Here is a 72,089-nt window from a genome sequence, read left to right as displayed (position 1 = left end):
TAATACCAAAACTATGTTGAATACAATTCAGTTTTGTGAAGATTCATATGACACCACAGGATCTAGCCATGCTTCATAATCATCATTTATTATAACTCTGCTAACAATGGGAAGATGCAGAAATCATATCCTTTGAGAGCACAGTGTATTGAACATAGAATTAGAAGACCTAGATACATGTTCTCACTTTGTCACTTATTAATAACACTCTATTTTCTGAGAACAGTTCCAGCTTGTGCCGTTGAACTGAAATACTTATTAATGCTATTCTCTTTTAATCACAAAACTATCCCAACTGAACAAATGATATGGTCACCTGACTTACATTTGACCCTGAAGAGCCACTTAAGATATCACAACTCTGGTTTCCTCAATTACAGAAATGAGGATCAAACTGAAATAATATACATAAAGGGGATTTGCAAGCTACTAAAGCTATTAAGCACTATATACTTGTAAGGCATCATCCCCATTATCGGAATTTTTTTTCCATAAAGTATCAAATATGATATGCAAAAAGAATGAAGGAAGGAAAGATCTCTTATACAAGCAAAGCTGTGAGAAAGATCCCCATGTAACCAAGTAGGACAAGAAAAAGACATTGAGATGGGACCAGTGTCCCTAGGAGGGAGCTATGAAAGAAGAAATGTCCACAGGGGCGTCCTCCCACCATGGGAACTCCCTTCACAGGCTGGGAGGTCCACCAGGACAGATAGAGGAGTTACGTACAGGTGGCACATAGGTTCGCTGTGACCACACTGGCCTCACTTGCTCCAGCATACACATCCTTGGGGACAGAGCACACACTCAAGGGCAATAAAGCCTTATCAAATCTGACCCTCAGAGCTTCCACTCCAACAACTGGGAAGCAGACCCAGCCTCTGACAAGGCTATGACAGCCACGGAGCAAAGAAGAGGCCCTGCCCCATATCCAGTGCAGGCTCTGGTCACCACAACACCAAGGACATATCCATATTAAGGGGATAACGACCACCACACTCTGAGGAAAGATGTGGCTAGCATCCATACCTAAAACAGCCCTTGCACCAAAAAGATTAGATTCATACAGTCTACACAGGTATGCTCCCACATAAAAACAGCCCTTCAAGACCACAGTAGATAACTAATTCTCCTAAATTCATAATTCACAGAGATAGAAAAATTTAAATGAGATGAGAAAAAAAAGAGGAACTACTCTCAATTAAAGGAACAAGAGAAATCCCCTGAAAGAACAAAGAATAAAACAGACCCCTCCAGTCTATTAGAGCCTGAGTTCAAAAAGGAGGTAATAAGGGCTTCCCTGGTGGCACAGTGGTTGAGAGTCCACCTGCCGACGCAGGGGACACGGGTTCGTGCCCCAGTCCGGGAAGATCCCACATGCCGCAGAGCGGCTGGGCCCGTGAGCCATGGCCGCTGGGCCTGCGCGTCTGGAGCCTGTGCTCCGCAATGGGAGAGGCACAACAGTGAGAGGCCCGCATACCGCAAAAAAAAAAAAAAAAAAAAGGAGGTAATAAAAATGCTAAAGGAATTAAGAAAGACTATCAATAGAAATGTAGATCACTGTAACAAAGAACTAGAAACTACAAAGAGGAACCAATCAAAATCAGACAACTCAATTGCCGAGATAAAAGCAATGAATAGCAGATTAAATAATGCATAAGAATGAATACGTGATCTGGAAGATGGAATAATGGAAATCACCCAATCAGAACAGCAGACAGAAAGACAAATGAAAAAAATAAAAGCAATATAAGAGATTTATTGGATAAGATAAAGCATGCCAACCTATGCATAATAGGGGTTCCAGAAGAAGAAGAAAGAGAAAAGGAGATCAAAAATGTCTAAAGAAATTATGGCTGAAATCTTCCCAAACCTCAAGAAGGAAACAGATATCCAGGTACAGGAAGCAGAGAGGCTCCCAAGCAAGAGAACCCAAACAGATTCACATCGTATCATAATTAAACGTATCATAATTAAAATTGCAAAAGTTAAAGAAAGGATTCTAAAAGCAGCAGGAGAAAAACAAAGAGTCAGTTACAAGGGAACCCCCATAAGGCTATCAGCTGATTTCTCTACAGAAAATTTTTGGGCCTGAAGGGGGTGGCATGATATATTCAAAGCCCTAAAGAGGAAAAACTTGCAACCTAGGATACTCTACCCAGTAAGAATATCATTTAGAATAGAAGGAGAGACAAAGAATTTCTCAGACAAGCAAAAACTAAAAGAATACAGCAATACTAAACCTAACTTAAAAGAAATATTGATTCTCTAAATAGAAAAGAAGCAAGGATGTATAGGAAAGGAAAAAACACAATAGAAAAGGCAAATATATAAAAGGATTGAAGATCACTTAAATAAGCCAGTATATAGATTAAAAAACAATCAAAAAATTTTTGTAAAAGTGATTATAACTACAATTAACAGCAAAAGGAAGATGTAAAATAGGACATCAAAATCACACATTGTGGAAGAAGGAAGTAAAAAAATACAGCTCTTTTAGAATGCGTCTGAACTTTTATGACTATCAACCTAAAGCAAGTAGATATAGGTATGGGTTAACATACATGAAAACCAGGTATCCACAAATCAAAAACATACACTCACAAAAAACAAAAAGAAAAGAACTCAAGCATAATACAAAAGAAAACCATCAAACCACAAAAGGAAAAACAAAAATAACGAGAGGAATAAAGAACTACAAAATCAACTGGAAAACAAGATTTAAAATGTCAATAATTACAGACCTATTATTAATTACTTTAAATGTCAATGGACTAAATGCTTCAATCAAAAGACACAGAGTGGGGCTTCCCTGGTGGCGCAGTGGTTGAGAGTCCACCTGCCGATGCAGGGGACACAGGTTCCTGCCCCAGTCAGGGAAGATTCCACATGCCGCGGAGCGGCTAGGCCCATGAGCCATGGCCGCTGAGCCTGTGTGTCCAGAGCCTGTGCTCTGCAACGGGAGAGGCCACAACAGTGAGAGCCCCACGTACCGCAAAAAAAAAAAAAAGACACAGAGTGGCAGATTGGATTAAAACACAAGAAACTACAATATGTGTTGCCTACAAGAGAGTCACTTTAGGGCAAAAGATACACATAGATTGAAAGTGAGGGGATGGAAAAAGATATTTCATGCAAATGGAAACAGCAAGAAAGTGGGGGTAGCAATACTCATATCAGACTAAATACACTTTAAAACAAAGTCTGTAAAGAAAAAGAAGGACACTGTATAATGATAAAGAGATCAATACAAGAAGAGGCTATTACAAACATTAATATATATGCACCCAATATAGAAGCACCTAAATATATAATACAAATACTAACAGACATAAAGGGACCTATTGACAAGAATACAATAACAGCAGGAGACTTTTAACACCCCACTGACATCAATGGACAGGTCTAACAGACAGAAAATCAATAAGACAACAGAGATCCTAAATGACACAATAAACAGGTGGACTTAATTGATACCTATAGGACACTATGTCCAAAATTCAAACAAAAAAACAAAAAAAAAATACACATTCTTTTCAAGCACACATGGAACATTTTCTAGGAAAGACCACATATTAGAACACAAAACAAGCCTCAACAAATTTAAGACAGAAATTATTTCAAGCATCTTTTCTGACTAAAACAGTATGAAACTAGAAGTCAACCACAGAAAGAAAAACAGGAAAAAAAGCTCACATGCATGCTAAAAAACATGCTACTAAAACACCAATGAGTCAATGATGAAATTAGAAAATACCTCGAGACAAACAACAATGAAAAGATAACCTTACAAAATCTATGGGATGCAGCAAAAGCAGTCCTAAGAAGGAAATTCATAGTGATACAGGCCTTCCTCAAGAAATAAGAAAAATCTCAACCAACCTAACCTACCACTTAAAAGAATTAGAAAAAGAAGAACAACAAAAAAAAAAAAAACTCAAAATAAGCAGAAGGAAGGAAATAATAAAGATCACAGAGGAAATAAATAAAATAGAGACAAAAAACATTAGAAAACATTAACAAAATCAAGAACCAGGTTTTTAAAAAGATTAAAAAAATCGACAAACCTCTAGCCAGGATCACCAAGAAGAAAAGAAAGAGGACCCAAATAAACAAAAGAAGACATGAAAGAGGAAAAATAATAACCAATATTGCAGAAATACAAAAAAATCATAAGAAAATACTATGAACAGTTAAATCCCAACAAACTGGACAACCTAGAAGAAATGGACAAGTTTCTATAAACATACAGCCTGCCAAGATTAAGTCAAGAAGAAACAGATAATTTGAACAGACCAATCACTACAAGTGATATAGAATTGGTAATTTTTGGAAAAAAAAACCCAAAAACTCCCTGCAAACAAAAGTCCAGGGTCATATGGCTTCACTAGGGAATTCTACCAAAAATACAAAGAACTTATACCTAACCTTCTCAAACTAGTCCAAAAGACTGAAGAGTAGGGAACACTTTCAAAGTCATTCTATGAAGTTACCATCACCCTGATACCAAAACCAGACAAAGACACAACCAAAAAAAGAAAATTACAGGTCAATGTCTCTGATAAATATAGATGCAAAAATCCTCAACAAAATATTGGCAAACCAAATCCAATAATACATAAAAAGGATCTTACACCTTGATCAAGTTGGGTTTATCCCAGGGTCATAAGGATGGTTCAAATATGCAAATCAATCAATGTGATGCACCACATTAACAAAAGAAAAGACAAAAACCACATGATCATCTCAATAGATGCATAAAGAGCATTTGATAAAATTCATCCATTCATGATAAAAACTCTCACCAAAGTGGGTATAGAGGAAACATATATCAACATAAAAAAGGCCATTTATAACAAACCCAAAGCCAACATAATACTCATCTGTGAAAAGCTGAATGGCTTCTAACTAAATTCTGGAACAAAACAAGGATGCCCACTCTCACCACGTCTATTCAACATAGTATTATTGGAAGTCCTAGCCACAGCAATCAGACAAGAAAAAGAAAGAAAAGCTATCCAAATTGGAAGGGAAGAGGTAAAATTGTCATTATCTGCAGATGACATGATACCTTATATAGAAAACCCTAATAAAGACTCCACACAAAAACTATTAGAACTAATAAGTAAATTGAGCAAGTAGCAGGCTACAAGATTAAATACAGAAATCTGTTGCATTTCTTTACACTGACAATAAAATATGAGAAAGAGAAAGTAAAAACCAAAAAATCCTGTTTAAAATCACATCAAGAAATAAAATAAAATACCTAGGAATAAACCTAAGGAAGCGAAAGAACTATATGCTGAAAACTATAAAACATTGATAAAGAAAGCTGGAGATGATTCAAAGGAATGGAAAGGTAGCCCATGCTCTTGGATTGGAAGAATTAATATTGTTAAAATGGCCACATTACCCAAAGCAATCTACATATTTAATGCAATCCCTATCAAAATACCCATGATATTTTTCACAGAACTTGAACAAATAATCCTAAAATTTATATAGAAAGACCCAGAATTGCCAAAGCAATCCTGAGGAGAAAGAACAAAGCTAGAAGCATAACCCTCCCAGACATCGGACAACACTACAAAACTACAGGAATCAAAACAGCATAGTACTGACAAAAAGACAGATATATGGATCGACAGAACATAACAAAGAGCCGAGACATAAACCCACACACCTATGGTCAATTAATCTACAACAAAGGAGCAAGAATATACAATGGAGAAAAGACACTCTCTTCAGCAAGTGGTGCTGGGAAAGCTGGACAGCCTCATGTAAATCAAGGAATTTAGAACACTCCCTCACATCATACACAAAAATAAGCTCAAAATGGTTAAAGACCTAAATACAAGATATGACACCATAAAACTCCTAGAAGAGAACATAAGCAGAACATTCTCAGACATAAATTATAGCAATATTTTCTTACATCAGTCTCCCAAGGCAAAAGAAATAAAAGCAAAATAAACAAATGGGACCTAATCAAACTTAAAAGATTTTTCGGCAAAGGACATCATAAACAAGACACAAAGACAACCTACAGAATGGGAGAAAATATTTGCAGATAATGCGACCAACAAGGGGTTAATTTCCAAAATATACAAACAGCTCATACAACTTAATATCAAAAAAAAAAAAACCCAACTGAAAAATGGGCAGAAGACCTAAATAGACATTTCTCCAAAGAAGACATACAGATGGCCAAGAAACACGTGAAAAGATGCTCAACATTGTTAAGTATTAGGGAAATGCAACTCAAAACCACAATGAGGTATCACCCCACATCAGTTAGAATGGCTGTCATCAAGAGGTCTACAAATAATAAATGCTGAAAGGGTGTGGAGAAAAGGGAACCCTCCTACACTGTTAATGGGAATGTAAATTGGCACAGCCACTATGGAAAACAGAATGGAGGTTCCTTAAAAAACTAAAAATAGAGTTACCACATAATCCAGCAATCCCACTCCTGGAAAAGATGAAAACTCTAGTTCGAAAAGATAACATGCACCCCAATGTTCATAGCAGCACTATTTACAATAGCCAAGACATGGCAACAACCCCAAATGCCCATCAACAGATGACTGGTTTGAAAAGATGGGATATATGTGATTGAGATATATATATACAATGGAATATTACTTAGCTATAAAAAAAGAATGAAATATTGCCATTTGAAGCAACATGGATAAACCTAGAGAATATCACACTAAGTGAAGTAAGTCAGATAGAGAAAGACAAATACTATATGATATCACTTATATGTGGAATCCAAAAAATAATACAAATGAAAATGAAACAGACTCACAGACATAGAAAACAAATTTAGGGTTACCAAAGAGGAAAGGGGGGGCATAAATTAAGAGTATGGGATTAACAGATACAAACGACTTACATAAAATCAATAAGGAACAAGGATTTACCATGTAACACAGGGAACTATAATCAATATCTGTAATAACCTATTTTGGAAAATAATCTGAAAATATATATATATGTCATATGTATATACACACACACACGTGTGTGTGTATATATATGTGTGCATGTGTGTGTATATATATATATATATATATATACATAACTAAATACTTCACAGTACACCTGAAACTAACACAATATTGTAAGTCAACTATACATCAAAAAAAAGAAGAAACAAATGGTCCTTACTCAACCATAGATTTTACACTAGTGCCTCTAAAAATTCTGTTGGGAAAATCTATTTTTTCCATTTAATTGGGGAGACAACTAAAGTGCAGAAAGGTAAGCTTCTCAGATCACTCTGCAACTCAGTCCATTTTGGACAGAAGCTAAAATTTAAGCATCCTAGTTCATATCCATGCTCTAATCAGTTCATTATTTTGTTTTTAAAGGATTAATGGAAATTCTTATAGTGTCCTTGATCTTACCTCAAGAGATCTCCTAGTTCATCCTGGCCTCTAGGCAGGATTGCCCTTAAAGGCACAACAAAAATAAGGCTAATCCTGGCAATTGTGAACAAAGTTGGTCAGTCATGTTTATACTGGCTCCACAAACCAATCTTCAGGATGTTATTTTCAAGCTTAACAGTCTCATCTTCAGAACTTTATGAGCTGCTATAGCCCTGTAAACCTCAAAACAGTCTAACATTCTGTTAAGAAATGGAGGACTTTGAAGGGAAATGAAAGGAAGGAGGGAAGCCTTCCATAATTAAATGTCCAAACAAATCACAACTGAGCAGTTTTGGCAAAGGATCTACAAAGGTAAGTTCTGGGGGTGAATATAAATGTCTTTTCTCTGCTATATTGTGTGATTATCAAAACAGCAGCTCCTTTGGATACTAATATATTACTATACTATAAATACAAAGGGAATAAGATTATGAATCACTAATATTAGGTGCACCTAAATAAATGTGTGTCTTCAGCTTGAAAAGAACAGGTCAGAGCCTAACCAACTGTGTCTTCCACATCCCTTCTAGGTTCAAAAACCATATTTTAATTAGATCTATGCTATGGGAGTCAGAAAACATCCTGACAAATCTAAGTCAAATGCCTGCCCTGATGCAGCTGTAACACCATTCAGAGAGCTCCCTCTTTTGGCGTAAAGAGAGAATTGCAATCCCCTTCTCTTGTCAAAAGAGCCCTTTGTAAAAAAGAACGTGTTTACAACAAAGCCCTTTACTTATGAGCAAACCACAATGATGGCAAGTGGAAGTTGCCTCTAGTCAAAGCACTTCTGCTTTCAGAAAGCCTCATTAAATGAGTTTCATTATACTTTCCTCTCAACCCTGGTCGGCAAACACTGCTCATTCTTAACCCTCAGTCGAATACTGGATTTTAATAGCAATTCGTCAGGGAACGGCATGGTTCTGTCTTATAAGCTGCCTCTGAGGACAGTTTGTGGCCACCAGTTACCTGTCCTCTTCTTCTCTTCATTTAGCATTTATTTCATCCTGTCCTATACTGTAGTTAGCTATTTACAAAATAGCTCGTCAATTCCTTGAGGAAAAGTAAACTTGTCAGTAGCTTTCCTTCTAGGACTTTTGGAACTTGAACACAGCAATAAGAACCCAATGGTATTAGGTGGTCTAAGTGTTTCAAAGGAAAAGGAGATACTTAAAGTTTTAGGGTCCCCTTCCTAGGTCTCTGCCTTTAAAAAATTTACAGAAAATGCAGTATGATGTTAGTTGCAACCCTTAGTCTTCTACCTTGGCAAAGAGATATACAGTTGGTTATACACAGGTAACAAATTCAAAAGCTACCAGGTCAGCATCAAACCTTATAACATATTGTCATAGGAAATGCAGCCTTTGTCTGAAAGATATCCTTGAGCAGATCTTAATATCCTAAACTAAATATTTTCTCAGGCAATATGCACATCAACTTTACCGTTCTGATTACTGCTACAGCTGAGTATGGTGGATGTGCACTGGAAATGCTTGCTTGATAAATTACACTGAAAATTTTTAATGTGACATATACATCAGATGTTATATCACATCTTTACTAAATGTGGCTTTCTGAAATTCCAAAAGACAACGTTGGCTGTATATTCCATATACAGCCTAAATCACAGCATAATACAAGTCCATAATGGTCACCTATATGACCAAATTAAGTTTTATCAGCAGTTACCTCAAAAGAGATTTGAAGATGTACTAGGCGCACTTTGATAAGAGAGGGCCATTCTTTGCCATGAATTGGTTACCGAGCACCTACCAGATCCAGGGCACCTTGGCAGCTACTTGGCTAGAAAAGCAACAGATGCTGCCAAGAACCACGGTCCCCAACCAGGGGGACTCAGTCCACTTAACTAACTGGCTGAGTGGCCGACATTTACAGAAAGTAGTTGAAACACAAACAACTAGAGACACCCAATATAAATAAACAGAATAAACCCCATTATAGCAAGATGCTAATAGACGGCACACTCAAGTCTACTTGATATCTGCATAGAACAAGTATATGAAAAAATAATGAATCTTCTAAATGATTATTTGTTGGAAGGGGTATATTGAAGGTATATCATCCCTGCCTTTCCTTAGCCCAAGAAGGCTTTATAAAGTAAATAAAATAGAAACATTGCTTTCAATTAGAAGCTGTGGTAAAGGATCAAGACTAAAGTGTCAGTGGATTAAAAAATAGTGAAGTATTCAGATATCTTTCTCAGAAATAAATAATTTGACAAGTAAATTTAAAATCTAAAATTTTACCTCTCTTTTTAAACTAATATATGAGGAACGGATGACATATTTGAGGAAATATGACATAGTAATACAACTTAATGGGACAAAAGTAATTAATTAGCGGATATTTTATAAATTTTATAAATTTATTTTTAAAAACCTCAATAGATAAGCAGAACAGAGATTTGTAAATGGAGAATACTAGTCATTTATATATATTTTTTAATTAATTAATTTATTTTTGGCTGCATTGGGTCTTAGTTGCTACACGCTGGCTTTCTCTAGCTGCAGCAAGCGGGGGCCACTCTTCACTGTGGTGCACAGGTCTCTCATTGTGGTGGCCTCTCTTGCTGCGGAGCACGGGCCCTAGCACGCGGGCTTCAGTAGTTGTGGCGCATGGGCTCAGTAGTTGTGGCTCGCGGGGTCTAGAGCGCAGGCTTAGTGGTTGTGGCACACAGGCTTAGTTGCTCCGAGGCATGTGGGATCTTCCCGGACCAGGGCTTGAACCCATGTCCCCTGCATTGGCAGGCGGTTTCCTAACCACTGTGCCACCAGGGAAGCCCGAGAATACTAGTCTTTAAGGTACTGAGACACTTCCATTTTTAAGTCTTAGCCCTAAAATATATCATTAACAAAAATAACTTTACTGCACAGTTGATAAAACTTTGATATCTACATATGTCCATATATGTGCACATAAATATAGACCTGTATGTATAAATATGTACACACACAAACACACACACACATACACATAATCACAAAACATAGTTGCTTGGGGAAATATTTAAATCAAAAGACAAACCCATAAATTTCTTTTGCAGAAACTATTTGTTAGCATTTCTCCTGAACACATATTCAGCAAAGAAAATATGGTATTAAATATGATATATTTATTAACATTTCCAATTTTGTTCCAGTTTTATAAATTTTCTGTCTGGGCTAAAGCATTCTGTATTTGATCATCATGCATAACCATTTAGGGAAGCAGAAAAAAAAAGGTTTTGTGAAAAATATGTTTAGTCCTACAGCTATTTGTCAACAACGTAAGAGTATCACTGCTGCTGGATCATCCACTGCTTCATGAAAATAGAAGAGGCAAAGGAGGAAATCAGACCTTATGGTGGTGGTATCTACTATTTATCTATCTATCTATCTGTCACTCTAGATCTATTTCAGAACATTATCTAGTCCAGGGTTCATAATTTTTTGTGTGCCATGGGCTCCTTTGACAATCTGGTGAGATCTGTGGATCTTTTCTGAAATAATATTTTTAAATGTGTATAATAAAATACATTTTTATAACAAAGAAAACAATTATATTTAAGTATATTAAAACATTTTAAAATGGAAAATTATAACAAAATATGTGCTTCTTTAACTTATTAAACATCAATATCTAGTGGTGGATTTAATAACTACCATAATTTCAAAGTAGTGATGACTATAAATGACATTTTGAGATATCTGCAACAACTCTAGTATGCTATAATAATATCTCTGGCTGTAAAAATCTCACTCATTCTTCAAGATGAAGCTCAATGTCAATTCCTTGAAGTCTTTTCTAGTGAACACTCTCTAGTTAGAATTAATCTGTACTTCTCTACTTTGGCCTTTCAGCATTCTACCATACCACATTATGCTCTCCATTGGGCTGGTTTTGTAAATGACTGGTTAGAGTGACCAGATCTTTACGGCAAAAGATCATAAGCTCCTCATGTTTGATATTCTCCGTAGCATTTACTATCATGCCTAGAATATAACAGGTACTTAATAAATGTTTATATATTATCATAAATATCTCATCAACAAGAACCAAATCCAATGATTCTGTACCATTCATGGAGTCATGCTGCTTCTGACAAGTAGAAATGCCCAGAATGAAGACATAATTGTCTACTCATTAGATACCAGCTCCGGAAATGACCTCACCAGCCATCTACTACTTTGCTGGGTTTTAACGATGACAAAATTAAAGTCCAGAAAAAATTTTGCTTATTACTGAATATCACAGCATCAAAAATAATGTGGGGCTTCCCTGGTGGCACAGTGGTTGAGAATCTGCCTGCTAATGCAGGGGACACGGGTTCGAGCCCTGGTCTGGGAAGATCACACATGCTGCGGAGCAACTAGGCCTGTGAGCCACAACTACTGAGCCTGTGAGTCTGGAGCCTGTGCTCCGCAACAAGAGAGGCCACGACAGTGAGAGGCCCGCGCACCGCGATGAAGAGGGGCCCCCGCTTGCCACAACTAGAGAAAGCCCTTGCACAGAAACGAAGACCCAACACAGCCAAAAATTTTTAAATTAATTAATTAAAAGAAGGCTCAACATTAAAAAAATAATAATAATAATGTGGATTTCCTAACATCCAGTCCACCAATCTTTTGGCTTCACCCTAACATATATTAAGAAGAGAAGAAAATAGGAACTCTGAGTTAAAAGGCCATAATTCTCATCACATTAAATTTAGCTCTGGGGGGTGTGCTTTTATGTTTTGTTATGCTTTTAGTAACTACAAACTAAAAATAAATGGAAAAATAAACAAGATGGCAAATAATATATCACAGGAAAAACTGAGACAATTTCAAAACTGAACTCGAAGGTGAAAGACAGTGAACAAGCTGTAAAGAGTTGAGGAAGGCAAAAGAAGCAACGTGCGCGTAGGAGATGCAGAGATGAGTGGAGGGGAGAAGCTGGCACATGTCTCCCTGATGTGTACCATCATCACTTTAGTTCTTCCAGCTCCTCAGACAAAATGCCGTGCGGTCATCTCTAGCTCTCCTTTTTCTCACCTCCTCATGTAGTAGTCCATCAGCATATCCCATTGGTTCTACCTTCAACATACAGCCAGAATTTAACCGTTCTCACCATCTCCACTGTCATCTCTTGTCTAGATTCTTGCAATATCTACCTAAATTGCCTCCACTTCTGTCTTTGCAATCTATACACAGCATAGCAATCAGGGTAACCCTGCCAAAATGTTTGTGAGATCACATCACTTCTCTGCTCAAAGCTCTCCAATGGCTCTCCATTGGTCTCAAGGTAAGAGTCAGTGTACTTACTGTGGCCTACAAGGCCTACATGATCACCCCTCACTCCCCATTAACTCTAACATCATCTCCACTATCATCCTTACTCACTCAATTCCAGCCACCCTGGCTTCCTCTCTAACCTCTCTAACCCAGACCCACGCTGCCTCAAGGCCTTTGAACTTGCTCTTCTGGGAAAAAGAAGAGCCTGGCCACAGACGGGTTCAAAAGTCACATTCTCAGTGAGACCTTCCCTGGCTACCTATCTAAATTGAACTCCCCATCCCCTCATGATTCATTTGTCCTGCGTGTGCTTTTAAAATTCTTTTAAAAGTTCCTAGCACTGAATTTTACATATTTGTCTTGTTTATAGTCTACTGCCCAAATAAAACGTTAGCTCAATTGGGGCAATTTTTGCCTTTTTTTTTAATCACTAATATATTCCTAGTACCTGGAATGCTGACTGATAGCTAGTTGGTGCTGAATAAATATTTGTTGAATAAACTAATGAATAAACTCACAAATCACACTCTGCTCTTAATAGGCTCTTAACATATTAAGCCTTGCACCTACCTAAAGGAAAACTATACCCACACTCTAAAATCATTTAAAACTAAACAAATTCTCTAAAAGGTAATTAAGGTGTTTTGTTTCAGAGACAAATTAGACAATTTCCTACTGACTAAAGAACTCCCTACTTGATCACTGGAATTTATTAAGCATACCAAATTCTCAGGCTGCACGTTAGAGAAGGGATGTGTGTGTGTGTGCATGCACAGGTGCACAAGAAGAGGGGAAAAAGAGACGTGTTTAGAGAGAAACTAATGTCCTTCAGACCTAAAGACTGGTAAAGGCATAATTGGTGGGCACCAAGTCATTTGGTTACCGAGAAACCAGAATAAAGAGTTATGAAGAGTTTCGCCAAAACTGGAATATGAACTAAAAAAATCTCCAGGAAGGACAGAAGCTACTATCTGGAACTCAGAAGTTGTCCTTCTGAGCCTCTGGAACTTTGGATATAATTCTCATTCTAAAAATTAGTTCCATCCTGTTTCATAATATTCATTTCAGAAATTCTCTATAAATTTCAGGCATTTTTATGTTCCAAACTTAGTGAAAGTATGCTAAGAATAGATGGTACCTAGAACCTAGAAAACAATATAGTTTATAAATATTATTATTAACTAATATTGAATAAAACTTTACAGTTCACAAGGCATTTTAATGTACATTTTTGAAGTATATGAACTATATTTCTACATTTTACCTTCCCCCTCAATCTTTATTGCCCACTGTACTTGTATTTTCCCTGAGCATGAATTTCATGTTTTATCTATTTTAATTTAAATCATATATGGAACAAGGTAAAAAGAGGAAGTGAGGTAAATATAGTGGGTGTGTAAGTACAAAGTTTCATTATCCATATTTTGCAGGTAAGGAAACTGAAACTCAGAGAGTTTAAGGGAATATGTCCAAGGCCACACACCTCACTAAACTATGGAGCTGAGATGCATACAGAGCTGATCTGACCCATGCTTTGTCTACCAAACCATACCTCTTTTCTGTGATATGCCATCCAAGCTAGCACAATGCTTTGTCCAAAACACTAATCTAGTATAAAGTATCACCTTGTATTGTGATTGTTTATACAAGGCTGTCCCTCCAGCTGCAGTATGAACACTACAAGTTTTCATATGTAAATACGGAATGTCAGATTGGCCTCTCTGCACTTAGACTTTTGACTGGCCCAATGCATGGCACAGTGGTATTCATCTTGGCTGAGCATGGCCCTGTGAGCACACACACCCAATCACTCTACCTAGTGCTCTGCCCATTCTCTATTCCTCACCCAACATCCACTCACATGCACATTGAGCTACTGTCCAAAGGAATTTGTTGGACATAAATTTAGAAATTTGGGGCTATCTTATCATCATGCAGTACTGGCATATAGTGGATATTCAGTAAAAGTAGTTTAATTGCTTAAAATGATGGAAATGCTTAAAATGAGGGATCTATGAATTGGAACATGGACATTTATATTATAACCGGCATTTGTGACAGTCTGTTCATAATAATGCTCCTAGCAAGATCTGATCTATAATGACATCATTAAACTCATTTTTAAAATCCAGATGCATCAGGATATTTCCCACCACAACCATTTAGGCCAAATGAGTGAAGCTTCAAGAAAACCTCTCAGAAGGCTTAACATGCAACCCCTGGAATCTGGAGGACACAGAGCCTTGGAGGCTGACTCTAGTCTGGAAAGAGTCCAAATGTATGAAGCTTACACGAACTACTGCTTTTTCTGGCCAAGGAGAAGAGAGGGCTATGGTGGGAGCAGCCTGCACTTCAAAGTTTATGGGACAAAAGAGCCAAATGTTTCCTCTGAGCCAGAACGAATGCCAAGGAAAGTAGTAGTACTTGAGTTGCCATCAAAGGGTCATGCCCAAGTGGTCACCCTCCAGAGCCAGCTGACTCTAACAGAAAGAATCAGAACCAGGGTCAACCAGAGGGTACAACTCCTTTGCCAGGGGACAATGCTATAAGAAATATATCCCATATTCCATTCAGAGGGCTACAAAGTCATATGATCACTATACTAATTAACTTTACTCCCTCCCTTCCTCTCCCTCACCTCACTGTGACCTTGAGAAGTGAGTAGGACAAGGTGGAATATACCAATAGAAAGCAAAAATACACCACATATCCTCTTCCCAGTGCAAGCTTCTGAGCCTGGGTCAGGCTGGGAATTATAGGGTGGAGATGGGGAGAGGATCTTTAAACTGAATGAGAGATTGAATATTTGGCATTCCAAATACTGGGCTTCCAAGATGAATACTTTTTTTTTTTTTTTTTTGGCCACACCATGCAGCATGTGGGATCTTAGTTCCCCAACCAGGGATCAAACCCAAGCCCTCTGCAGTGGAAGCGTGAAGTCTTAACCACTGGACTGCTAGGGAAGTCCTCTAAGATGAGTACTCTTTCTGTGCATTGTGTTGCTAACTCATAGCAACTTCCTGTTTTCATATATACCTATTATACAGTATATTTATCAGACCACACAGTGTAGAGCATAGGAGCTCTGGCCAAGGAGGCAGAGAGACATGACTTTGGGCAAGTTATGTCACCTCTGTAAGCTTCAGTTTCCTTACACACAGAAAGTAAATAACAGTAGCATTACAGGATCAGGTTGTTGTGAAAGATGTGGTAGTACACATGAAGCAGTAGAAAATTCATGTATATAACCAATATTTATAGACTATCTACTCTATTCGTTTCCCAGGGCTACCATAACACAGTACCACAAACTGGGTGGCTTAAAACAAGATCTCACAGTTCTGGGGGCCAGAAGCCCGAAATCAAGGGGTCAACAGGGCCCTACCCTCTGAAGGTGTGAGGGAAGGCTCTGTTCTAGGTCTCTCTCCTAGCCTCTCTTAGGACCTTGACTTGGGCCAGCATAACTCCAGTCTTCACATGGTGTTCTCCCTATGTGCAGGTCTGTGCCTAAGCTTCTCCTTTTTATAAGGGCACCAGTCATACTGTATTGAGGCCTACCCTTCTCCTGTATGACCTCATCTTAACTAGTTACATGTGCAACAACCCATTTCCAAATAAGGTCACATTCTGAGGTAGTGGGGATTAGAATTTAAGCATATGAATTTTTAGGGTATATAATTCAACCCATAACACGTATTTTGTGCCAGACACTCGCACTGGAAGTCCAGCAGTGAATAGACTGTACTTGGGGTATTTATGTTCTCGTTGGAGAAAGTCACACAATAAATGTACAAACAAATAAATAAACAAAATAATTTCAGGTAGATGTAAGAGCTCTAAAGAAAGTAAAATAATGGATTAGCGCAATGGTCCTCAAACATTTTGGTTTCAGGACCCTGAAGCGTTTGTGTATGTGCGTTATATATCTGTCGATATTTACCATATAAGAAATTTATTCTATTTTATCCATTGTTCCAAGTTCAAAAATTGGTGACATGTATTTAATGCTTCATGTGGAAACACCAAGTTTAATATTTAAAAATACTAAAGTAATGCTCAAAAAAATGTAAAATTTTAATGTCAACATTTATAACTCAAAACACATGATTTTTACACTATCATGGAATGTTGGCTCAAGTGATCACTCAAAAATCATGCCTAGCTGAGCCACATCTAGCCAAATAACTAAGCAGTGTGTCCCTTTTGGTAGTAATTTACTGCCACTTACCTCTGAATTTGTGGTTCTCAGCCTCACTGCACCTAAGAATCACCGGGGGAACTTAACATTTTTTGATGACTAAATGCCACCCTAAATCATTTTGGTCAGAATGTTTGGACGTGGGTTCTCTGGGTATCAGTGTTAATTTCCTGATGCCACCATAGATAATTATGTATGCTACAGCAGCTATGGAGAATCAAAACCAAACACACACAAATGCTATACAGGTAATTTTAAGCCAGGATTGAGAACCATTGCTCTATTCTAGACGAATATGAACTCCAGCAGGCATAGATTAGTAAAAGCAACGTCTCGTTCAATATTCTGAGAGTCCCCAACCTGACCTTGTTCTACTCTATGAAATCATTTTGATCCAACATGAATATGAACTAGAATATGTACATTATATTAATTCCACCTGTATATAGACAGTCACGTGATTTCAATGCTGGAAGGAAAAGTTCAGCTCTTGCTGCCTTGGAAAATGCCCAACAATCTGTCCTGCAAAAAGGTTGAAATGTCAAATGACGTTGCTTCCTACAAAACTGAATTAGAGCATGACCTCAAATGTTAATATATTCAGATTTTTCCTCTGCCCTTAGAAGGTCAAATATTCACAACAGTCATAAAATCTAAACTGCCCTATCCTCCCAGGACTTCTGAAGCTGCAGTAACAAATTATAAAATAAAAAGAAATTCCCTACTGAAGGAAAGTTATAGCTAAGAAAAAGTAAGACTTCATGAAGTTGCAGCTAAACAGAGAAACATGTCAATTCCATGTTAATATCTAATAGTTATGCCATGCTATACAACTTAACAAAACTCTCTTGCATCTGTCAATTGATTTGATCCTCACAACAGTTGTATTTGGTGATTATTACACATATTTCCATTTTCTATAAAAGAAAATAGAAAATACAAATGGTTAAGTGACCCATCCAAAGGTAACAGCACAGATAAGACCTAAATTTAGGTCTTAGTCAAGAAAGGCCCTTTCAACTGCTTTTCCCTATATAGGGGAATGTGTCAACATTTCTTGAACCTGTTTTCCTGTTAGATGCTACCCAAAATAAAAACTTCCTTCCCAGAACAAGTAAATGCAAAACCTGTTTTTAAATTTTATCAATATATTATACCACTCATAAGTCAGAAAGGATAAATTCATTCATTAAAATAGCATTTTTCCTCAAAAGATTACTGGAGATTTTCTATTCTATATTTTCATTAACAATGGTTAAAACCAATAGTTACACAGGAGGGCCAGTTTGGGGCAGATTCCTTAAATGCTAGATAGAATATTTTTTCAGAACTATTTTTCTCAGTACTATCTCTCATGTAAGTCATATAAACTGTAATAACGATGAAAAATCTAACCAAACAGACATGAACACAATTATCCCTAGCAGACAATTCTGAGTCAAATGAAAAGGTACAACGGTTAAAGAAGAAAGAGCTCTCTAGCATTTCACCTAAAAATCTGATCTGACAAACAATGTAGTAATGGTAACCTACATAAAAGGCAGTACTTTGAGTAATAGTGATGAATTTGAAATCCAGTCAATGTCCCATTTTAAATAACATCTGTGGCTCTTTGTAATCAATAATAATAAAATAATCCTCTTTAGTTTGTGTTCTTGTGTAGAGGCTGAGGGGGAAATAGCCCTCAGAGTAACAAGATGGCAGGGACATGCTCTCCTTTCACATTATTCCCCCCAAATAGCAGCCGTTTGTTACAGAATCAAACAGCCAAATGAAGACTGGACAGAATAAGAGACCAAGGGCAACAGAAAATCAGATGCTTTGGCGAGAAGGCAGCCTATAAATGTTGGTTTCCCAGGATTTTGATAGCAGTAGTGTTTTATCTTTATCTCTGCTTGAAAGCAGAGTCTAATTGAATAAAAGAGTTTTTAAAATAGTGGGCCATTAATTAGGCGGCATGGGGTAAAGCACAGATTCAGTAATGTATGAGGCTTCTGGGAGCCACAGACTGCACTCATCGATTCTGTCAGGGCGCCAGAGAAATGAGAGAGCCGAATGTTTTGCCTCTTCTGGAAACCTACCTGATACATTTGGAAGTGGCTTCCCCATGCATTGCCTCTGCCCAAATCATGCCATAATTACTCTGGCACTGTAAGCTGTGAACTTGGCGGGCTCTGAGAGATATCAGATGTTTTTCTCATGCTTGCTGAACCTCTCTTAGACAAATTTTGCATTGTTTTTTGTGTCAGTTTTATCGGGAAACATCGTGTTGCCATCTGGGAAGAAAAACAACATGGTAGAGGAACAGCTGGTATTGGCAATGGCCAAATAAACATTGGCAGGCACCCGCCATTAGGTGAGATAAGAGGGATGGGTGGCCGCCAACACCGACAATCCCTCACCGCTGGAACATTTTTCACTGTCCCCTTCTCTCTTATCTTCATTCAAATTCATGGCAATTTTTCATTCAGATACTCAAGCTCTCCAAGTGTCAGGTGTTGGGCTTTTCCTGCTCTGTCCTGGAGGAACAAGACAGACCTATAAATTCCCCCTCCAACTGAATTTCTCTCCTGGGCAGGACAATGGGCTTCTTGAAGCAACAGGTGAGCTTCTGATACCTTAACAGAAAGGCTCCCCTGAGGAATAAGAGGAAACCAAGACTCTTACCAAGCTTTTCAACCAATTTGATGGCCTTTATTTTGGTCACACCCAACAACATCAGTATTTGTGGCTCTCAAATCCTTAACTCTTTTAAAGGCCATATGTATGATAAACCAACAGAAATAATATTGTCATGCCTTTGGGAGCAGGGCAGTGAGAGGAAGTAAGTTACACCTGATTTACAAAGTTATACCCCATGCTTTCTTGTTTCTAAGGTAAAAATTTTCCATTGCAACATTTCTAAAATTGAGATGCATAGAATAGATGTCTAAAAAATATCTGACAACCTCCAGACAGCAGAATAAGTTGTGAAGTGCCAATAGTCACCACTGCCTGCACATATGCAAACTGGTGAACATTTGAAGGTAAACATTCATCCAATCACCTCAGTTGTATTATTTCTATTGCTGGAACCAACATCGTTGAACTTTTAACTTAAATTTGGATTCCAAGTTTTGGCTTAAAACATCTTCAAAATATTATATTGAAATACAGCATTTTTAATTTGTTCAGTTTGCAGAAATTTGTTTCACATAGGCAATGTGATCAGAGGCAATAGAAATTGCTGAATCACTCAAAATAACTCAAAAATTTTTAAGTTAATAGAGGTTGGAATGATGAGCACATGTGTCTTGGAGACTGACACTCAAGCTAGTACATCACCTGACAAAACCTTTCAACTAACTTTCAATACACAATTCAATTATATATACTCACTATATATTATATTCATTAAATTGTATATTCAGTGTATTACATTCAATATATATTTATATACTTTATGGTCAAAATATTATATATTCAATATATATTATATTCAATATATTATATATTCAATATATTATATTCAACATATAATTCAATTAAGGGAAATTTTATATGAAATATAATTGACATGTATTATACATAATTTTCCCTCAATTGAATTATACATCGAATATAATCTATAGTGAATATATACTGTGTTATATATTGAATATATATTATATAAGATTTTTTCATACGTATGAATTTAACCAAAAGTGAAACGGAAATGCAAACAAAACCCTGGAACTCTTGACAAGATTTAGCTCTAGGTTCTAAAAAGGATGAGGTTACAAGAAAGAAGAGCAGTGTACCACCATGCCATTTATAAAGGCCAGTGACTGAGGACCTTTGAATGCTGGAGTATAAAATGCTTAAATATAAATTTCACTTGTGAGAGTTATGAAAATGGCATGAAATTGTATGTATCATTGATTATTTTAAAAAATCATACATAAAACCTATGTACAGTTAATGTATTGTTTCTTCTACTACCAAAAAAAGAAAAATTGATGGTGATATAGGAAATATGCTAAATTTCAGAATTGTTGAGAATCACCTAATTCATCCTTTTGTTTTAAAAAGTAAGACCCTAAGGTCGCACAGCTCACTTGCAACAGAACTCAAACTAGAATTGCGAACTAAGCAAGTGGACATGAAAGGGAGAATGGGAGAGCGTGAAATGACATGCCTTGACCTAAGGGACAGACCAAGTTAGGACCAGCCAGGAACTCTCCTTAAACAACATTAGAACAAGTTCTCTGGAAAAATTCCTCCTCCTAGAGATCAATCGTCACTTATACAACTATGATTAAACACAAACAAGAAGATTGCTGTGAAAATCTAAGCAAAACCAAAGCATAAAGAAAATTTCCTAAAAATCTGTTTAGATTTGTTTCAATATTATTCATGAGAAAAGTCAGTCACTCTGAATGTTTCAATAAGTAATATAATTTATGTGTAGCCACATTCTTTTGTCAATGTATTATTCATTCTTTTGATATCTGTCAGGTAAATATATGACAATTGTTAATACCCTGATTTGAGCTCCAATGAAATTAACTGAATGAGTCTCTCGTTATATTGCTAATTCAGAAATTCTGAGACTGTAATCCGTTAGTCCATAATGCTTAATCTATAAACTCAATAAAATTTTTGCCTACAGACCACTCATTTATAAGAAGTTTGATACTAGAACAGCAGGGAAATACTTTTTAAAGTAAACCCATCATTGGAAAAAAGAAACTGCAAGTACTTCTTCCTTTCTTAAGCATCTACTGTGTATATAACACTTAATGGACTCTGTAGTATAGTAATGTCAAGAAAGGTCATTCTCGGCCCTATTTTACAGAAGAAACTGAAGCCTACAAAGGTAAATAACTTGCCCAAGGTCAAGCAGCTTGAAAATCTAGAAAATCTGTCTCTAAGAACTATGACCTTAACTGCTACACTATGATGCAAGGTGTCCAATAATTAAATACTAAACCAGTAGCATATAACTGATATTGTGACTTAGAAGTCAGTTAAAGTAGTTCAGCAGGCTGGAAAATAAATAGGGCCTTGAAGGATAAATAAGCTTGGTAAAGGTAGATTTTGTCAGAGTCAGCAAATAGACAAATATAAACTAAATAACAACTATTGGACAACAAGAAAGGGAAACTCAGAAGGAAATAGTTGGAATTTTGTAGAAAGCCCACAGGAGAAGAAACTGAAATTGGAATTACATGTTGGCCAAGGCAGTGCAAATCAATCTGTAAACGATGGATGTTCCTTTGGAAGGCTTCCAGGGAGACACAGGAGTATAGACAGGAAGTAGCCCCCTCTTGATGAGTAAGTCAGTGCCTTCCTGAGAAGGGTAATAGCCTCACCTTTCAGTAGGGCCCAGATGACAGAACGCAAGAAAGCGACAAAGCTAATATGATCATTGCATTATAAATTAGAGCATTTAACCACATGGATATTTTTCACCCCAGAAGACAGGATCTTGTCACTTAACAGGATCAGTGAAGAAAGAAGCATATCCCTGGCCACAGAGAAGCACCCAGAGCTGCTGTATCTCTGCCCTGTTGAGAGTAAGATGGTTTGGGCACAGCTACAAGTTCATCTTTTGACTTACCAGAAGGTCCCTATCAACAACAGAATTTCATAGAAATAGAATAAAATGTAATTATTAAGTACCCCAAACTCCAAGAGGGGTATGCAAGTTAAAGCTCAGGCTTTGACGAGCCCAGATTTGTGATGTCTAAGGTAGAAAAATCTGGTAACATCAACATTAGCAAAAGGGGCACACTGAGTTTAAAAAACTAAGTAAAGTATCCTATCACAAGTAGAAACAAACAAACAATAAAACAAAAACCAACCTCTACACTGCACACTTACAAACAAAGCCAGGCCTGGGGCGAGGGGTGGGAGAAGTATTGGGAGAACCAGGGAGTCCTTGCCACAAAGTGGGCATAGGTGGGAACCCTAAAGGCTATAGAGTCTGTTTAAATATGTAAGGCAATTTATTCTAACCTCTAAATGGACTGCTTGGAACAATGTCAAGTACTTTAGGTCCTCAGAGTGGGAGCCTAATCTCTGGGGAAGCAAATGCAAGGAACTAAGAACTGCTGGACCTGACAATGAACTCCTTAAAGAATGGGATAATATTTTATTTATATTAGAATTTCCAGTACCAAGCACAATGCCCAGAAAATATTAAAGAGTTTAATAAACATGTGATGGCTAAACAGAGGCATGATGTCCCTTCTAAGAGTCCGTGAACTGTAGATGGATGATACAGAATAAGCCTCACCCTGAGATAAAATGTACATCGCTTAGGTGATGTTATCTGAGAAGGGCAGAGGGCAGAGGGCACCTTCTTCCACTGAACTTCTTTGACAGCCCTAATGTTAGGCTCAAATGTGACCATTAGAGGGTCATTTCTCAGTGTTAGGCATTGCCCTCTCTCCTGGAAGAATGGCCCTGGGAGCAGCAAGCTCATGAAATACAGTACAACATCTAACTGATGTCACTCTCCAAAGCACAAGTGGCATGAATAGCCTGATTTGGAGATATTAAAAGCAAATGAGGACCAAAAAAAGGAATTTTCAGAAAGAAACCGCCCACTTAATTTGCTTTGAGCTCCAAATAGAGAAGACCACATCTTTTGTAACACAGAGACACCGCCATATTTTATAGCGGTAGCAATATTTGGATTCTCTGGTGCTACGTCCTCCCTTTCTTACTCTCTTCTTCCTTTTTTAATTTTTTATTTATTTTTTTAGCATCTTTACTGGAGTATAATTGCTTTACAATGGTGTCTTAGTTTCTGCTTTAATAATTGCTTTACAATGGTGTGTTAGTTTCTGCTTTATAACAAAGTGAATCAGCTATAAATATACATATATCCCCACATCTCCTCCCTCTTGCGTCTCCCTCCCATCCTCCCTATCCCACTCCTCTAGGTGGTCACAAAGCACTGAGCTGATCTCCCTGTGCTATGCGGCTGCTTCCCATTAGCTTTCTATTTTACATTTGGTAGTGTATATATGTCCATGTCACTCTCTCACTTCGTCCCAGCTTACCCTTCCCCCTCCCAATGTCCTCAAGTCCATTTTCTGTTTGCATCTTTACTCCTGTCCTGCCCCTAGATTCTTCAGAACCATTTTTTTTTAAGGTTCCATATATATGTGTTAGCATATGGTATTTGTTTTTCTCTTCCTGACTTACTTCACTCTGTGTGACAGACTCTAGGTCCATCCACCTCACTACAAATAACTCAATTTTGTTTCTTTTTATGGCTGAGTAATATTCCATTGTATATATGTGCCACATCTTCTTCATCCATTCATCTGTCGATGGACACTTAGGTTGTTTCCCTTAACCTCAGCTCCAGGACAGTCCAGGTACATAGGCTGCCTCTTCTGGGTGAAAATAGGCTCTGTTATTGTAGGTAAACCTCCTGGCTCCAGGTCTTTCTATCCCCTCTCATTCAAGCTACCTGCCATTTATTTGCCCCACCAAATATCAAAGCATATTATATAACTACAATAACTAAAATACTGTGGGCCTGGAATAAGACAGAAAAAAAGTCAATAACTGGCTTAGAAATAGAAAGCAGTGTTGATTAAAATGTATATATTGTAAATGTGATAACTCAAATCAGTTTCAGCAATATTATTAAAATATTAAGTTATCTATTTGGCTTTTAAATCTATTTAATTCTAGTCTGTTTTAAAGATAAATGCAAAAATATAAACCATAAAAAATTGAAAAAAAGTAATTTTATTGACTTTTTGGCTCTTTAAGCTTTAAGGTTAGATAAGAAATTATAGAAAACGTTAAATTTAACAACATATTCTTTGTTTTCATATCAGAATACACCTTGAACAAAAAAATATAATAGACATCTAATTTTTTTGGTAGCAGAACCTTAATTTCCCTTTGGGCAAACACTGCTCCCGCTTGGTCTATTTGGGTCTGTCTCCAATCCCTCCAAAAGTGGATGAGCAAGGTAAATATGGACAATACCACCACATTTTATATCCCTGGATATGGACTGTTTCAGGAATGGGCACAAGGCCATGTCCACCCCGTGAGACTCACTTCAAGAGACTGTACTACAATGGCTGGGAAAGAGAATCTTCCTTCACTGTGGTGACTGAGAGGGCTCAATCTCTACATGGTCATTTCACCACCAAGAGAAAAGATCAGCCTGAATTAGGTCAACCCAGAGGAAATCTCAGCTGAGAGATGGACAGATTCTGAGTCTGGATGATGCTATTAAGTCCCTGAACTAGGCTCTACCCAAAGGCAGTTCTCTGGAGCCTTCAGTGAGCCGGTAAATACCCATTTTTATTAAGCTACTTTGATGTGGCTTTCTGTCTCTTATAACCAAAAAGCATTAAAACTCAAAACAAGGGGGGAAGAAAAATACAATATAGATTTCATAAAGGTGGTAATTTTCTGGCCATATAAGTTACTCATGTAAATTGTTAAGCATTTAACCTCGTCAAAAAATGAGCAATTTAATAAGAGGATAAAATGGCTAATAAAAATGAAAAATTTTAAATACACCATATTAATAATCAAAGAGATATAATTAATAACATTTTAGATGTCATTTTTCACCTATAAAGTTGTGATAATCATGAAAAATGGAAACAAAGATGAGATAAGACAAGTGCTCTCAAGCACTGCTTGTGGGAAGATAAGTCTATACAGATATTTTTGTTGGTTCAAAACCTCGGGAGCTTCCCAGGTGAAATCTGAAACTGGCCCCCATACAATGAGGGTAAGGAGAGACAGAAGAAAAAGGCAGATCACTTCAGACTGGTAGGTTGCAGACTTAGCAAGCAAGGGAACTTACATTCAAGGCTTGTCTTGAGTGACCTCTAGATGAGTAGAGTTCTGTACCTGCCCACCAGAATCTTAAAAGTTTATATGGATGCCTTAATGGGGTTCAGTCATATATTCAATCCAGATGGTCTCAGCAACACATTACTATCTCAAGGCTACGTCCTTGAATCAGCTCCAGCTGTGGGAACAATAGGCAGAATGCACATTCCAAGGACAGGGGTGGGGTAAGAAGCCTCTGATTGCCTGGGTCCAGCTTGAGGGTCAACAGGCAGTCACGTCCTCTCTGTGGCCTCCTCCAACAACTTTTTAAAGAACTACTGGATAATATATTATATTATATACAAGAGAGAGAAAGACTTAAAGCCTCCAACACTTTGTTATAATAATTCCACATTATTATAATCATCATCCTAAGGAATAATATGAAATAGAGATAATACAATATGTGTAAGAAACCTCAAAAATCATGTCATTAAAAATAAAATTTACAAAGTTTTAAAAGCATAGTAAAATATTTTCATTATATCCTTAAATCAAAAAGGTAGTAAACAAACTTGCATTTATAATGTGATTGTGACTGGAAAATTATGTAGGCAGAGAAAAAAACAGCAAAAACTAAACCAATGTTTATAGTGACTATCACTGGGTAGTTGGGTAATATTTATTTTCTTCACCCTACTTTTCTGAATTTTCCTAATTGCCTATAATAAGTGTAATCTTGGTAGTCAAAGGAATTTTTTTTTAAAGTTACTTGCTCCTCTGTCCCATTTTCTCAGAAGTATACAGACTCTTGGAGGGTGCAGGATATCACAGACTCAAAGGGTGCTCTAATTAGAAGAGATTTCAGAGACGATGTGGATCAACGTTTCCTCTATTTGAAGACCTGCAGTGAGAATGCGAGGGGCAAGGCACAGAGTTCATCCATAGTCAAGAAGGCTCATAGCTGTAAATGATGGAGAGTTCCTCCTTCTATTAACTGAGCACCTTATTCGGAACTTATGTTGACTCACATCTTGGTAACTTCAAATCATTAATCTTAGTTTTACTCTCTGGGGCAATGAAAATCATGTCATGGGAGGATCATGGCTTTATCATCAGGTAGATCAAAGTTTGAATCTTGGCTACCATTGTACTAGTATTATCATCTTGGGCAACAACTCTGAGACTCTGTTTCCTCAACTGTAAAACCAATATAATGATAGCCATCTCTCAGACAAGAAAAAATGATCCTATGTGTAAAACACCTAGCATAAGTATACACAGAAGACACTTATCGAATGTTAATTCTCTATTCTCTTATCCTGAGGGTTAAGCACATGCCTAGAATACAAGAATTCAAAAATATTTCTTGAATGAATTTCTTCTCGAACAGCTGTGAATCCACCTATGAAAACAATAATGCACCCTAGTTTCCCCATGACATCTTTGAGAATGCAATGAGAGAATGTGAGATGTTCTATGGAATTTAGGATACATTATATTTCAGCTTTACTCTGAATTCCTCGTCTAACAAAAGGGAAAAGATATTTGAATAGTCCAGCTAATGTTTCTCTTGAATCCATGTTACTCTCAGTGAACACCCTCCTCTCATAACTGCTCATAAACCATCTACAGAATAGCTTAGTCAAGAATTATGCTTACAATGACATCAAAATTATTAGGCTATAGTTTTCAAAATCCTTTTCCTTTTTTTTTTTAATTGACTTTTTGGCATTTTCTCTGTAAACTTTCAGTAAACTTTCAAGAAAAATACTGAAACAACAAAAAAAAACAACTACTCTTAGTGATGACCAAAATGTAATCAGAAATCATATTCATTGGTTCTTTGTATCCTGGGATGTAATGTATCAGGGTCTGAAGATCTGAACTTACTTAAAGCACATTGGTACTCTCTGTTTCCCTCCAACTCCCTATAATTTGATTCTATCTTCATATTTTCAGTTCTGCTCTTCCCAGGAAGGAGATCAGGGACTCATAACAGAAGCATGTGATTATTGGTTTTTTTCTATTAACTGTGACTATTATTCCAGGTGTCCCTGAAAGGAGTCTCATCCCTTTGGACTCCTTTTAGGATTTCTGGCAAGCCTCTCCCTCACTGGGCCAGCAAATTTCCCCAAATGGTTCATAGTAGTTTCTGCCCATTCATCTTTGATTATTTGACTCTGATTTTATTCTTTTAGGATAGGAACAGCAACAGTGATTTTATTTAATGTTCTCCCCTTTTCTTTTTCCTCTGGATTGAAGCAGGATATCAAGTGGAAATTTTCCAATTTCCCCAGTACGGCATCTAAGATCAAAGGTGAACGCTAACATACTATAAGACCCCCATATTCTAATATATGGGAGCTTACTAATAGGCATCAGTTTAGAACAAGCCTTACTACTAATCATTACCATCTCTCCCTGGGCAATGTGAGAAAAGAACTTAGAGGGCAGTAAGGAGGGCGGGCAGCTGTTTAAAGAGACACTATTCCATGAGGGAGAAAGAAAATAGGTTACCTTGTTACCAAAAACCAAGGGAAGAGGGCTCCAAGGGAATTCATGTTAAGAATAGGGGGTGAAAGAGAAAAACAAATACCATGTGCTAACAGATATATATGGAATCTAAAAAAAAAAAAATGTTCATGAATAAAGACGCAGACCTAGTAGAAAATGGACTTGAGGATACGGGGAGGGGGAAAGGGTAAGCTGGGACAAAGTGAGAGAGTGGCATGGATATATATACACTACCAAATGTAAAATAGATGGCTAGTGAGAAGCAGCCACATAGCACAGGGAGATCAGCTCAGTGCTTTGTGACCACCTAGAGGGGTGGGATAGGGAGGGTGGGAGGGAGGGAGGCGCAAGAGGGAAGAGATATGGGGACATATGTGTATGTATAACTGATTCAATTTGTTATAAAGCAGAAACTAATAATACACCATTGTAAAGCAATTATACTCCAATAAAGATGTTAAAAAAAGAATAAAAAAAATAGGGGGTGACTACATGAAAGGAATATGTGCAGCTCATTTTCCAGTTGGCAATCTGTTTGGCTAGCACACCTGAGTCACCTGAGCCAAGGAAAAGAGAATTAGAGAGCACAGTGAGGCTGGGAGGAGAGGCAGCCAAGAAATTATTTGCCTCATTATTTGACATGTCATGGATGGATGATTTTCCTAAGGGTCAACAGATGAGGAGAAAATCTGCTAAACTCTGTCTTTCCAGACCACCAAGAGGGCTGATCACCAAGAAAAGGGATCTCAGTTTGGAGGTGATCACCTTTTGGAGGGCCTAAGGGAGTAGAAAAGGTAAAGCCGATTTCTCACACCAGGAAACATGCATTAAGAAGGGAAGGAGGGCTTCCCTGGTGGCGCAGTGGTTGAGAGTCCGCCTGCTGCTGCGGGGGACACGGGTTCGTACCCCGGTCCGGGAAGATCCCACATGCCGTGGAGCGGCTGGGCCCGTGAGCCATGGCCGCTGAGCCTACGCGTCCGGAGCCTGTGCTCCGCAACGGGAGAGGCCACAACAGTGAGAAGCCCGCGTACAGCAAAAAAAAAAAAAAAAAGAAGGGAAGGACTTTGTAGACGCTCAAAAGAACTCACATACGAGAGGACCAGCAACTATGTGCCACCCACACAGAAGGCATTAATGATTACCTTGAGCCAAACCAATGAGGACAGCTAGCCAAGCAAAGAACTCAACCTCACCATGGGCAGTGAAGGAGGTGTTTGCCCTGTCCCTCTTCTTCTACACTGCATGAACATGACAGAAGCTAGAGGAGGGAGGAGGGTGAAGTCAATTCTTTGTAGAATGAGAGGAAAAGACCTCCGAATTTAGTTTAAAACTTAAAACAACACAAGACTATTCTAATAATTAAAAGTGACTGGAACATTCTGCAATCTAGCCAACATATTATTAAGGTACCTGTTATTAATTGCCTACAATGAGGTAGTATAGTACTTAATGGTACTATAGTACAATGAAAAAGAGCAGTAATTGGAAGCTTAAACCCAAATGCACTGAAACTCTTCAACAAATATATTTAGTTATATCTTCCCATGCTCTCATCTTCTTTTAGAATGAGGACAGCAGACTGTCATTATTTGATTTCTCTCCCTTTTTCTCCCTTGTCTGGATTATACTGTGGTTCTGTACTCAGGATACTTATGCCTTTTGGTATCCCTTACAGCAGCACAATAAAAATGACTCAGAAAAATAATCTGATATGAGAGTCCTCAAAGGGTCCCTATTCTACCTGTGCACTGCAAGAGTTCAGATATGCCAGTGGGCTTATGTGTGGACTACACAGGATGATTACAGGGCCTTTATCAATGAGAAATGACCTCACGGAGTAGAGACAGGTTACATACACATTCAGCAAAAGGGCCCTGGAACTCCATGGCAGTGTGAAATACAGAGGGAATTCATCTCAATAGGAGATTCGAGATGCCTATTTCAGTAGAGGGCCAGTGGTTAATTTTATAGGTCACCACGGACAACATCATTTGTAATACCTCCCAACCCATTTCCATAATAACTCACACAAAATTCCACTAGAAGAGGAGATATAGGAAGTCAAAGGGTGAGGAGAAGAATTATTCAAGTAAAAATAATTAGAAAATCAACAGGCACACTAAGAAAATAAAACTCAAAATCAGATTATTGTACAAAAAAGTCGTAGCTGGTGAAAAGAGAGTTCTTCCCCACATCATCAGAGCAACACTTACAGCCCTATAGGGTGACATGAATTTCAAGAATTGTGTCACCATAAGGCAATGACAAGTCCTGTGGCCTGAATGAAAGTTCGTCCACCTTACCAGGAATGCCAGCCTAAAGAAGAGAGCTAGAAGGAAACAGAGCACAGACTGGCACACATACAAAAAAACACGTTTAATAAATAGTTGTTAAAATGAGAATGATGGAATACGAGGACTTTTAGGGATATAAGAGAATGTGAACTACTCTGAAGACCCTGCCAAGAAAAGGGATTTCACAGATTACACTGACAGAGATTTGAAAAAAGAATACTTTCATCATAGTTCCCTTTATTCTTTATTAATCTTATCATTTGGGTTACACTGAATCCCCAGGTTAACTGTGGTCTGGAAGATTTAATAACTTAAAATGAAGATGAGAATCAATGGTTGAAAACTTAGCATTTGTATTTTAAATGGGCCTTTCAATATCTTAGGCCAAAGTCATATGTAACATAGGAATGTCAGGCACCACTACAGGGAGAAGAGGAGCCTTTTGAGGACAGACTTCAAATTTATAAAATTCTTAACAGTATTGGCAGCCTAGTACTCTACATTGATATGCTATTCTACAAAGCTGATATTTCTGACCAGTGTTATCAAGGGAAATGTTTTGGGATTTTTTCTGTTTTTTACAGTCACTGGCGATGAATTTGGGCTGATCCAATACATGGCTCACACCTCCCTGTGACCACTGAGTAAAGGAAATTGTATCCTCATGACGCTCATCTTGTTCTGCTTCTTTTTGTCTTACATGAAATTTCCTATAGCCAATGAACAAAACAAATTGGCAAGTTCTGTTTCAGAATAAACCAGCTGAATACTTCATATCCAACTTCTTGTTATGAAGCCCTGAAGTGATATTGGAAACCTAAAGTGATTACTTCTCCATTTTGAATGTTTTGCTTGGAAAAAAAAAAAGAGGCAAGTGAATCTGCTGCTATAGGACTAATTCAAAGTTGAAACTTATAACATTCAAAACTCAGCATTACTTATTAGTTAGGAATTCAAAATATCTCTGAGTCATGGTACTTTTTAGAAATTGAAGAAGGAATTGGACTGGCATGCCTTATCTAGCTTGACTAGAGACAACACAACTGCAAAGCAAATAACGTGCACTTTCACCCCCAATGACCTGCGAAATAAGCACAAACAAAATATTCAAGGGCTTAAAATTCAGCTGTGGGAAATTACTGCAGCTAAATAGAGAAGAAAACAGCTGATCCCAGGGGAAGCAAGTAGATGGCAATGTTGGATGCAATTAAGAGCAGTGGCAAAGTCATTCACCATGTTTGCTTAATCCAGTCACTCTGAGCAAAGGTAGCTACAATGAGGAGCTGTTCTCTCTACTCAGTACCTGGGGAATTCAGGGGTTTCCAGCACAAAGGCCCATCAGTTGAAGGGCAATGTGACAGAGGATTCAGAGAGATTGGCTGGCTAATGGATGGGGGAATAAATTCTCCCAGAACGCTCCCTGTTCAAACCATTGGAAATGGAGTCGCCCTTCAGATCATCTGTATGCCTGTTTCTTTTTTCCATTTTCAATTTATAATAACAATAACGACCTAGACATAGGACGTTTCCTGGGCTTTAATGACTGTCTGAGGTTAATGGCCCTCAACTACACCTCAGGCCATCAACCCCTCCCAGCTGGTCATTAATCTCTGGGAAATATCCTGTTCCTGGGTCATTATTGTTTCAATATCAACTATACCTTAAAAGCTTTATGGATTCTGCAAATACACATCTCTTGCCAAGAGAGGTTATAAAACCTGTTTAGAATTCTGAAATTATCTTGAGTTTGACCTCTCAGACATGTTTTGTTCAAAACTAAAATTGGCTTAAGAAAACATTCAACTTTATCTTTGTTTGTTTATTCATATTTTATCAGGAAAGAGGCCTACTGAATATTACAAGGACCCAAACAAAAAGTAATGAATATTGGAAGAAAAAGATCAACTTTAATGGGGAGTAACCTCTCTCCTGAACAGTAGCATAACTCAGCTTTTGACACTATGTTATTTGTGAAAATAGTTCCCCAAAATGATTTTATGTGTTTAAATATCACCAGACTACACCCCATACATAGAATTTTCAAAATATATCCCATTTCTAAAAATCTCATTTTTAATTTCCACAAGAAATACTTCAATTTATACATTAAAATTATTACTACAAGGATTCTATCCATGGCAGAATGTTCCATATGAGGAGGGACTGCTGAGACATGAGTGAAATACAACTTCTGGAAAATGCAGCTTTTAAGATTCCAATTCAGCAGCAAAGAGGAGGATGACTCCCCAGGAAGTTGTTTGAGTCGTACAGAGTTGGTATAAACAAAGGAGGGGGACAGGGCAGGTGTTTAAAGCCAAGGAAATCCAACAAATGGTAAGAGGGGCACCCTGTAAACAGACAGGCCAAGGAAACACGGGGACTTCGGCAGGCACTACCTTGAAGAGATGAGGAAGCCCTGGATGGGCTCCAGCTTTGAGGAAGAAATTAGGGTCAGAGACCTATGCATGAGGTTCTGATAAAAACATACTCCACCTGCAGAATTAGCCAGAACTGCGTTCCCAGGTAGGCTTGTAACAGAGTTCCAGACCCTGCAACTGAGGAACAAAATAGGACACTCGTCACAGCAATGGGGCATGAGCTCAGGTGCCAGTCTGGGAGCACAGTCAGAGAAAACAGGAGGGCAGGCTAACTGGGCTCTATGTGAGTTAGAGTCCCATGATCAGAGGGAGTGGTCCCGGAGCCTGACTCAGCGCTGAATCTTGCAGCTGTCAGGCGGTGGAACAGAAAAATCAAACAGATCACACACAGCTATCCATTCCAATATAACATTTTGAAATTTTTTCAATAAACCTTTTCTGTGAAATGCCACTTGAAGATTTTATTCTAAGTCATATAAATGTGAAAACTGCAAGGTATCAGGACACAAAGTGGGAAGTAAAAGAAAACAATATGTCCTAGAATTTTCAAAATTAACTCTTCATCAGAGGGAAGTGAATCATTTAACTGATAGAAAATGAAATAATATATTATTGTTTCCCTACTTGACTGCCATTATAATACCTTATGCAGGCACCAAAGTTGACATACTGATTGCTACTGGAATATTTTAACAGGGAAATCAGGAAAGCATAATACAAAAAATGAATTTAAAACAGACTTCGAGATAGACTTGAGTGTAAATAGTTTATTTGGAGAACTTCTCAGATGATTCTTAAACTCCTTGTCTACTTTTAGAATTAAAGTTGAAATAAGATTGGAGAGATTCCTTCAGAGGGCTGTGCTGTGAGTCTGTACCCACAGTGGGGGAGGGTGGGAGTGCTACCCCTCCCTAGCCTAGTGAGATGAGAGTCCCTAAGGGAAGGGTGGGAGAGCTGCTTCTCCCTTTCCTTAAGATAAGTGATGTAGACTAATGACCCCTAAATATGTCTATGTTGTAATCCCCAGTGAATATGTTACTTTACATGGCAAGGGGTCTTTGCAGACGATTAAGGATCTTGAAATAGGGAGATTATCCTGGGTTATTCAGATGGACGGGAGGTAATCATTAGGGTCCTTATAAGAGAAGGGAAGGAGGATGAGGGTGAGAGAAGGCACCATGATGACAGAAGCAAAGGTCAGAGTCTGAGAGAGATGTGAAGATTCTATACTCCTCCTAGCTGTGAAGGTGAAGGAAGGGGACACAAGTCTAGGAATACAGGTGGCTTCTAGAAGCTGGAAAAGGCAACGAAACAGATTTGTTCCTAGAGCCTCCAAAAGGAATGCAGGTCTGCCAACACCTTGATTTTATCCAGTGACAGCCATGGAAGACTTCTGACCTCCAGAACTGTACAGTAACAAATTTGTGTTATTGTAATATTTTTCAGGTATAACCTGAAGAACTGTGTTTCCAGTATAGGACAGAAAGAACACAAAGTTAGAAAAATTGAGAAGGGAGTATAAAACTACACCAAATTTCAGTGTACATTTTTTATGAAAGTGTGCATGCACAGGCACTAGTTATCCTTTTGAGGAATCCTCCATTTAATGATCACTCTGTGATTGTAAATTTTTAATTAAAGCTAGAGAAGCAAATTTAAAATAAAATAAAGGGTGATTAGAGACTAAGCATTGGTTACCTCAGAAGAAATAACCTCACTGAAAACAAAAATTATGTCACTAAAATGTGGGTTACACTGAATCAGTACTCCACAATACCAGTTCCATATTATAGCTGAGGAAATTCCCTCTTCCTATTGCACTTTCCCAGGCTTACTGCAGAATGAACTAGAAAATGTTGAGGGATGCGGTCACAGGTATGGGAGTTCTTTTTAATCTTTTTAATCCCAGCAAGACATTTAATCTCTCTTGTCCTTGTTTTCCTATTTGTAAAATATAAAGCAGTTGACTCATATGCTAATGAACATTCAAAAATGGTAAAAATATAAGTGTATATTTTTAACATTATACTTTGGTTATACTTGAAAAATATAATAACTACACAAATATGTTCTTTGAATTGCTTTCATCTGGGAGGAAGGTGGGGAAACAATCTGAATGTTCATAAATTTGGTCACAGTAAAACAATTGTTGAGTATCTCATATTGGTTGTGTTCCCCCGAAACTCACAGGTGGAAATCCTAATTCCTAGTACCTGAGAATGTGACTTTGTTTAGACATAGGGTCTTTAAAGAGGTAATTAATTTAAAGTTAGGTCATTAGGCTGGGCCCTAATCCTATATGAATGGTGTCCTTATAAGAAGAAGTGATGAGGACATAGCCACACAGAGGAATGACCATGTGAGGACACAGAGAGAACACAGCCATCTGCGAGCCAAGGAGAGAGGCCTCAGGAGGAACCAACTCTGCCAACACCTTGATCAGGACACAACCTCCAGAACTGTGAGAAAATAAATTCCTCTTGTTTAAGCCACCCAGTCTTGTTTACTACTTCGTTATGGCAGCCCTAGAAAACACAGGCATTCTCCTGGCCCTCAAGAGGGGACAGATAAGTAAACAGAGAAATAGTTTGGTGAGAAGGATATGGTGAAGCAAATTTTGCATATTATCAACTCAGCAGAATTTATGCGGCGACCAAAATGATAATTATAGAGAGCATGTAACAACCTGAAAAAATGTTTATAAAAAACATTAAGTGAAAAGGCAAAACACAGCAACATAGCTATTCTACGATTACTATAAAAGATGGTTTATTAATAGACAAAAAATAGAAGAAAACTTGGAAAAACAGTTTTTTGCTGAGGTGAATCCTTGATGAACTTTCATTTTTTAGTTCTTTATCGCTGTTATAATAGCAATGATGCAATAAATTTTTAAATATTTAATTTTACTGATACATTCTCCCTTTTTTTCTTTTTTCCTTCACATTTTGGTTTAGTTCAAGTTTCTGCTTTTGAGAAAGTTATTCCTGAAAGGGAATTCAAAAAGATTTTATGAGCCTAAAGATTGTACAGAACACAGAGATGTACAATATATATCTTTTTAAATTCGTGACTATGTTTTCTTCATATAAATACCCAGAAGTGGAATTGCTAGATCATATGATAGTTCTATTTTTAAGTTTCTGAAGAACCTCCATACCATTTTCCATAATGGCTGCACCGATTTACATTCCCACCAACAGTGCACTAGGATTCCCTTTTCTCCACACCCTCACCGACACTTGTTATTTCTTGTATTTTTGTTAAGAGCCATTCTGACAGGTGTGAGGTGGTATCTCACTGTGGTTTTGATTTGCATTTCCCTGATGATTAGTGATGTTGAGCATCTTTTCATGTGCCTGTTGACCATCTGTATGCCTTCTTTGGAAAAATGTTTATTCAGATCTTCTGCCCACTTTTTTTTTTTTTTTGGCGGTACACGGGCCTTTCACTGCTGTGGCCTCTCCCGCTGCGGAGCACAGGCTCCGGACGCGCAAGCCCAGCGGCCGTGGCTCACAGGCCCAGCCGCTCCGCGGCATGTGGGATCCTCCCAGACCGGGGCACGAACCCGTGTCTCCTGCATTGGCAGGCAGACTCTCAACCACTGCGCCACCAGGGGAAGCCCCCTGCCCATTTTTTTTCATTGGATTGTTTGGGGGGTTTTAGTATTGAGTTGCGTATGTTCTTTGTATATTTTGAATATTAGCCCCTTTAGCAGAAATAGCCACTAAAAATAAGTAAGGACTTAAGGAAAATGGCACACTTGATTCTGTATTCGAAAAATAATGATCTAAAATGAGATTATAGAGCCTTGCCTGGCTATAAGCCTCAAGATCCAGCTCATTTATAAAAATATCCAGGGCTTCCCTGGTGGCGCACTGGTTGAGAATCCGCCTGCCGATGCAGGGGACGCAGGTTTGTGCCCTGGTCCGGGAAGATCCCACATGCCGCGGAGCGGCTGGGCCCGTGAGCCATGGCCGCTGAGCCTGCGCGTCCATAGCCTGTGCTCTGCAACGGAGAGGCCACAACAGTGAGAGGCCCACGTACTGAAAAAAATATATATATATATCCAAAGAAGAATTTGCCAAAGTAAAAGTGAGGACAAATGAGGTGAGCAGAAGATATAGTTCTCCATCCCTTGAGGCAGCCAGAAGGGCCAGGGCCCAGGCAGCTCCATTCAGGGCTCACACACCTGGCCAGGCCCCTTACAGCAGAAAGGTGAAGCACAGCACACAGAGCCTGAGTGCCCAGCCTGGAAAAGAGCACGTATTTTCACAACAGACTTCCACACAAAGGCCACTGCATTCCTGACAGCAGTACAGCAAAATCTGTCATGTCTCTCAGTAACTTTTGTGTGGGGCAGGGCATAGCATGGAAAAGTTAACAAGGTGAAAACAGCTGCCCTAAAGCTGCACTGGATGTTAATCAAACCTCCTAAAGAGCAGGAAGGCTTATATCCAGGACCTTAATTTGCCCCCTAGGCCCCTGTTTTTACCTTGATTTAGCAGTTCTCACTATAGCAATTTGTCGTCCTCATCCCACACAGGCCCCAAGCCTGGGATTCTGCTGCTCCTACAGGCTTGCCTTTGGTAGCCCCTCAAGTAGAAAAGCTCCCCAGGAAGGAGATAGAGTTTTATTTTTATCCCAGTTAAAGTCCCTATCCAATCCATTAATAGCTACAATAACCTTGGTCCAAGGCATTTCCTGGAGAATCTATAACCAGCTGGGGTTAATGAACTCTCCCTACCATTAATTCCTGGGAGAGGCCATTGGCCTGCATGGTTACTTAATTACTCTTCTGTGTACAGCTTCATAAAGCAATGAAATGCCTTCTTTCAGGAAGAAGGGAGATGGTAATGGGGGTCATCAGAGGCCATTAATTTTACAAATAGTTTGTTGGAAACTACAGTATGTTAAGAAGTCACTCTGGCCCACAAATCAACTCAATGCGGTCCTTATTAAGTTGAGATCTAAACCTTCCCAGGTTTCCATGATTCACACACATAAAGTTAACAAGTGGTGCAGAATCTGGCCAAAATGTACATACTCAGGTATGCAGAAACATATTCTTTATATTCTGCAAATGATCTTATCTTCCCCTCTAGCTCTGATTCCTTAAGTTGGCAGAAAAGACTCAGTGGGGCCAATTCAAGACACCATAGACTTTTCCCAGTTAAAAATCTCTTTCAGGTAATTTCTCAGTCTTAGGGAGATTCTCCCTCTCCAGAGCTCTCCTCTTTCCCAGGATATTGGCAGGTGCAGGGAAAAACTACATATACTTAAGGAGGGTTGAAGGAGGAGCTTTGGGTCTTCATGGCTCCTCTTGCTGCTCCTGGGTCTGCTGGCCTTTCAGGCTGTATGCTGGCCCATGCTGCTTGTGCTATCCCTCCCCCCAGCACACACACACACGCCCTAGAATGTAAACCCCATGAGGGCAGGTGTCTTGGCTGTTTTGTTTACTCTGTCTCCCTAATGCTTAGAACAGTGCCTGGCATACACAGGAGCTCCTTCAATGTTTCAGTGTTTGTTCAATGAATGAGTAGTTAGTTGGCTACACGATGGGATTAGACTGCTGGCCTTAGGAATCAGACTTTCCATATTAGTCACATTTTGAAGCAAGGGAGCACAATCTGCCAGAGAAATAAAAGACAGGGGCTACCCCTTCATACTGCCCAGAAATCAGATCCATTAAACTACTGCTGCCAAAGGGAAGACGTGACCATGAAACACACACAACCATCTAGGGTCTGAAGTCTCCATAGATGATGAGAAACCGTTGCCACCCACCCTACTGTGACATGCTGCCCCCCATGTCAATAGCAGGGTCATGACACCTCAGAAGGTTCTGAGATTCTACTGGACAGTTCCACTGGGGAAAGATTAGACTCTTCAGAAGCTAACTGCCTAGAGCAGAATCAGGAAGACCATACACATCAGAAGAGAGGTGGAGTTTAAGGAAGTAATGGATTTAAAGAGGAAACCAAAGGGGCAGAGCAAGCCAAATTTACTTCTGCTTGGTTTTTCTGAGCCCTGTTTAATACTAAGATCTTAATATCTGGAGATTCTTACAGAGGCCAGGCTAGAGAGCCGAGAGATTACTTTTCAGAGAAGTTGTACACCTACACCCAGGCCCATGGGCCCTTTAGGAAAGCAAGTGGCCCTAGAGTAGAAAGGGACTTAAGAACAATTGATAGCCTCTATTGATTCTTATTGCTGTGTATGAATTCCAAAGGGTTTTGTGTTGGTGAACTATCTCTGAATATACCTGCTAGCAGGATATATACTGAAATTTCCAGCATTATCCCTGTATCCTCACTGTATCCTTACTGAGGCATAATCAGAACATGAGCAGAAAGCCAAAAGGCTGAATTTTGTCATGGCCAAAATGTGAAGTTGGAGGGAAGAGACCAGTTCTGTTTCTATATCTGGGGGCTCTTGGCTAGTTACTCTACTTCACAAATGACTCACTTCCCCAACTCATTAGATACATCTCTGCTGATATTTTAGGGAATCTACAATGGAAGAACACAAGGAAGATCAACTAGATGATGAGTAAGTAATCATGATTAGGCAAAGCCACATCCAAGGGCCAAGGTATGAAGCAGGTCTGCTGTAGATGTCTTCCTTCATCTTCTAGTCTCCCTCTCTCTCTCCATCTACTATCTATCCCTCCCCCATTGCACTCCACCTCAAGCCCTTCATGCCCTCCTGAAGTGATAGCTATTATAAAGTCTTCTTTTCCAAAATCATCCCTCATCCTTACTCAAAAGTCTGCCTCACTAACTTATTTATGGTTAATCATTTGAAAAGCAAACTAATTAATGATACAAGAAAAAGAAAAGTTTATTGAGAGCTTCCATGTGCCAGGTACCCTTTCTAGATGACTCTAGTGTTACCCTTATTTTATTCAAATTTACTTAAAAAAGATTTTTGAATTCTTGAAAGTGAATGCCTGGATCATATCTGTGTGCTCAATGAAGTGACTCTCATGATAGATACTCAAGCTTTGTAGCAGGCACTGTAAGAGAAGTTTTGAGATGGGAGAAGGAAGGGAAAGACTGAAGCCCTACCTGCTGGTGGAAATCTCTTGTGGCTCTGCATAAAGCTGGGCTCAATCATAAGGAATGTGCCAGCTACCTGGATAAAAGTACTCAATAAAAGTGTATTGCATGAGCAGATTTTTTGAACAACTTGTCTTAGAAACCAATGCAGGACACTATTTAAGGAAGCAAGACTTCTGGAACCAGAGTGGAGGTGCACTAGTATATTGAGCACTTTGGCTGAGAAAGCCTGAGAAAAACCTCTCTTGCTGACCAAGTTGAGAATTATTGAAACAAACTGTAGAGCATGATTAAGAAATGTAATTTCCTAAGAATGAAAAAGGACAGATGTGCTTCCAGAAACAGCCAGGTTAATGAATTACGTGCCTTCTAGATAACCCATTTAGTCCAAAGATTACTGATCTTAAGATAACTGGCCCTTGTTCAATTTGGGGACTGAGTCTACAGGTCAGAGAAAGTGGAAATCTTAAGACTGGCCCAGTCAAAGAGGAACATTAACAGTTTGAATATGGACCTTGAAAGGGATATGCAGAGAATTGATGAAGCAAATCAGGACCTTCTTCTCAAAATCCACAAGAAAGAAGAAGAGATTCAGAGGTGAGTGTTGGGGTTCCATGAGGGAAGTTCTCCATCCAGAGGATGGGGTAGAAGAGAAGAGACAACACTAAATTTTCCTGTTTGTTCTAGAGACCTAATTCTTGTACAGCAAAGTTTCTTCTTCATTCTCTGGCATTTCTCTGTGGCTCAAACTCTGAAATACAGCAAGTTTTAAAGAGATTCCTAAAAAAATTGAGTGATACCTGAGCTGAAAGAACATTGGGGTGTTTGACTTGGGAATCAGAGGAATCTTACTTTTCCTGCCTTGAAAGTGATTCTGAGTCTAAGGATCCAGGAAAGAATGGTTTCCGACTTGAGATTCGTGTTTATTGTCACTGAGGTTCCCTTGAAACTGATATTTGTGTTTTATCGGTTCTGAAACTGCCAGATCCTCAGAGTGTGTGCTTGCGTCATCTAGGCTGGAAAATGAGATCACTCAGACCAGAGACCTGGCACAGGGTGAGGAGTGGGGGAAGGAGAACCGCACCACGATGGAAACGGAAAGAGCCTTGCAGGCGCTAGAAGAAGAAACAGCCAGACTGGTAAGCAAGAAGCTGGGAAGAGCTGTACGATAGGTTTTATTCATCATCCTGTCTCTCATCAACTATCAGATAAGCTAGTCTCTCCTTTTTACATACAACTAGCAGTCAACTCAAAAGTCATGGCAAGGGCTTCCCTGGTGGCGCAGTGGTTGAGAGTCCGCCTGCCGATGCAGGGGACACGGGTTCGTGCCCCGATCTGGGAAGATCCCACATGCCGTGGAGCGGCTGGGCCCGTGAGCCATGGCTGCTGAGCCTGCGCATCCGGAGCCTGTGCTCCGCAACGGGAGAGGCCACAACAGTGAGAGGCCTGCGTACCGCAAAAAAAAAAAAAAAAAAAAAGTCATGGCAGGATGTGTCCATGCATGGAAAGGGATGTGTGGAGGGTAGGGTTTCTTTGGTAATACTTAGTATTGGGAAGCCCTGCGTGTGGGCATCTCTATCCCTGTTAAGTTGGTGTGTATGTATTGAGATCAAACCACAGGTTCTTTACCTGACCTTATACAATAAGGTAGAGTTCCTGCAGGAAATCATCACTGGAGCGAAATGGAGAACAATCAACTAAATAAAGACGGATGATGGTATGCAGATGCACACTTACACTCTGCTTCTTTCTCTCAACAGGAAAGGAAGAATGAGACTCTGGTCCACAGTATAGCAGAACTTGAAAGAAAGGTGGGATGGGGCTTTTGTGTTCCCCAGTGTTCCCACAGAATCCCCAGGCACCAAAGAGGCAAGGGAGCAAAAGTGGTCATAGGGGATCCCACATGTTAGAGAGGCCTGTGCTGGGGTGGATACTACTCTCCTGAGGCTGAGCTTCATGACCTAAATAAATGCCATGGATCTTCCCTGCAAGTATCAGATGGACAGAGGGAGTGGGTTATTCAGGGTATTCAGTGATCCCATAGGTTCCTTCATTCTATTACAAGAAAAGGGATTCCAGTAGACACTCTGTTAAAGTGATTGGCTGGCAGCTCTGTAGTGAGAGTTAATTTTACTTTCAACAGAGACTTAAAAATACTTAATTCCTAAGGATTCCCTCTTCCTTGTCTAGGCATTCCCTCTACCTCAACTCCTGCTCAGAATACAGTGGGCTTCCTATGATACCCTACTTTCTGACCCATTCCTGAATAACCCAGCATGGATGAGGGGTTCAGAAAAGTACCCCTGCCTTGAGCAGGCTCCAGCTTTGGTGGCCAAGACTAGTGAGAAGAAGTTAGAGGTAGAATAAAGATGTCTCCAAGAGCACCGAGTATCCACCAAAGGACCACCTCCTGGCAGCTTTTATCAAGACCAAATTACCAGCCCACACACACACCAGAGAATGTCTTTGTTTTCTTTATTTTTTTTATTTGATGTATTTTTTATTTGCAATGTGTTTTTTTATTTGAAACTGTAGCTTACAAGGAAATCTCAAAAGGCAACTAAGTGTGAACAAGGCAATCTAAAGGGAACCCCAGAAGAGTCAAAGGTAAATGGAAAAGCAATCTTGAATGAGTGTGGACTATGTGAACAGGAAACAAGCTTTCAAGTGGAAACAACTGTCAAAGTTGGGATAAATTCTTTGTAGTTTTACCCATGTCAGGCATAAGCCTGGGCCACTGAGTACTGACATTTCCTCTGCTCTTAGTAAGGAATTTTACTCTGAAGCCATATATTTTGTTCTTTCTTCCATGAGGAAGAGCAGAACACAAATGCATATATAACACTGGAGGCAGCTGAAGTCCCTAATTTAAATCCTGTCCCCAGTACTTAGTGTGGTATATGAAGGGCAATTTAATCAGTCCCTCCCAGCCTCCGTTTGAAAATTGAGTGAAATTGTGTATATAAAGTATTCTTTCCTTTTTTTGGAGAGCTAAAACCTGAAGTCACATAATTTTAAAGTGACTATTTAAGAGTGTGGCTAAGGCATATGTATGAATTCATAGAGGCAGAGCTAGGATCTGTAACTCTACTGCATGCTAGGCAACTTACACATCCTGTCATGGAATCCAATCTAGAAAAGAAATCATTAAGTTGGTCATTCAAGTATCTAGTGAGTTCTGCATGCTAAGTGCATCAGACAGTGCTTAGCATTTCTCTAATTGTGTTCCAGAGCTAAGAACCTGGACACAACCACAACACATCCGATCAAAGATGCAAGAAGAATTAGAGACTTACTTTTTTTATTTAGAGAACAGGTAAAATTCTAACTTGATACTTTCTGTAGAATTACATCTTTATCCTTGCCTTAATTTTTCTTTCGCTTATTAAGCACACACTTAAGCCCATACTGTGTATATGAAGCCTATGACGATATGGACACACTGAAAATAGAAATATAAAAAGAAAGAATAGAGAATCACTCTCCTATCTTCTCTTGGCCAAATTAGTGTTGATGGCCACAAAAAAAAAAAAAAAAGAAGAAGAAGAAGACGACGTTTAAGGCCACCAAGTAAGCTTGCTTAGTCGTGCACATCCAGGAAATTTACCTGGAAAGAAAGAAATCTGGATCCTGTGTGTACATCAGGAAGAAAGTGAAGTTAAGACTAGAAAGGATTATGAAGCCCCATGACTATCCTTACCATATAACTGCAGCAGTCAGAGACTGATTTTTCTTCCTTCTCCTGCCCAAAACAAGTTTTCCTGACAGTAAGGCCACCAGAATCTAGTGGGGACACTTTAATGCTGGCTATGTCAGATGAGCTGAGCTGACAGACTATAGAGTTCCAGGTGTTGCCAGAACAATGGCCATTATTTTCCTAGCAGCAACCAGCCCAGCCCTAAAGAGTTCCAGAGTATTATTAACCCTCTGAATCACTCCCTTTTGCCCACCTGTTTTGTAGAATTCTTAGGTGATATCTCTAATTCTATGAAATATACAGCATCTCCTTTGCTTCTGTTCCCGTTGCATGCTGGTGATTAGTTCAGTAGTTTAATGGGATGCCTGCTTCAACTCCTTGTGACTCAGGCCACTGTCTTGAAAATATAGCCTTTAGCACATTTTTCTTTCTGGCCCTGGTTGTAACTGACTGGAGGGGAAAGGAACTGTTAGAAGCATCCAGATGTAAAATAATGATCCCTAGATGAAAGTGGGAACAACAGAGCTGAAAGGGAAGGAAGGGAAAATACAGTTATATCTTCTCTTCCTACAGAATATAACCCAAATGCATCCATTCTTCCCTATCTACTACTACTAATAGTACTACCCTCTTGCAAGCCACCATACCCCTCACCTGGATGCTGAAGTAGCCTCCTAACAAGTCTTCCTGCTTCAACTCTTACTCCTAAACAATCTCACTTTCCACATATTGAAAAGTCTCTTCTTTAAAAACACAGGTCAGATTGTGTCTTCACCACTTGAAGCTCTCTCCTGGCCTTTTACTACAATTAGAATAAAGAACCAAATTTTGGGGACTTCCCTGGTGGCGCACTGGTTAAGAATTGCCTGCCAATGCAGGGGACACAGTATCAAGCTCTGGTCCGGGAAGATCCCACATGCCACGGAGCAACTAAGCCCACGTGCCACAACTACTGAGCCTGTGCTCTAGAGCCTAGAAGCCACAGCTACTGAAGCCCACGTGCCTAGAGCCCATGCTCCACAGAAAGAAAAGCCACTGCAATGAGAAGCCCGCACACCACAACAAAGAGTAGCCCCCGCTCGCCACAACTAGAGAAAGCCCGCGTGCAGCAACAAAGACCCAACGCAGCCATAAATAAATAAATAAACAAACAAATAAATAAATAAAAGAACCAAATTTTTTTAGAAGCTATAAGGCCCTACGTATGTAACCTCATCAGTGGCTACCTTTCCCCACCTTACCAGTATCCCCTGTGCTTCAGCCACATAACTTCTTCATACATACCAAAGTTCACAGTCTTGGCCCTTGTTGTAACCTCTGCATGGGACATATTTCCTCCAGATCTCCATTTGACTAATATTTATCTTTCAGATTTCAGCTCAAGTATCATCAGAGAGGCCTTCGCCAACCACCTACCTATATTAGCTCTTATGCCATCACTCACTCTCACCCCCAGCACATTACTCGGCTTTTATTTCCTTCACAGCACTTATCATGTTGACTCATCTGTTATGTCCCCCAACTAGAATGTCAGCTCTGTGAGGCAGAAAGCCTATCAATTCCGTTCACCACTGTATCCTCAGTACTCCCCCTGCCCTTTCCCTGTCACTCCAGTATAGTGGCCGATATAGAATAGGCTTTCATCAAGTATTCAAGGAAGGAAGAGAGGAAAGAAGAAATACAGGGAGAAAGAAAGGAGTGAGCCATGAATATATAAAAGCAAAAGTGACAGTGAATTTTTCAAGGTTGATGTTTTTCTAAGAGAAATAGCTAAGGAAGAAGGAAGCTAAGAATTGAAGTTTAAGGGCGAACAAAGCACTGATGAATACTGAGTGGTCAAGAGTGCAGGCTCACCAGGCAGCTGCAAGGACAGTTTGACTGCCCTCCATCAAAAATATATCTGAAATGGTGCCCAATGCACGTCAACCACCTGTGAGATAACCTCTGCTATAGCATTTCAGAATGGAATCCTGTTTTTGCCTTGCTGAGTTACCAGCCTCCTTCCCTGTCTATAGGTTAAGTTACAACAGCTGGAAGCCTCCTGTGCAGACCAAGAGAAGGAGCTGGCCAAGGTAACCACAGTAACTTCAATGTTACTCCTCCCAAAGGAAGGGATACTCCATTCTTGGTCAGAGGATCTAATGCATTCCTCAAATGACTGAGCTATAATAAGGTTCTAGATCCCAAACCATTATGGGATCAGGAGGGTATGAAGGAAAGGAAGATGACTATAGTCTCCTAAGTTACCTTCTATTTAATATTTTTTATAGGATACACTTCATAATCTATATCTTCCACAAATTAGTATCTATTCTACTCCCAACTGTCCCCAAATAATCCCCAAGGGACTATAAAATATAGCTTGTTTACCCTCAAAAAAATTAGTTTATATGTACAAAAAAACATATTTAGAACAATTAGAAGGCCACATTTAGGGTCTGGTACACAGGAGGAAACAAGTATACTATTGTTCTTACAGCAATTCACTGAGAAAATTTAAGACTAATAAATTTTAGTCTCCCCAGGTAACAGAAGACTATGCACTTTTGGCCCAGCTCTGTGAAGATCAGGCCCTCTGCATAAAGGTACAGCCCTTCAGTAAAGGGACAGCAAAGGGTTTGTTCAGGTACAGGGTGAAATGGAACCAGGTTTTTCAGAGCATACTGTCTGGAACAATTTTAACTCTTCAAGGTGTCATTCCAGAGGGATTTTAGGGTCTATGACACTCCACCACCAATATCATTCTGTTACTTCCCTGGTCTCCCAGCCTCTGTGCCCTTAACTTAATAATGAACACTTTTCCTGTTTGTAATCCCAATTACCCCCAGAGACCTGTCCAATGGTGAAATATAGTGAGAGATCAGTAGTGGTGAGGTGGAGGCTAGGAAGGAGAAAAAGTGGCAGTGGGAATACCAAACATTTATGTTACAATGTAATAATGCATGTTTATTATGATTAGGAAAAGCACAGGGCTTTAATTAGTAACCGCGCTTTCTTTTATTTCTCTTTGAAGAAGTACCGGGAAACTTTGAAGAAAATAGAAGAAGAACTAGAGACTCAGTTCCTCGAGAGAGAAGTGTAAGCTTTGGCAAACAAAGGAACATCCTGGTTTTAGTGGTAACTCCATCTCAGCCTGGGTCAGAGCAAACATCTCTCTAATTCCAGTTTGGAATTATGAGGCCCCCAACACCACATATCTTTCCCCTCTGTAGTGATCAGGTCGACTCCCACTGAACCACACCAACTGTAAAACGCAGGTCCTTCCCCCATCCTTCTTCAAAGACTGTAGAAACACATCTCCCTTCATAGCTTTATCACGTTACCAATTATTTGGGTTTATATTAAGGGTAGGAACATGTGCTTTAAAAAGGGTTAGTGGTCAGGCACCTTGATAAGTAGAACATTCATATTAAACATAAATAAAAGCTTCCTTCCCCCAAAAAATACCCCTTGAGTTTGTCAAAAGAGTTTAAATGATGAGAAACTAAACCAAAAACCTCACTTCCATTTCTTGACCCTCTTTAGATGTTAAATCTTAATTCAGTCAAGAAGTATCTCTATATATTAAATATTTTGGAACCTTGTGGTAAAGAGAAAGAGACCCAAACTGCATAAAGCCTCTAAATAGGCAGGTACACAGGTACACCGTGGCCTTGTGTCCAAGACACTAGGACTTGGAGGTCCTCGCCCCTAAAGGATACCTTCAAGTCTCCCAAAATCCTTCCTGAGTACTAGGTGTGGCTTGACTGCTAAGCTAAGTTTCTAGAACAAGGCTATTCAACAGAAATTTCTATACTATCTATTAAGTATCCACTTGGCCACTTACTGAGTACTTGAAGAACAGGTAGTATGACTGTGGAACTTATTTTTTATTTTAATTAATTTAAATTTAAATAGCTACATGTAGCAACTGGCTACAATAGAATTAGAATATAAGACTGTTTTTAAACAACCATCATATAGTATGAATCTTTGAGGGCACTTTATCCAATCTCTATCTTGGTTCTTTTCCCCCTAGGTCAAAAGTCATAAGCATGAACTCAGCAAGCAAAGAGTGTAATGGCCAAAATAACAAGGTAAGCACCTACTCCATCTTCAGCTTCTTCAGTGTCATCACCTTTCAAAGGAGTTTCCAAAATCACTATAAGCCACCAAACATCTAGCAATCTTCCCATGTGGATTTTCCAAGAACAGTACCAGATATAATTCCAAAGCATTTCAACCCTAAACAAATAAAGAGGATGCTAAGGAACAGTTGTCTTCCCTCTTACAGCTGTGCAAATGATGTGTTCTCAAAGAAACCAGCCCAAGACCAAAGAAAGTTTAGAACAGAAGCGAGAAGGAACATTAACTGAGGGTGCACTCTGTGGAGAGAAGGCCAGTACATGACACATACACCACTCCTCTATCTCCTGTAATCACAGCACTTTTTCCTGATGATCCCAGCATGGTCCAGAATCTTTTACTACACAGAACACCAAGGGCATCTATCACCATCTAATCAGAGTTGGCCTATGAGTTAAAACATAGGAAGCAGTTGCTTCTTTATGATACAGCTTCAGTGTCTATTCATCTTTAACATCATGATGTCACCAGCACATATGCAAAGGTCTGAAGGAAACAGATGTGGATGTAGAGCCCCCGGCCTCTTGGCCTGCTTGGTGTCCTGTGGAAGCAAGTACATAGATAAAGTTTATTGGACTTTAATTGTAATTTATATTTCCTTTAGAGCCAAAGTGGACATTCAGCAGAAATTTTATGTTGTTGAGATATATGGTCTTTATAATCTCAGAAAAGAGAAGTCATCTCTTCCTTAAAAGCAAATATCAACATTTGACTATTACCCTTGAGGTGCTCCAGATGTTTGAATATGTTAGACCATTTCCACAGTGACTATAGTTCCCACTGTCCCGAACAGGTTATTCTGGTCCCAAGCTTATGTATTCCACTCAGCAAGCAAAACTCCTGAAATTAACTGAAGTCCACCTCTCTAGAACCAAGCTTGGCATGCTACCTGATGTGTCCCACCATCTATTCCCGGTGACTTATTAAAGTATTCCTTCTGACCACCTATCAGAGAAACAACAGGACTGTCTTCATCAAGATTATCAGAGTCCATGTGATGGTTCAACGACCTATGATGTTTGAGCAATCTCTTTAGAGAGGCTGCCTGAGCAGCTGACCAGCTAGCATGCCACTTAATCTCACTCAAGCTATAGAATCAAATTTGTAACCCAGAAAGCTGCTTTCTAATTCCAATTCTGCAAGCCTCATTTCCACAGTTTTAAAGTGTGATCATAATTCCTCTTCCTTTTTATCTCACAAGGAAGTTTAAAGGAAAATGAAGTAACTGAGAAAATAGTTTGGAAGAGGGATGTTACAGAAATCCAGGATATATTCTCATCTTTACATTTTTATAGCTTTCAAAATTTATCTCTTGCAATATGTTTGTGTGGTTTTTATAGCCTGTAAACTTCTCTAAGGGTCACTGGCTAAGTAGAAGGTAAGGGTATAGTTGAGAGAGCCCAAAATGTGAACTGAGAGGACCTGGGTTCCAGGCCTGGTCCTGCCACTTACAAGCTGTATGACCCTACCCTTCTAAGTCTTCATTTATTCCTATCAATATATAAAAAGGTAATGCAGTTTTATATATATATATATATATATATATATATATATATATATATATATATATATATATATATATATACACACACACACACACATACATATATATACACACACACACATATATATATGTACATATATTTGGCTTTGAAAATTTCATCTGCTTATGTATATGAAAAAATTTGTAAAATTTTACCTAAAATGACATTTAATTAATGGCTCAGTACTACTTGGCAGTGCTAACAGAGTCCAGAAATTGTTTATTTATCACTGCCCTTTCTTCTTCTCCCAGGATAACTCTCTCCAAAAGAAGAAAACAGGATTCTGTAAAACGTAAGTAAATTCCTTTGAGTAAACTTCCCAGAAAACTGGGAGTTCTACTTAGCCATACTAGCAGATAGCAAAGTCTAGACAAGGAGAACATTGTATACACACACACGCACACACACACAGTCAAGTCAACAAATTTGTTTTATCAATGACTACATTTCTCAGTTCACTGTTATGACTTCCTTGTCCAAAGGCGATGACTAATCTCAGTTTTCCAGTATTAGAAGCCAGTGGCCTAGCAGTAATCAGAAACAGGAATCCTATCACCTAGAAGAGATGTGACAAGTGTCATACTTACCCCCTTTTCCCTTCAACACTTTCAACTAGTTTGATGTGTCTGGTTTCCCAGTAACATCAGTTGAGTAGAAATGGGGACTCCAATAAAAAAATTAGAAATAGAAAAACAAAAGAAATTTAAAAAAGAATAAACAAGGAGGGCTCTAAAAAAGAAAGAAAGAACTTCTGCAATATATGATAACACTGAGGCACCTTGAGGACATTATGCTAAGTGAAATAAGCTAGTCACAGAAAGACAAATACTGCATGATTCCACTTATATGAGGTATCTAAAACAGTCAAGTTCATGAATCAAAGTGTGGAATGATGGCTGCCAGAGGGTGGGGAGAGGGGGCACGGAAAGTTACTAATCCATCGGCATAAATCTTTGGTTAAACAAGATGATTAAGTTCTAGAGATCTGCTGTATAACATTGCACCTGTGGTCAATGATAATGTGTTGCACACTTAAAAATTTGTTAGGAAGGTAAATCTCATGTTAAGTGTTCTCATCACAATAAAATAAATTTTTTAAAAAACTTAAAAAAAGAAATGGGGAGATCCTTCTGTGGTTCGTAAGCATGAAGATTGGGTTTTTACACTATTGTGTGAGATGTGCCTCCCTCAAACTTTATCACAATGTCAGCACATTACCCCCTAATGTGAAAAATAAAAATAGGGAGAGAATTTCTAAATGCAAGTATACCACTGCCTTACAGCAGATAAAAGAGAGAGAAAATGATTGGGAAAAGGAGACAGCACCTAACAGTATTCAGCACATAATAACTGCTCAAAAATCTTGTTAAACCAAATAAGAACTCAAGATTCAAACAAATGAGTGGATATTAGTCCTTAGGGAATCACAGTGATAGCAAAGTAAAATTGGTATTGAAGCCCCTGCATTTTTAAGAAAAGGTCAAATTATGTTCAATATAGTATGTTTAAGAAGGCATAGAAAAACATATATTTAAAGTGGTATGAAATGTGATTTAGAAAAAGTCCAATCAAAATGGTTAACATAAAATTACTGGTGCTTAAAGGTCAGCTCCAACTGTCTGGAAAATTTGCTTAAGAGGGATACTCCTTCATACCAGATAAGTGAAGAATTATATATTTCAATATCCTTAAATACATGTTCCCAGAACAACTAGCAGAATTTTCCCTAGAACTCCTAGGCCACCTTCACCTATAATTCAACACCAGCGCCCAACATGGAATTGCCCATGTTCCTGGGATAAGGACTATCTGCCATAAAGAGAGTTAGTAAGCCCAGCAAGTCTAGCTCATCACATCAAACTACAAATGTCTTTCCTCTTGCTCTGATCCAGCATCCTTGGAGCACTGGTATACCGTGCGCTGATAAGAAATTAGAAAGCTAGGTTATTCCTAAGATTGTCCCTGGGCACGTCATCCCAGACCCTTCTCATGAATACTGTATCCAGCTTCAAGAAGAGTGGTGGGAAGAGGCTTTTAAAAGGCTTTTGATTCTAATTTTGAGCAAGATCCTGTATTAGAATGGATCCTGGCTCTTGTCACCAAGATTAACTCTACAGGAAAACTTAAGAAAACTGGAGGGGAAGGGGCTGGTTTTCTTTTTTTTGCGGTACACGGGCCTCTCACTGTTGTGGCCTCTCCCACTGCGGAGCACAGGCTCCGGACGCGCAGGCCCAGCGGCCATGGCTCACGGGGCCCAGCTGCTCCGCGGCATGTGGGATCTTCCCGGACCGGGGCCCAAACCTGTGTCCCCTGCATCAGCTGGCAGACTCCCGACCACTGCACCACCAGGGAAGCCCAAGGGGCTGTTTTTGACTGGTGAGTGGAGATGGGCCATGAATTTGTCCTGAGGCAGAATGCAGCCCAGCAGAACCAGATAAGGGTAATATAGCAAAGGCAACAGTGGAGGTTTGCTCGTGGAAATCATATTAAAACCACAAGGGCAAAATAATTTATCAGTTAAATAAGAAATCAAGACTACCATAAGGAAATTTATTAGGAAATATTAAAGGTAATATAAATGAAAGAAGAGAAATACCATGATCATGGATAGGAAGCCTTAATGTCATAAACATATCAATGGTCTCCAAATAATTAATAGAATCAGTTCAATTCCAATCAAACTCCCCAGAAGATTTTTCATGGAATTGAACAAAATGATACTAAAATATTGTATATGGGAGAGTAAATGGGTCAAAAATAACCTGGGCAATTTTAAAGAAGAGCAAGAAATGAGAAACATGCTCTTTGAGATATCAAGACGTACTGGGAAGCTACAGTAATTATGATAGTGTAGTATCATCAGAGGAATAGGAAAATCAACCGATGGAAAAGGACATGTGCTCAGAATCAGTGCACATATAGAACCTTGATATATGACAGTGATTATATGTCAGAGGGGAAAGAAAGGATTGACTGTTCAGTAAATATGGTGGGGAAAAAATGGTTATCCAGATGAGAAAGAAATAAGATTGAATTACTACTATACAGTATAACAAAAAAGCAAGCCCAGATGTGTTAAAGACTTAAATACCAATTTAAAAAAAAACCTACAAAACTCAGTATTAGTTATCTATTGCCACATAACAAATTACCCCAAAATTTAGTGGCTACAAACAACAAACATTTATCAACTCACTTTCTGTGCATCATAAATCTGTGAGCTACTTAGCTGGGTGGTTCTAGCTCATGGTCTGTTACGAGGTTGCCGTTAAGATGTTGGCTGAAATTACAGTCATTAGAAGGCTGGGCTGAGGCTAAAGGATCTATGTCCAAAGGAGCTTACTCACACAGCTGGTTGCTGGCAGGAAGTCTCAGTTCTTCATCAGATGGACCTCTCCACCAGGTTACTTGTGTGTCCTTATAACCTGACAGCTGGCTTTCTCCTGAGAGTAAGGAGGAAGCCACAGTGCTTTCAGTACATAGTATAGGAAATCACACACTGTCATTTCCATGATACGTTATTCTTTAGAAGCAATTCATTAGGTCTATTCCAAGCTCCAGTGGAGAAGAATCTCTCTAAGGAAGGAATACCAAAGAATTTGTGGACATATTTTTAAACTACCATAAACTCTTAATATAAAATAGTATCTTTTAGGCGTTGGGGTAGGGAATGATTTTTCAAACAAGATACAAAAAGCAGTGATTCTAACTAAAGGAAATGTTGATAAATTAGACTTTATTAAAAATAACTTTAGGGACTTCCCTGGTGGCACAGTGGTTAAGAATCTGCCTGCCAATGCAGGGGACACGGGTTCGATCCCTGGTCCAGGAAGATCCCACATGCCGCAGAGCAACTAAGCCTGTGCACCACAACTACTGAGCCTGCGCTCTAGAGCCTGTGAGCCACAACTACTGAAGCCCGTGAGCCTAGAGCCTGTGCACCTCAATGAGAGAAGCCACCTCAATGAGAAGCCCATGCACCTCAACAAAGAGTAGCCCACACTCGCCGCAACTAGCGAAAGCCTGGGCGCAGCAACGAAGACCCAGTGCAGCCAAAAATAAATAAATAAAATGCACATTAAAAAGTAAATAAATTTTGTTCTTTAACACCTTAGAGCAAGTGAAAGTTATAAAGCAGAGGGCAGATATTCAAAATACACACAATGGAAAAGGATTAATATCAAGAAAATATAAAGAATTCCTACAAATTAATAAGAAAAGCCCAAACAACATAGTAGATAAATGGGCAAGAGGAAACACATAAGATGAATAAACCTATGAACAGATGTTCAGCACCACCGTTCATCAAGGAAATGCAAGCCAAGACCATAATGAGATATTACTTTATACCCAGCTGATTGGCAAAAGTTTCAAAATCTGATAACATCAAATGTTGGAGAGGATGTGGATCCACAGAAACATAAACCCTGCTGGTGGAGTATAAACTGGTGCAACTGGGGCTTCCCTGGTGGCGCAGTGGTTGAGAGTCCGCCTGCCGATGCAGGGGACACGGGTTCGTGCCCCGGTCCGGGAAGATCCCACATGCCGTGGAGCAGCTGGGCCCGTGAGCCATGGCCGCTAAGCCTGCGCATCCAGAGCCTGTGCTCCGCTACGGGAGAGGCCACAACAGTGAGAGGCCTGTGTACCGCAAAAAAAAATTAAATAAATAAAAATAAATAAATAAATTGGTGCAACTACTTTTGAAAACAATTTTCCAAAATAAAAATAAAAAACAAAACAAGATAATTTCAGATAGTGATAAATGCTGAAAGAAAATTAAACATGGTGATGGGAGAGAGAGTAGCTGGCAGGCCAGCATATGGGAAGAGGCTACCTTTGTAAGGGGTTGTTAAGAGTAGAGACATTTGAATATCAAGGAGTCAGACATGCATTTAGATTATGACTATTTTGTTCCAGGTTTTCTAACCTCTAGTTAACAGTTTCTTGGCTTTCTCTTTCCAGGATTTTTCAATATTTCTTTTTCACCACCCTGTTTTTCATCAGACTGCTGGGCTACTTGTTGTTCCACATAAGTTTTATAAATCCAGATCTCTTTGTCAATATACTGCCCAAGATACTGAGCAGGAACATCTTGTGGAAGCTAAGATGCCTTCTCTTTCCATCTCTCATGCTTGAGACAGAGGACATGTTACCCCACTGACCCCCAAGAAATATCCTGGAGCAAAAGAAGGCAAGTGGTATCCGAGTCCGTAGACTAAGAGATGATGGAACTTGTGGAGGAAAGAGGTTTTCTTCAGTTATTTCCTTGAGGTTTTCCTACTTGATTACCAGCCCTCCTCACACAGTCTTTCCAAGATTAACCTTGCCCGGTAAAGAGCTCTGTCAATGGATTTCTGTGGCTATATGGATAAGCTAAATAGTACCAATAGTAAACAAAGCAGACTATTTTTGGAATAATATCATAAATGCTGAGCAAAATTAGAGCTGATCAATTCTTCTAGTGAATCTTAAAAATCTAAGACACAGGATCCCTGCAAAGCAGAAGATTGTTCATTACTTACATTAGAACTCTTTCGTTGTAAGTTGCCTTAGTTTAAGCTAATTTATAAATTTATAGCACACAAAAAAGTATTGCCTCATGGAACTAAAAATCTGGGGCTTCAGGCATGGCTGGATCCAGAAGCCTCAATGTAATGTCACTGGAGTTTCATCTCTCTCTTCTCATCTCATTGGATGGGCATTTTCCTTTTAGTGGGAAGATGCTGCCAACAGCCTAAGACTCATACTACCAGATTAGCATCCTTAGCAGAATGAAAGAGTCTTTTCTAATAGCTCCAGCAGGAAATTTCAGATAAACTGACTTAGTTGTGGTCAACTGTCTACCCCATCCCACAATCAATGTGGCCAAAGGGGTGGGAATACTCTGATTAGTCAAGCATGAATCCATGAACCATATGTCCAAACTCTTGTAAGGGGCAGGGGAGGTAAGGGGACAAGAAAGAGATAAGGGAGTCAGCCCCATGTAAACTATATGGAATGTGTTTCCCAAAGGAAAGGGGACACTCAATTCCCAGAGAAGGGGAAAGAGATACTGGACTGGCAAAAGCTGACATTCACTTAATCACTAGTTTTAGCCATATATATAAATATCTGACTTGGGCAATTAAAACTCAAAGCTGTAGCTCACTTCATATATCTTCTTACCAGTAAAAACTATAGCTTCTCAAGATCATAAATCGAGGTAAACTACTGCAAAGAGCTCAATATAAATATGTAAAGAACCAGGTCTCTAGGGCTAAAGTAAGCAAGGATTCTAAAGTAAATAGCACATGACATATAAACTGCTTCACAAACTTGGCGTAACCTAAATATGGTCAAACCTCCTATTTTTCCAATTAATTGCTGAACCATCCATGTGCCTTATTAACAGGATATACTCAAACTACCTCTTGAACTTTCCCACCCTCCTAACTGATCAGGACCCTTAACAGAAGAGCACAAAGGGGTCATTCTGGCTTCCACACTAGCAGGGAATTAACTTTAACTCTTTGGTTCACTGTCATGTCTTCTTGGGGCCACATGATGTCACTGTTGAAAACTGGTCCTACACAGGTTGATTAAATAATTAATTATCCAAATTGAGACATATCTGATAATAGAAAATGACACAATTATGTCAGGACAAGAGAAACTAGACAGGACTGTTTCAGCAAACCAGGATGTATTGCCATACATATATATATATAAAATCCAAGATCTCATTGACATGGTGTATTTTGCTGAGGCTGCTACGTCTCATTCTTCACTGTTAAGGGTGTCCATGCTCAGGACCCTAGCGCCACAGCTGAAGCTGCACCTCTCCTTCCTTTCACATACCCAGATGTATGTTCCAAGGTCAAGTTCCTAGAGGATTAAGATTGACTCCAGTTTCTGCCACCATCACCCTTGCCTCCACAGGAAGCCCTGCAGTCTGGGAAGTCAGACTACTCTCAGGAAACCCACCCTCTGGAGGTCAAGGGGTTGGTCTGAAGACTCAACCCTCAAAACACAAGGGCTCAATGATACCCTACAAGGGAGGCTCCAAGGTGCACACCTTCCCTTCCAGGCACTTCCCAGTGCCTGGGAACTTTTCTGAACTTCTGCCCCTTGAGAAGAGAAACATTCTACCACACACACTAAGATGTCTCAGCAGACCCAGACATAATGTTCATGATCATGAATTCCATTTATTAAGCACTTGTATCACGTGCCAGGCACTGTACTACGTAGTTCATGTGCATTATTGTATTAAATACAACCTTCAAAGGTAGATACTCTACCCAGTTTACAAATAAGCCAGTTCTGAGAGCAAATAAAACAACCAAAGTTCTGAGCTGAAAGAACCAGAATCTGTGCCTGTGTCTGGCTCAAAACCTTGGCCTCTATAACCTCTAATGTTTCTAATATTAATAGCAGACAATTGACCAGACAGCTGTCCAGGGAGAGGCTGAGGCATAGTCCAGAGTGGTGGGATATTTACCCACCTGTGAAGGGGGAAATCCCAGCCATGGCTACATTTATAGAATTAGGGAGACTCTCAGACAAATCATAGATTCATAAAATTGGCAAGGAATTTAGAAATTACTCATTCAGACCCAGTGAGGCCCTTTCCCCCAAATCACATAACTAGTTAGTGACAGAACCAGAATAAGAACTTGATGTCTTGAGTATTTTTCAGTGTCCCTTCTGGGAAACTACCATTTCCCAGCTCTTTACAGTCAGGCAATAATATAATGAAGATATTGCTGCAATTGTTATTTAAAACCAAAATCAACTGCACCCTCCTGTCTTCTAATGTAAAGGCATAATTCTTAGCTCTGGGGAAATAAACCTCTATATTTCTCTCCCTGTCCCTAACAGGGGAAGAGGAGAGAAGAAAGGGTGACACTTGGCATGCATGAACCTTTTTCTAGCAGAGTACATTAATAAATCTTGAGTTATGCAAAGTGTGCACTGTGGGGGAGTGATAAGTGCTAAAACTGAAATGATCTTCATAATAATGAAATACATGGAATTTTTATCATATCTGAGAGGAGAAGAAGCAGGAGAGAAAGCTAAACAAAATGATGAGACACTGAAATCCAAGTTGGTAGAAATGGACAAGGGACTTTCAGAGGACAAGGAAAGCTGATATTCAATTTTAGATTATTTTCTAATAAGTGGTGCTGCAATATATGCTCTTACACACTTACTTAACTGGCCAGTAAAATCTACCAGATATAGTTGTATATATTTGCCTCTAAAAGTTGCCTTTTATTGACTCCTACAAGTGAATTCTGGTAGAAAAGAAGCTGTTATCTCTCAAGTTTGAGTCAATGCTGAATCAGATATAAAGAAACAGCCATTAAGTTATAGAATAGAGAAATAACTAGGAGAAAAGATTTGCAGAAATCCTTAGAAAAAGAACAAAAGAACAGTACATGGAATATGGAGGATGGCAGAAAAGGCAATCTTAGCTAGTATCAAAGAGTAGGGTGGCTCCTGGTGACATCTACAACAGAGTGTAGAAGAATCTTCTATACCTCTTCTTTCCTATTGGTTCTCTCCAAAGAGACTGATGTCAAGGAGATTTTCCCCTATGTTTTCTTCTAAGAGTTTTATGATTTCAAGTCTTACATTTAAATCTTTTGAGTTGATCCATTTTGAGTTGCTTTTGTGTATTGTGTAAGATAAGGGTCCAATTTCACTCTTTTGCCTATGGATACCCAGTTTTCCCAACACCATTTATTAAAGAGACTATCCTTTCCCCACTGTGCATTCTTGGCATCTTTGTCAAAAATTACTTGACCAGGGCTTCCCTGGTGGCGCAGTGGTTGAGAGTCCGCCTGCCGATGCAGAGGACGTGGGTTCGTGCCCCGGTCCAGGAGGATCCCACATGCCGCGGAGCGGCTGGGCCCGTGAGCCATGGCCGCTGAGCCTGCGCGTCCGTAGCCTGTGCTCTGCAACGCGAGAGGCCACAACAGTGAGAGGACCGCGTACCACAAAATAAAAAAATAAAAATTACTTGACCATATATATGCGGATTTAATTCTGGGCTCTGTATTCTGTTCCACTGATCTGTGTGTCTGTTTTTATATGAATATCGTACTGTTTTGATTACTACAGCTTAATAATACAGTTTGAACCCAGGAAGTGTGATGCCTCCAGATTTGTTGTTCTTACTCAAGATTGTTTGAGCTATTTGGTGTCTTATGTGATTCCATATGAATTTAGGAATATTTTTTCTGTTTCTGTGAAACTTGCCATTGGAATTTTGATAGAGATTGCATTGGATCTATAGATTGCGTTGGGTAGTAATTCTTCCAATCTACAAACATGAGATGTATTTCCATTTATTTGTCTTCTTCAATTTCTTTCATCACTGTTTAATAGTTTTCAGTGTACAGGTCTTTTACCTCCTTGGTTAATTTTATTCTTAATTATTTTATTCTTTTTGATGCTATTGTAAATGGAATCATTTTCTTAATTTCTTTTTCAGAAAATTTATTGTTAGTACACGGAAACACAACTGATTTTTGCATGTTGATTTTGTATCCTGCAATTTTACTGAATGTTTTTATTAGTTTTTATAGCTTTTTGGTGAAGTCTTTAGGGTTTTCTATCTATAAAAGACCACGTCATCTGCAAAGAGATAATTTTTTTACTTCTACCTTTCCAATCTGGATGCCTTTTATTTCTTTTTCTTGCCTAGTTGCTCTGGCTAGGACTCCCAGAGCTATGTTGAATAGAAGTGGTGAGAGTGGGCACACTTGTCTTGTTCTTGATCTTAGAGGAAAAGCTTCTAGCTCTTCATCATTGAGTATAATGTTAGCTGTGGGCTTGTCATATTGGCCTTTATTATGTTGAGGTACAATTCTTCCATTCCTAATTTTTTAAGAGTTATCATGAAAGGATGTTGGATTTTGTTAAATGCATTTTCTGCATCAGTTAAGATGATCATATGGTTTTTGTCCTCATTTTGTTAATGCAGTATATCACATTTACTGATTTGCATATGTTGAACCATCCTTGCATCCCAGGAATAAATCACACTTGATCAAGGTGTATGATCCTTTTAATGTGCTGTTGAATTTGATTTGCTATATTTTTGTCAAGGATTTTTGTATCTATGTTCATCAGGAATACTGGCCTGTAATTTTCTTTTCTTGTAGATTCATTTTCTGGCTTTGGTATCAGGGTAATGTTGGCCTTGTAATTATTCTTCAAATGCCTGGTAAAATTCACCAGTGAAGCCATCAAATCCTGAACTGTTCTTTGTTGGGAGAGTTTTGATTACTGATTCAATCCCCTTACTTTTTATTGGTCTGTTCAGAGTTTCTATTTCTTCTTAATGTAGCCTTGATAGTTTGTATGTTTCTAGAAATTTATCCATTTATTCTAGGTTATTTTATTTGTTGGCATCTAATTATTCATAGTAGTCTCTCATGATCTTTTGTGTCAGTGGTATCAGTTGTAATGTCCTCTTTTTCATTTATGATTTATTGCATCTTCTCTCTTCTTGGTCTAGCTAAAGGTTTGTCAATTTTGTTCATCTTTTGAAAAAACAACTCTTAGCTTTGTTGATCTTTTCTATTATCTTTTTACTCTCTTATTTATTTCTTCTCTGATTTTTGTTATTTCCTTCCTTCTACAAACTTTGTGCTTAATTTGTTCTTTTTTTAAATATATTTATTTATTTATTTTTGGCTGCATTGGATCTTTGCTGTGTGTGGGCTTTCTTTAGTTGCAGCGAGCGGGGCCACTCTTTGTTGCAATGTGCAGACTTCTCATTGCCGTGGCTTCTCGTGGCGAAGCACTGGCTCTAGGTGTGCAGGCTTCAGTAGTTGTGGCACGTGGGCTCAGTAGCTGTGGCTCGCAGGCTCTAGAGCGCGGGCTCAGTAGTTGTGGCCCACAGGCTTACTTGCTCCACAGCACGTGGGATCCTTCCAGACCAGGGCTCGAACCCGTGTCCCCTTCCTTGGCAGGCAGATTCCCAACCACTGCGCCACCAGGAAAGCCCTAATTTGTTCTTTTTTTCCTTCTTTTTTCTTTCATTTTTGGTCTTAAGACACCAAAAACACAGACAATAAAAGCAAAAATAAGCAAGTGGGACTACATCAAACTTAAAAGTTTCTGCACAGCCAAGGAAACAATCAACAAAATGAAAAAGCAACCTACAGAATGGAAAAATGTTTTGCAAATCATATATCTGATAAGGGGTTAATATCTAAAATATATAAGGAACACTTAAAATTCAATAGCAAAAATCCAAATAACCCAATTTAAAAATGGACAAAGAATCTGAATAGAAATTTCTCCACAGAAGACATATAAATGGCTGACAGGTGTATGAAAAGATGCTCTACATCACTAATGATCAGGGAAATGCAAATCAAAACCACGATGTTATTACTTCATACCTGTTAGGATAGCTATTATCAAAAAATCAAAAGATAACAAGTATTGATGAAGATGTGGAAAAAACGGATAACTTATACACTGTTGATGGGAATATAAACTGAGACAGCTATTATGGAAAACAGTAGGGAGATTCTTCAAAAAATTAAGCTAGAACTACCATATGATTCAGGAATCCCACTTCTGAGTATATATCCAAAGGAAATAAAAATCACTATTTGAAATACATATCTGAACTCCCATGTTCATTGCACCATTATTCACAGTAGCCGAGACATGGAAAAAACCTAAATGTTCGTTGACAGATGAATGGATCAAGAAAATGTTGTGTATGTATGTATATGTATACACACACACACACACACATATACATGTGTGTATATATATATATACACAATGGAATTTTAGTCAGCCTAAAAAAAGGAAATCCTGCCATTTGAGACAACATGGATGAACATGGAGAACACCGTGCTAAGTAAAAGAAACTCATATATATGTGGAATCTTAAAAAAAAAAAAGTTGAACTCACAGTAGTAAAGAGTACAATGGTAGTCATTCTACCAGATTTTAATTTTGAGGTTGTAGGGGAGAACAGTGTTAATTTTTCTTCTAAAATTAGAATGGTTTACCCTGGTTTTTATTACTGGGTTCCATGCTCTTATAAAAATATTTCAATGCAAATTAACCAAAATTATATAACTTTTGCTGTCTTCTTTCACCCCAAGTGAAAGCACCCCAACATAAGTTTCTGTTGGAGTTCTAGCAATACATTGTAAAATTTTTTAAGTTCTGTGGATAATTATAGGAAATGTAGTACTGTACCATGATAAGGAAAATTTTTTTTAGGAATTTTAAAATTCCTTTCCATTCTGTTTTTAAGAAAATAATTAAGTAGGTTGAATTTCTCACCTTTAGAGACATCACAGAGAGCTATGAAAATGATTTCAAGGCAGACAGACTAGTGACCCATATTACCTTGAATCCCTTTAATTCAAAATCTGTGTTCATTCAGATGTCTGTATACTAAAGTTTTGCCTTGCTCATATTTATCTATTAATTGAAACATGGCCTCTACCCAGCTACCATGTTATCCTCTCTCAAATCAAATTGTTTTTGAGATTGCATTTATTTAAAACTCAATTTCTCACTAAGTCATATTAGCATTCCCAAAGTTAACCCAAATTTTACTATATTCTCTGCAGAAAGAAGATATCTTGGTAGGAGCCTCTTCTGTTCAAGGAACCAATTATTCACTAAGAAAGTAATATGCCTTTATCATCCTTTAGCTTCCAAAATTTATAGAATTCCTTGTTAGTGTTTAGAAATGCAACTGATTTTTGTGTGTTGATTTTGTATCCTGCTATTTTGCTGAATTTTTAAATTAGTTTTAACAAGGTTTTTTTTGTATGGAATCTTTATGGGTTTCTATGGATAAGATCATATAACCTGTGAACAGAGATAATTTTACTTCTTCCTTTCCCAGTTGGATGCCTTTTATTTCTTATCCTTGCCTAATTGCTCTGGCTAAGATTTCCAGAACTATATTGAATGGAGGTGATGAATGCTGGCATCCTTGCTTTGTTCCTGATTTTAGAGGAGAAGCTTTCAGTCTTTTACCACTGACTATGATGTTCACTGTAAGTTTTTCATATATGCTTTTAATTTTAATTATGGTTTTCTCCTATTCCCAGTTTGTTGAGTGTTTTTACTTTATCATGAAAGGATGCTGAATTTTGTCAAATGCTTTTTCTGTATCAATTGAGATGATAAAAATGTGAAGATGGCCCACCCAGCTTCTTGTCACATTTAAGTTTGATAAATGGCCTTCTACAGAGGAAAGTTCCATAACATGTCCCTTGAAACCCCCTCCAGATTGGCATCAGCCCATACTCAGCCACAAGAAGCTGTTTCAATCTGAAATCCCATATATGTTAATGTCTACAGCTGTAGGAGCCAGGCAAGTTATGGGAAGGAATAAAGGAAATATTTAAAGGCAATAGTGATTTGTGGGTGGCAAGGACTGTTCTATACATTCCCCTATCACTTTAGTAGCTCATCGAAGAGAGGAATGGTAGCACATCTTGATTTGTTCTTGACTCCCCCAAATTTCCACAATCACAGCATTCTGTTTTAAGTGCTGGTAAAACTTTTTCTCTTTTGGGGTTAGGAGACTACAGAAAGAGTAAGACTGGAAGGGTGGCCTGTTAGGAGTTAAATAGTGCTAGTTCTTTATAAGCAACAGTCTTCCCTACCTCCACCTATTAGAGCCCCATCCCAACACACACACACCAGTCAGTTTGGAAATGAAGAACCAACCTCTCAAGGAGAAGCAGGCTTGCCCCTCTCCAGGGATCTTGGTGCCAGCCACACAGGAAAGGCCACTATGGGGGTACCAATCTTTCTCCTCTCTTTGCTAGCCGCTCCCCTCCGTGGGATTTAAAGCCACAGTCAGTAGAACTGCTCTATATTCATCTCTCCTCTTCATTCTACCAAAAGAGTCAGGAGAGAAGCTCCACTTCACATTCCCACCCCACAGGAGGCAAACCATGTGGTTTGGTAAAATTCTTTTGCACCCTACCACCAGATCTTATGTCTCTTCCTTTCCTCTGATTCAGCCTGCACCTCTTGGGTAACAGAGGTCAGAAAGTTCCCTCAGAACAGGTCCTGACATTTATCACTGAGTCCAAATTGGTAATATCCACTTTAGAGCCCAGTGGCTAATCCCGAACTAGGTGTCTAATTTACACTCTGCCTGATACAAAGCTGCTCTGTGAATCTGCCACTGTCATCTCCCTGCATGCAGTTCAGTCATTTTGTAGAAGCACAAGATCCTTGAGAGCCCAGCACTGTATGACACTGCTGCAAAAAATATTTCTATCACTGTGTTGCTCTGCGATGACTCAGAAAAGATGAAACAGGCGAGAAGATACCAAAATCACCTTGCCAAAGGCACAGCACCGGCCAGTTATGCAAGGCAAAGAAAAGTCTGTATCCACTTTGTCCACACGGTGGTGCTAGCCTCAAAGAATTACCCAAAAAGGAACTAAAAGTGTTCCACTTCCCTCTCATTAATGATAAAGCTGTATACTGTGCTCAAAACATCACTCATGGAAGGGTGATTAATCTACATTAATTCTGCAAATAAGCATGTAAAATAAATGAGTTTCTCCTCATCCTCATTCCCACCCTACTTCCCAGGGGGAATGAAAGGAACCAAATCACTGGGGTTTTTTGTGGGTTTTTTTTCCAACTCACTGATTCAATCTTTACCGACCCTGGGGCAAAAGAATGACTCATGCTGGGCTGTTGGATGCGTACAATCCTGGCACAGAATCTTATTATTCCTGAGGGGGAGCTGGGGTAGCCTGGGGAGAGCTGGTCAGCTAGCCATCTATAAGGTTCATCACTGGGTTCTTGTTAAGTGCTGCTGGCAGTCTAAGAAGGTAGGAACAGCAGACATTTCACTGGTGTCACTGAATAAAACAAGGTGGGTTCCATGTGGGTGCCTTCCAGGCCAATGGGCAGAGAAGAACAGAAAGTCTGGTTTTGGCTTCTAAACCCAAAAATATGCCCTCCACCTGGCGTAATAACCAAGTCTCACCAGCCGCCTCTTCTATTTGTGGAATCTAACTCTTTCACTTAAATGTTTTCAAAGCTCAGGGGGATCTCATTAAGCATGCTAAATAGTGCTTAGGCACAGCAGGTGATGCCAGATGGAACCAATTACCAGATATATAAACAAACAACTTTTAAAAACATAGTGCCTGTCAACACCAAAAGCACCCTCAACCTTAGAAAGGGAGAACTAACATAGTTGGTTAATGGTACTCTGTAAGTACTCTGTAAGTCAGCCCGCACCTGATGCTGATACTGATAACAATGACAATCATGAGCACAACGATGCAAGTCCAAACTGTGTTCAGACCTGGCCCTAGACACTGGCAGCTTCCTAATACCTGTGATTTGGGAGATAACACAAAGTACCACTTACCATTGTGCCTAAATATCCCCCTCTGGCCTACCATGGACTTTTGACCCTTTTACATGTTTAAAATCCTCAACTTTAGACAAGAGCTGCAAGAATATTGTCCCTATAATTTCATTCATAAAATATACATCTTAACAGAGAAGAAAGGAAACACCCTAGCAAAAATGCCCATTAGAGTGAGGGAGGTCATTAGATTGCCTGATTTACCCTGGAAATAGCAAGGAGCTGGATCCTGAGAACATGCCATATGAGACAAGTGTGTTGACAAAAGCCAAAGAGTTCAGCAGTCATAGGTTCCAGGGTCCAATGACTTGGAGTACAAGTAAGAATGAATCTGGAATGAGTCTGGAAGGATGTTCCCATTTACCACAGATCAGACATAGCAAAGTGATGGCTCACAGGCTCAATCAGAGTTGCATTTCATTTGGCTCAAACAGTGTTGTTGTTGTTTTTTAATTTGAATTTATTGTAAATTCTAGAGATACCATCTAAAATTCTAGATTTTGGACTTTAAAAAGGGAAAAGTTTTGTCACCACTGGACAGAATTCTCATGGGACAGTAATTTCTCAAAGCTGAGAAATAACAGCTGAGTCAACAGTACATGGCCATTTGTTCACCATAGCCCCCATTACCCCAATTGTATCATACCTGGTGTACTTCACTCATCTGTGCCATCACATGCCCCTTTAAGTCCTAACTGACCTTGATTCCTGAGGGCCACATAGAAGAGAAAATCCTTAAAAGATGGTGATGCCTACAGTGAAGGGAGGTCCCAAAAGACAAAAATTTTCTGGAAAGAACAGCGTCATCATACCTGACTGAACTAAAGGAAACATCTAGAGAAAAGTTAATATAGCACAGCTTATACTGGGCTAAGTAGAAAGCACAGAGTTTTCCAGGACTCAGAGCAGTGTGAGGAGGAGAGACAAATGAAAAACCATATGATGAGAAAGTGTTCCTGAATCGCAGGAGGAGGCAAACCACAGACTTACCAACGAGTCATATGAACTTTAGAAATAGCCAAAGGCTCCCTGTGTGGCAAGGATGCAGCCTATGTGCTCACTTTCCCACAGCTCATGGATGAGGAGCGATGGAACTGAGCTGCAATAAAGGAGGTTTGGCTTAGGCTGAACATCAGGAACAAATCATGCTCTAGAATTATATATACATTAAACTCTGAGATAACTGCACAGAATTATAAATAATTTGTGCTTAAGCAATCTGTGCCCGAGTCTTAATTTATAAAGGTGACTGAGTGATGATACAAAAAAGTCAGTATCACTGAAAAAGAGTGTATTGTTACAAGTCCCCAGGAATGAGAGGCACATGGGGAAGCACCAGAGTCAATCAGGAGGCAGAAGCAAGAGGAACAGGAAAGCCTGGCCTAGAGTCTTGATTATGTTTTCCATGGAAAAGGCAAAGCAGGGAAGAGAAAGCAGTTTGAAACTGGCTAGTCTGAATAATATTGGCAGCCTCTACAGAGGTGGTCTCTAGTTGTCTAGTACCCGGCCCTAGGTGATTAGGGCAGGAGAATTATTGGGTTTATGTGAGATTTAGATAAAGGAGGTAGTTGGGGGTATGGACTCGGAACTGGTTGGTAAGTTTATGACTTTTGTGCACCTGTGAAAGCTGGACCACAGGGGAGATGTAACCAGCTCTGACCATTAGTTTAGCCTGGTGATTAATGGATGCCAAATAGACAAACACAGAATCTAAGAGAAATCAGATCATTAAGGAATTTAAGAACTCTTCAGTCCAGTCCCTCCATTTTATAAATGAGGAAACTGATACTTAAAAATGTGGTGTCATCTGTCCAAAATCCAATGAAGCTTGTTAACAGCACTGCACAGAATAGGATTCTCATGCAGGACTAACAGCTCTGACCTATCTGCTACATTGTATTGACTTATGCTGAAAAGCACACTGACGTCTGCAATTCCCTTTATCATGTCTTAAGAATCGAAAGCAGGGAATGGCAAACTTTTTCTGTAAAGGATCAGATAATAAATGTCTTAGGCTTGTGGGTCATATAGTCTCTGTCACAACTACTCAAACTCTGAGATTGGAGCAGTAAAGCAGCTGCCGGTTAGTGACATAAACAAATGGGTGTGTCTGTGTTCCAATAAAACTTTATGGACATTGAAATTGTAATTTGATATTAATTTTCATTATTGTCATGAAATATTATTTTAAAATTGTTTTCAACCATTTAAAAATGTAATAACTATTCTTAGCTTGCAGGCTGTACAAAAACAGGCAGCAGGCTGAGTTTTGCCCTTAAGCCAGTTTACTAACCCTTGGGCTAGATAATTTGCACACTTCCTATGAAATCTCAGATAACTGAACAAGATGACAGTTCATCACTCTTAGTTTCTCTATTGATAAAATGAGGTAACTAGACTCTAAGGTCCCTTGCAGACCTGTGACCTCGAGGCATTAGCCAAGGGCACTCAAAGACAAAAACAGGCTGTGAAAGGGAATCTGTGGGCCCTTTCATGGGATACTATAATGCGATACTTCTCTCAGATATCTCCAGCAGCCAAATTCAGGAATGATATTGCAAAAAACATTAGATACACAAAATTTTAGAGTTAAAAAAAGATGTGTAGAACGGCAAGTTTAGAGAACAGGACTAAGTAAATTTCTCTACTCTAGAACCTCTCAAACCTAACATGCATAGGACTATCCAGAGGCGGGGACTTCCAAAAGCAGGCTTTCAGATAAGGACTTGGGTACAGGTAGTGTATGTCAGAGACAGAAATAGGAAACACAATGAGACAGGGGAAAATGAGATAGGGAAATGGGAAACACCATGTAGTTCATGTTAATGAACAAGTTACTGCTCTGAGAAACTAGAGCTCAATTCTGCTGGAAACTCTCCACGAAACTATGGTGTGGCTTCAGAATTATTTCGAAGAGAGTGAGGTGGTCTCAGAATTTATCAAGTCCAACTTCCCAAAAGACGAGGGCATGAACACTCCCATGGCTTCTGGGTAGCACCTGGAGGGAGCCCAGAGAAGCTCCCAGAGTGCTGAAGAAAGCCCTCGGGCAAAGAAGAGAGCTGGATTAAGGTAAGAAGCTATCAGCATTCCAGAAACATATACCACGGCTATATTCAGAGAGGTGTTGAAGAGACAAGGTGTGGCTGTCAACACATTGACTACAGAGGTAATGGGGGGAGGAAAGGAATCAACATTTCCTAACCTCATTTGCCCTCAGAACACTTTCTTCCATAATTTGATTCCAGAACTCCTTTTTTTCATGAAGCATCTGTCCTTAGAGAGATACCAGTTGAAGGTAAATAGAATAGTGCCAGCGACTGGGTAATCTCAGTAAAATTAGAAGATCTCTTCAGGCTCTATTTTCTAAAAATTGATATGACAAAGCATACACTAAATATCAATAAGCCTCTATCATCTCTGGGGCAGAATCTAGGCCAATACGTTTCACACAGTGCCAGGTATGAGGTCAACTCCAGCACAGGAAAAAAAGAAAAAAATAGCAAAGAACAATTCACCTCCAAATGAGGCTGCCATCTGAAGTGATGCATGTCGGAGGAGGGACAGAATGTTCAAAGTGTAGTTGGAGCCATGACAAGGCATCACCATCTGCCATCCGAGTCCCATCTCCCTAGTCTTTAACCATCTGCACACCTGCTCAGGCATGTCACACTGGGGAAGGGACAGCCCTGCCATCATTAACGCAGTGGCAATAAAAACAAAAGCTGGAGAAATAGCTCCAAGGCCTCTGACAGCATTACTTCCTTAAATTTGGAATCTGCTTCCAAGAAGAAATCTATAGAAAAGAGATTCATAAGTCTAAAGTTTAAATCTACATAGAGTTGAAATATGTGTGATCTGAATTTTTAGACTAACAGGTCATACACAGAAAATCAGCAAATTGTTAAAGGCATAACATAGCAAATGCTAAGCAGAACATAATCTGGAATACATTACACATTCTCATTTTGAACTTCGATCAACACAAGAATCACCTCTTTCTACCTTTATTCAGATTTCATCTCTAGATGCACTTTTCCCAGGAAAGCTAAAATAAATCTGTTTAAAACTAGTTATGGAGAAGTGCCTTTAAGTGCTCAAAGCAATCAGTTCTTTACAGTTTGACTGTTCCATCTCTTTAGAGCCCGCACACCAGAGACTGGGTTTATGTAAACGTGGCACATCAAAAGAGGGGTGGACCTCATCCAGGATCCATTCTCTAAGGGATGCTATTTACTTGGTCTATCTTCTCTAGGCAACAGGATTTTGATTGTAAATGTTAGATAAGGTCCTCCCAGTTCAAGTGTCTTTCCTTAAAAATAACTGAAAATTTCAAAATAACTAAAAAATAACTAACATTGTTTTAACTTAGTAATTAAAAAGACACCACAGGACTTCCCTGGTGATGCAGTGGTTAAAAATCCATCTGCCAACACAAGGGACACAGGTTCGAGCCCTGGTCCGGGAAGATCCCACATGCTGCGGAGCAACTAAGTCTGTGTGTCACAACTACTGAGCCTGCGCTCTAGAGCCCGTGAGCCACACTACTGAGCCCCCATGCCTATAGCCTGTGCTCCACAACAAGAGAAGCCACCGCAATGAGAAACCCACACACCGCAACGAAGAGTAGCCCCGGCTCACTGCAACTAGGGAAGGCCCACAAACAACAACGAAGGCCCAACACAGCAAAAAAATAAATAAATAAATAAATTTATTTTTAAAAAAAAGATACCACAAAACCCACCATTAATAAGAACTCACTGAATATATTCTATGCCGTGAAATGGATATACCCTTTTCTAATTACTTAGGTTAAGCATATGAACCTATGGGGAGGCAATACCAAATAGCAGTTAGATAGACAAGCTCTGAGGTCAGACTGCATGGGTTCACTCTAGCTTCATCACTTACGAGCTGTGTGTCCTGAGACAAGTCACAGAAATTCTCTGAGAGTCAGTTTCTTTGAATATAAATGAGTAGCGATAATCCATATAGATGAAAATACATATAAAGTGTTTACCATGGTATCTAGAGCATAATAAGAGTTTTAAAATGTTAGCTATTTGTGGTAGGCTGAAAAATGGTCCCCCCAAAGATATCTACATCCAAAAACCTGGAACCTGTAAATATTACCTTATGTGGAACAAGCATCTTCACAGATGTCATTAAGGATCTTGAGATGGGGAGCTCATGTAGATTATCTGAGTGGGCCCCCAAATGCAACCACAGGTATACTTATAAGGAGGCAGAGGGTGATTTCACACACACGTATACACACACATGCACACACTGAGGAAAAGCCAATATGAAGACTGAGCAGAGAGATTTAAAGGTGCTAGCCTTGAATACTGGAGTGATGTGGTCACAAGGCAAAGAATTTCAGCAGACACCAGAAGCCAGAAGAGGCAAGGATTTTCCCCTAGAGCCTCCAGAGAGAGTGCAGCCCTGCCAACACCTTGATTTCAGCCCAGTGATAAAGATTTTGGACTCCTGGCCTCCAGAATTATGAGAGCAAACTTCAGTTGTTTTAAGGCCACCAAATTGGTGGTAACTTGTTAGAGCAGCCGTAGGAAAGTAACACTTGTTATATATTCATACTGATTCCCTATTGCTACATAACAAAACTTAGTGGCTTATTTATTTATTAAATAACATTTACTAAATAATATAATAAAAAATTAATAAATTAAATAACATTTAATAAATATTTATTACCTCACAGTTTCTGTGAATGTGGAATATGGGTACAGCTTAGCTAGGTATCTCTGCTTCAGTCTCTCACAAAGCTATAATCAAGGTGTGAGCTGTGGTATCATCTTAAGGCTTGAATGAAAAAAACTCCAAGCAGGATTCAGTCCTTCACAAGGTACTAGACTGAGGGCCTCAGATTCTCACTGAATGATGGTCAGAGGCTGCCCTCAGTTCTTTGTCACGTGTGCCTCTCCATAATGCAACTCACAACACGCAGCTGACTTCATCAGACTGAGCACGAGAAAGATCAACAGGGAGGGAGATGGAAGTCGGACATCCTTGTTAACCTAATCTCAGAAGTGATACCCCATCACTTTTGCTGCATAGCCTTTGTTAATAGTGATTCACTAGGTCTAAGATCATTCGCTACCCAGAATGATTACTGCACATGGTAAATACACCCACGTGCCAGGAAGGTGACAACCCCAACTGCATGAGGACAGAAGCTCCTGTGCTGAGGACCCTTCTAGACCTTGCCTTGGGTACCTCTTTATCTGGCTGTTCATTTGTATGCATTATAATGTCCTCTGTAATAAATACTGGTAATAGTAAAGCACTTTCCTGAGTTCTGTGAGCCATTCTATCAAATTATTGATCCTGAGGAGAGGGCCATGGGAACCCCCAATTTATAGTCAGCTTGTCTAAAGTACAGGTAGCTCAGACTTGAGACTGGCATCTGAAGTGGGGGCAGTCTCGTGGGTCTGAGCCTTTATCCTGTGGGGTCTCTGCTAACTCTGGGTAGTGTCAGAATTGAACTAAATTGTGGGACACCCAGTTGGTATCCACAGAAAACTGGAGAATTGCTTGGTGTGGAAAACCCACACATTTGGTGACAGAAGTGTTTTGGGTAAAAACAGCCCATTACTGGCTGTAACAAATTACCACAAACTTAGCGGTTTAAAATAACACAAACTTATTCACTTACAGCTCTGGAGGTCAGAAGTCTAAAATGAGTCTTCTGGGCTGCATTCCTTCTGTGGGCTCTATGGAAGAATCCATTCTTTTTTCTAGTTTCTAGAGATGAGCTACATTCCTTGGCGCCTGGCCTCTTCCTCTATTTTCTTTTTTTTTTTTTCATAGATCTTTATTGGAGTATAATTGCTTCACAATACTGCCTTAGTTTCTGTTGTACAACGAAGTGAATCAGCCATATGCATGCACATGTCCCCATATCCCCTTCCTCTTGAGCCTCCCTCCCACCCGCCCTCTCCCACCGCTCCAGGTCACCACAAAGCACCGAGCTGATCTCCCTGTGCTATGTGGCTGCTTCCCACTAGCTAACTATGTTACATTCAGTAGTATATATATGTCGATGCTACTCTCACTTCGCCCCAGCTTCCCCCTCCCACCCCGTGTCCTCAAGTCCATTCTCTATGTCTACATCTTTATTCCTGCCCTGCAACTAGGTTCATCAGTACCATTTTTTTTTTCTTAGATTCCATATATATGCGTTAGCATACGGTATTTGTTTTTCTCTTTCTGACTTACTTCACTCTGTGTGACAGACTCTAGGTCCATCTACCTCACTACAAATAACTCAGTTTCGTTCCTTTTTTTTGGCTGAGTAATATTCCATTGTATATATGTGCCACATCTTCTTTATCCATTCATCTGTTGATGGACATTTAGGTTGGTTCCATGTCCTGGCTATC

The 72,089-nt window shown here is 39.2% G+C and overlaps 1 protein-coding gene and 1 non-coding gene across 2 annotated transcripts; both read left to right on the top strand.

Moving 5' to 3' along the window:
* The first annotated feature begins 39,391 nt into the window (after positions 1-39,391).
* Positions 39,392-55,860, top strand: TMCO5A (transmembrane and coiled-coil domains 5A). Its single transcript, XM_089906252.1, has 11 exons — positions 39,392-39,426; positions 40,383-40,532; positions 40,951-41,074; positions 41,696-41,746; positions 42,471-42,542; positions 45,648-45,704; positions 46,158-46,217; positions 46,646-46,710; positions 47,651-47,708; positions 49,553-49,593; positions 54,264-55,860. Exons 1-11 carry the CDS (start codon positions 39,392-39,394, stop codon positions 54,460-54,462), a joined length of 912 nt encoding a protein of 303 aa, XP_089762378.1. The 3' UTR covers positions 54,463-55,860.
* LOC115803497 (small nucleolar RNA U13) lies at positions 50,426-50,533 on the top strand. The gene has a single exon (XR_004024240.1). It is a non-coding gene; the product is annotated as a small nucleolar RNA U13 (small nucleolar RNA).
* Positions 55,861-72,089: the final 16,229 nt, after the last annotated feature.

This window comes from Delphinapterus leucas, chromosome 2 (assembly GCF_059928025.1).
Source record: "Delphinapterus leucas isolate spDelLeu-1000000601 "Yukka" chromosome 2, BTC_Dleu_Yukka2, whole genome shotgun sequence".
NCBI lineage: Eukaryota > Metazoa > Chordata > Mammalia > Artiodactyla > Monodontidae > Delphinapterus > Delphinapterus leucas.
Note: the sequence above shows the minus strand (reverse complement) of the source record. Positions and strands in the feature narration are given on the sequence as shown.

What these genes read in the sequence shown, in the direction of transcription:
- TMCO5A (XM_089906252.1), top strand. Translation starts at nt 39,392, where the DNA reads ATGGAAGAACACAAGGAAGATCAACTAGATGATGA. An exon ending in AAAGAAGAAGAGATTCAGAG is followed by an intron (nt 40,533 to 40,950) that starts GTGAGTGTTGGG and finishes TGCGTCATCTAG; the next exon opens with GCTGGAAAATGAGATCACTC. An exon ending in AAGAAGAAACAGCCAGACTG is followed by an intron (nt 41,075 to 41,695) that starts GTAAGCAAGAAG and finishes TTCTCTCAACAG; the next exon opens with GAAAGGAAGAATGAGACTCT.